General features: G+C 57.3%; 2 protein-coding genes across 3 annotated transcripts; one reads left to right on the forward strand and one right to left on the reverse strand.

The window, feature by feature from the left end:
• The first annotated feature begins 2,429 nt into the window (after positions 1–2,429).
• FTCD (formimidoyltransferase cyclodeaminase) lies at positions 2,430–14,978 on the forward strand. Its single transcript, XM_036352269.1, has 14 exons — positions 2,430–2,550; positions 3,355–3,538; positions 4,656–4,784; positions 5,641–5,729; positions 5,871–6,050; positions 7,142–7,279; positions 7,368–7,499; positions 10,300–10,361; positions 10,740–10,869; positions 10,979–11,140; positions 11,788–11,831; positions 12,014–12,152; positions 13,444–13,539; positions 14,827–14,978. Exons 1-14 carry the CDS (start codon positions 2,497–2,499, stop codon positions 14,911–14,913), a joined length of 1,626 nt encoding a protein of 541 aa, XP_036208162.1. The 5' UTR covers positions 2,430–2,496; the 3' UTR covers positions 14,914–14,978.
• Positions 14,979–17,980: 3,002 nt separating this feature from the next.
• On the reverse strand, positions 17,981–46,661 carry COL6A2 (collagen type VI alpha 2 chain). 2 transcript variants are annotated; one of them, XM_036350265.1, is made up of 28 exons: positions 46,553–46,661; positions 35,866–36,012; positions 35,074–35,672; positions 34,811–34,831; positions 33,984–34,049; positions 33,366–33,419; positions 33,239–33,283; positions 32,888–32,914; positions 32,618–32,644; positions 32,470–32,514; positions 31,816–31,869; positions 31,342–31,404; positions 30,640–30,702; positions 30,345–30,434; positions 29,623–29,685; positions 29,069–29,131; positions 28,790–28,852; positions 28,385–28,447; positions 28,072–28,122; positions 27,707–27,742; positions 27,271–27,333; positions 26,136–26,198; positions 25,932–25,967; positions 25,678–25,723; positions 25,297–25,449; positions 24,675–25,127; positions 24,463–24,501; positions 17,981–19,075 (listed from the first exon to the last, which is right to left on the reverse strand). In XM_036350265.1, the coding sequence occupies exons 2-28, from the start codon at positions 35,978–35,980 to the stop codon at positions 18,477–18,479; spliced, it is 3,060 nt and encodes a 1,019-aa protein (XP_036206158.1). In that variant the 5' UTR covers positions 35,981–36,012; positions 46,553–46,661; the 3' UTR covers positions 17,981–18,476. The 2 variants fall into 2 exon arrangements, with proteins under 2 accessions (XP_036206158.1, XP_036206159.1); XM_036350266.1 differs by lacking the exon at positions 17,981–19,075 and adding an exon at positions 20,329–21,767.
• Positions 46,662–68,972: the final 22,311 nt, after the last annotated feature.

Below are 68,972 nucleotides of genomic sequence, written 5' to 3' on the forward strand. Positions count from 1 at the left end.
GGCAGCAGGCTCTGCTGGGCCCTGTGCAAAATGAAAACGCAGGCCCCTTGTTCAAAAGTTAGGAATTTTGCCCTAGCCGGTGTGGCTCAGTGGATAGAGCATCAGCCTGCAGACTAAAGGGTCCCGGGTTCGATTCTGGTCAAGGGCACGTATCTAGGTTGCAGGCTTGATCCACTGAGCCAAACTGACTTGGGCCCTACTAGATTATTTAATGTCTCAAAACCCAGCGTCACCTCAGGTCCAGTCCCAGCATCTTGTGTTCCAGCCGTGGCCAAGCCCTGGCCCAGCCAGGACTGTCCCCACAGGAAACGTACCACTGCTCCCGCTGGAGCCCTCAGGACCGTCTCCCTGAGGTCTAGAGAGGGTAGGGGACCTCCAGGGCCTGGCGTTGCCTCCTTCCTGGGGTTTGGCTTCAAGTGTCTCCAGTCACTTCTCTGGGGTGGGGACCAGGAGGAAGGTGTAGGGGTTTCTGGGCCACCCCTAGTGTGGGGCAACCTGTCCCTCAGTCCTCACAGCCTGGTGTCTCCTGGACATCCTGGACCTTAGGCCCCGGTGTTGGTCAGTTCAGGCTGCAACAAACACCACAGAACAGGTGGCTTGAACAACAGACATCACTGCTCACAGTCCACAGGTGCCACAGGGCTGGCTGCTCCCAAGCCCTCTGTCCGTGGCATGACACACCGTTGTGACTGGTGTCCTCACATGGCTGCCCCTCTGTGTGTCTGTGTCCTAACCTCCTCCTCTTATGGGGACACCAGTCTTGTTCAATTAGTGACCTCACTTTAACCCAGTTACCTCTGGAAAGATCCCCTCTCTCCCCAAATACAGTCACTTTAGGACTTAGGGCTTCAACGTGTGAATTTGGGGTCACAATCATTCTATCACAGACCCCCATGCTTCCCTCCCAGCTGCTGGACACCAACCTCTGGCTGAGGGACCCTTGCCTCCAGGGGGTCTCTGCTGGTGCACACATGCAGCACTGGGGCCTCTGCCAAAAGAGGTGCTGGCAGGCACTTCTGGGCGCCCCTGGGCTGGAGGCTCTCCCCAGCTGAGGCTTTGCATCAGGGCGGGTTTGGAGAACAGCCCCAGCTGGGCCTGTGGCACCTGCCAGGTGCCGCCAAGGCTGCCACAGCCCCTCTGTGGGCCCTGGAGGTGGTATGGCCGTCACCCACGGTCACCCACATTCGTCCAGGGGAGCCAAGGTTGGAGAGGACCCAGCTGGTCCCCAGCCTCTGAGAGTCTGCCCCAGAGTGGTGGGGCCCCTCTTCTTCCGGGTTCCGGTGAATCGAACAGCTGGGGATCTGAAGATCTGGGCACCTCCTCGCCCTGGCCCCACAGTGACTGCGAGGGGTGAAGTAGCCTCAGACACTGACCACCCTAACAGCTGTGTGGGGTACCTGTGCCTGGGAGAATGACAAAGGGGGTGCCTGTGCGGTGTCCACATGTTGTCAGAGTGGCCACGTGACCGGTGGGCCTTTGCAGAATGAAATGCCCGTCCTGATTAAAGATCATCTAGCCGGGCTGGCGTGGCTCAGTGGTTGAGCATTGACCTATGAACCAGGAGGTCATGGTTCAATTCCCGATCAGGGCACATGCCCAGGCTGTGGGCTTGAATCCCCAGTGTGGGGCATGCAGGAGGCAGCTGATCAATGCTTCTCTCTCATCATTGAAGTTTCTCTCTCTCTCTCCCTCTCCCTTCCTCTCTAAAATCAACAAAAATGTATTAAACAAAGAAGATCATCTAAAACGTCAAGACAGTGTTGACCTGAGACAGTGTTGACTCTAAGTGTAGGGTCTCATGCTGCTGCCTGGGGGCACGTCGCCCCTTTGTGGAGCCCCTGGCCTTGGGGAGCAGTGACCACGGCTGGGGAGAGCCGGGGTCTCACCCGGCCTGCCCGCCCACCGCGGCACCCACACACCGGCACACACTTACTCTCCCCCACTTTCCTGCCTGACGGGGCTGAGCTGACCTCTTCCCAGAGCCGGGCCAGTGCTGAGGCCTCACAGGGCCCTTCTTGGCCCTTGGGTGCCCTGAAGCTTGGTCGTTTACGTGAATGAACGGAGACCCAGAGGGTCACCTGGAGGGTCATGAAGGAGTTCACACGATGGCCACCAAATGGCCACGGGCCCCGATGGGAGCGGAGTCCCAGCTGACCTGAGGGGTCTGGTGAGGACTTCTCCCCACTGAGGGTCCCGGCCACAGGAGCTTCCTTCAGGGGCGCCCACCCTGCCAGAGCGATCCCTCCTCCTCCTCCTCCAACTGGGATCTCAGCCTCACTGGGATCCTGGTTCTGCCCCTCCCCGGACTGCTAGCTCGGTGTTTGTACAGGGACCAGCCTGCCCCGAATCCTCGCCATAGCAGATGGTTAATAAGCAGCCCGGGGGGGGGGGGGGGGGGTAGTATAAAGGCCCTGCCGGGCACTGGAGAGGCCTGTCCGTCCTTCCCTCCTCCTGTCTGTGAGAAGAGCGTCCCGATCGAGGACCAAGGCCCAGACCATGTCTCGCCTGGTGGAATGTGTCCCCAACTTCTCAGAGGGGAACAACCAGGAGGTGAGGTGCCGGGGGGCAGCGCAAGGAGCAAGGGGTCTGCTTGGTGCGGGGTTGGGAGTATCTTCTCTCAAAGGGGACACCTCCTCTCAGCCACAGCGACATGTATGCCCCGTGAGTGTGGGAAACCTAGAAGTGACCGACCTGGGCAGGGGGGTGAGGAAGGGGGTGGTCAGACAGGGGTCCTGACCCAGGTTTGAACAAATCCCTTGGCCTCTTGTGAAAATGGGGCCCCCAATCCCGACCCACAGGCTGTTTGAGGGTCTCTGCCCTGGTTCCGCTGCCTCCCCCTCCCCGCAGCGTATCAGGTGAGCACTGTTGTTATCCTCACATCACCTATGAGGAAACTGAGGCACAGAGAGGGGGGGGCAGGCTGCCGAGGGCCTCAGAGCAGTCTGGGCCCCGAGTCCCTGCTTCTAAGCCACTGGGCATTTCTGTCACCTCAGAAGGTTCTGGGTCTTTCGTGCCCCTCCCCCGCTGCAGCTGCTCCCACTGGAGGCCTCGTGGAGGGGCCGGAACCCTGACCTTCTGTGACCTTGGCCTGTAGGTCACCTCCCTGGAGCCCCAGCAGCTCCTCTGCCCAGGCGCTGCTTCCTGCCTCCGTTTCTCCTGCAGGAGCAATGACTACAGCCAGGCTCCTGCTTGTGGGGAGTTCCCAGATGCTCAGTGCAGCCTGCCGGGTGCACCTTTGGTTGCGGGGGGGGGGGGGGGGTGGTAGTGGGGGACAGGAGAGGTGCAGCCACCTCTGAAGCTCCTGTCCCTCTTCCAAGTGGGGAAACCGAGGTGTGGGCCGGGCTCTCACCCCAGGTGATCGACGCCATCTCCCAAGCTGTGGCGCAGACCCCCGGCTGCGTGCTGCTGGACGTGGACGCCGGCCCCTCCACCAACCGCACCGTCTACACCTTCGTGGGGCGGCCCGAGGATGTGGTGGAGGGGGCCCTCAACGCTGCCCGGGCTGCCTTCCGGCTCATTGACATGAGCAAGCACAAAGGTGAGGGGCTGTTCTCGCCCACAGGGCATGGAATGGGGGACCCCCATGGCCCCCGGGGGTCTGCCGCCCATGGAACCCGCTGTGCCAGGAGGAGGTGCATGGCGACGCCTGTCCACATTTCAGGGTGACCGGCAGTGAGGCCGGAGCATGCTGAGCAGGCCCTGGGGGTGGGGGTGGGGGGCAAGGTGAAGACAGGGCCCTGCTGGAAACTGACCTGTCAACAGCCTACAAAGCCAAACACGTCAGGTGGCAGGCAGGGTCAAAGGTCTCTGGCCACTCACAGCAGGGAGACCAGCCAGGTCCAGAGGCAGGGAATTCACAAGTGATCTCAACTGTTGAGAAATGGGGGCTCATCTCCGATTGAGGAGTTGACTGGGGAAGGGGAGAAGCGCTGGGGAGGGGAGGGGGTTGCCATCTTTGGGGGGCTGCTGGCTGGCAGCAGGACACTCGGCGTGGACCAGGAGGGCCCTCCAGCCTGGCCAGGACTCTCGGAGAGCACAGCTTCGAAGCTCTTCCGTGTTTTCTTTGTGGTTTTTAGGAGAGGGAGGGGTTGACACTGTTCACCTAAAAATAAAAGGGCAAAGTGAGAGGCAACAAGCATTTATTCAAGATCAAAAATAGCTGTTCAGGAAACACTGATTCAGGCAGAAGCCCAAATAGTGTTCGGATGAGGAGACAAAGGCAATGGGCACTGACGAGAAGGGGGCGGGGACAGTTCCATCAATAAAAGGAAGACAGTGCTGTCGTGCAGAGTCTAAAGAATGCCTTTAATTCTCAGTCCTGTAGTCGTAATATCTGCTTTTCTGTTATCTTTGCAAATAGTTCTTTGGGACACAGTGTTGCTTTAGGCCCAGTCCAAAGTTATTCTGCCCTGTGCTAACATTCCAAAGGTTTGAGGAGTAAAGTGTGCAAGTCAGGCCCTCTGAAGTTTTTACACAACACAGATGCCCAGATACTGGGGGCCTGCCTCTCCCAGGGGCCCTGTGGTTGGTGTGAATGGGTCAGTGTGTGGATGGTGGGGCAGATGGGGCCTCAGGGATAGGTTTTGGGGAACCCACGAGCCCTTGTCCTCGCCCACAGCTGGGCCTCCTGGTCCTCGGCCCCCATCTCTCTGCAGGGGAGCACCCTCGGATGGGAGCCCTGGACGTGTGCCCCTTCATCCCGGTGAGGGGCGTTGGCATGGATGAGTGTGTGCTCTGTGCCCAGGCCTTTGGCCAGCGGCTGGCAGAGGAGCTGGGCGTGCCAGGTGAGTGCCCCCCCGCCCCCAGGAGGGGCACCCTGATCTCAGGGGTTTCCTCAGCCAGCCCCTCCTCACTTTCAGTTCCCATCAGCACCCTTCACCAATCTCTGCTCATGACTCCTTAAACATGCAGATTATTAAAAAAACACAAAAACCTGAAAAACTGCCACCAGCAAACTGACATTCCCATTACTTCCATAAGGAGATAAACGCAATGGAAGCCCCAACCCAGGGAGGCCCTGGGCTCTCAGGCCATGAGGCAGCGGGAACCGGCAGCCACTTTACCATGTGATTTAGTGAGACGAGTGGACAGCCCTAAGGGGATCATTTCACTTGGGGGATTGACCACATCAAGAAAATGACCTGGTACAAATGGGGACAAGTTAGAAGCAAAGTGCATGGTGGACAGGACACGTGAGCACGGGGGCACGCATCCCGCCCCATGCAGATGTGGGGAGTAGCACACACGTGTCCCTGTGCATGGGCGGGTGTTGGGAATTTGTGGTGAGTTTCCTTAATTTGTGGTCATGTTTATTGTGCAATGAAAACACATTTTAGGAAGAAATGGGAACATCCTCCCAGTAGCGTGCCCCAGCTCTCCTGGTCGGCCGATGGCTTTTTCAGGGGCATCTGTCCAGGGGGAACAGCGAGGGTGGGGGACTGCCCTGCCCCTGGGTGGGCAGAGGAGTGGAACTGGCCCACACTGAGTTCCATCAGTGACCACCCTGAGTGAGGCGGGAGCTGAAGGAGGCCTGTCCTCCAGGCTGAGGCTGGCGGGAGTGGCTGCCTCGGTTCTCCTCTGGGAATGGGGGGTCTGGACTGCCCGGCTGCCAGGGCCTGACCGACCAGGCTCCCCTTGCAGTGTACCTCTACGGAGAGGCAGCACGGGTGGCCAGTCGCCGGACCCTGCCGGCCATCCGGGCGGGGGAGTACGAGGCCCTGCCTGAGAAGGTGTCGTATTCCCTCGATGGCGGGTGGGTTTGGGGTGAACACCAGGGGTATGTGCCCTTTTCCTTTCCCCATCCTCTTCCCCAACCCCAGCGGGGCACCCCTTCCATGGGGTACAACACCCAAGGGTGAGTCTCCCTACAGCTCAAGCAGGCAGAGTGGGCACCTGACTTTGGCCCCAGCACCTTCATCCCCAGCTGGGGGGCCACCGTCACAGGGGCACGGAAGTTCCTCATCGCTTTCAACATCAACCTGCTCAGCACCAAGGAGCAGGCACATCGCATCGCCCTCAACCTCCGGGAGCAGGGCCGTGGGAAGGACCAGGTGAGAGCAGCTAGGCTCGCCTGCCATCCCCGAGGGCTGGGCGTGTCCCATGGATCACCAGTGGCCCAGGGAGGCTGTGTGGCACTGTGGTGTGGACCTGTACCAGCCCAGCCTCAGTGTCCATGCCATGTGGGAAGAGTTAGGGTGGGAGTCTAGTGTTTGAATTGGGGGAGCACTTGCTTTAAAGGACATTTTCCATGGAAGCAGGCAGGGTGGTACCCTTTGTTAAAATATTGCAGAAAATCTATACTGAAAGGAACACAGCTGCTTCCTGAACCCCAGTTACCTCAGGTACTCTCAGGTTCCCCCAGATACTCCCAGGTATCCCCAGGTACTCTCTGGTGCCCCGACCCACCTGGTCTGCCACAGCAGCTGTCGCCTCGATTGAGCATCACTGCTGTAGAAAGTCCTAGTTGGACACAGGTAGACACAGGAACACCTGGTAAGGGAGGCAGAGGGCACTGCTCTGCCCACCTGTCAGCCCCCCATCTCCAGAGATCCCAGATCCCCAGCCTGCAGATACTGCCATTGTGTAAGTACAACACAAATGTAGGAGAGCCCCAAATCCTCCTTCCTGCTCTGGCTGACGTCAGAGGTCAGAGGTCAGAGGTCAGAGGTCAGAGGTTCCTCTTCAGATGGGTTGAATCACCTCAAGGATGAGGGGCTGAGAGCCGGCCTCTGGGGTGAGGGGTGCAATGGAAGGAAGGGACCAAACACAGGAGTTTGGAGTTGGGTGGGGGTGGCCCTGGGCTGGCCCCCAGGACACAATGTGGATGGAGTGTAGGGCAGGGACTAGTCTGAGCCTGGGGGCCGTGGGGGTGAGCATCTTGGAGCCTGGCCCTATGGGGCCTCAGCTTCCCTGTGACAGGCAGTCCCTTCCTGCTGGCTCTGATGAGAGCGAGGGAGAGGGAGGAGGAGGGCCATGTGCACTCGACCATCTGGGAGCACCACACCTCTGCAGGCCACGGTGGGCCAACGCACCTGCCAGCCTCCTCTCCTGCCTCTTCCCCGGGGATGCCGGGCAAATGGCTCTCACCAGGAACCAGGAGAGCTGGACAGGGCCTGGGCTGGGAAAGGCTTTTCCTTTGCAGCCAGGACGTCTGAAAAAGGTTCAGGGCATTGGCTGGTACCTGGATGAAAAGAACCTGGCTCAGGTGTCCACCAACCTCCTGGACTTTGAGGTCACAGCGCTGCATACGGTCTATGAGGAGACCTGCAGAGAAGCCCAGGTGAGCAGGGTGGCGCTGCCCCGTCCCCACCACTTCCTGGGTGCCCTCAAGCCCCGCCCCGGGGGCTGACGCTGCTGGACCTCTGCAGGAGCTGAGCCTCCCGGTGGTGGGCTCGCAGCTGGTGGGGCTGGTGCCCCTGAAGGCCCTCCTGGACGCCGCTGCCTTCTACTGCGAGAAGGAGAACCTCTTCATTCTGGAGGAGGAGCACCGGATCAGGCTGGTGGGCTGCGCCCCTGAGGGGGGGTGGGGCCAGGCTGATGGGCCCAGTGGGAGCCCTGAGTGAACTCCAGGTTCCTGAGAGCAGGTTTGGGTGCTGCAGGTGCCCACACAAGGGCCTGCAGCCCTGTCCATGGGGCCAGGACTTATTCCCCCTTCTTTGTTTTATTGTCTGTGCTTAGAAGGTGAGATCATACGATTTTCCTTTTGGGGACACTCTTGGGGTTCTCTTTGTGGCCTTAAATGTGTTCCGTCCTGTAAAAATTCTGCCGGGAGGACTGTCCTCTGGCCTCCCTTCCTTCCCTCTGGTGTCTGATCTGGAGCCACCTCCAGCCTCCTCACACTTCCGGATGTGGCAGCGAGTCCCCGGCACCTGGGCCCACAGATTACATGGTTCCTTCCATTGGTTCCTTGTGACACCTTTGCCTTGAGCTCCACCCACTTGGATTCCTTCCGCATTTCTTACATTGAGCAATGGTTGGACTTCTCTGGCAGCGTTTGTTTGGTAGTTGAAGTTATCTCTGAGTATCTGCCAATTCAGCAGGTGTTCCTGGACTTATTTCTGTCCTGCTTTCAGGCTTGTCGGGGTGTGTGGGTGTGGTTCCTTCTGGTTACTGTACATGGAAGTTAGTCTAGTTTTTAGGTGTTCTGGTAGTTACTGTTATAACTTAATATATTTGCCTTTTCTATTGTTTTTTTTTTAATTTTAAAATTACATTCAAATTTTCAAATTTATTGATTTTTATCAGTACATTGACCACTTTTTATGAAAATGAGAACATTAACACACTGTACTTCTTTCTCCCTCTTCTTCATTCTCTATTTCCTGATTTTTTAGAGTTACTGTACTTTTTTTAGGGGGTTCTTTTGGTAGTTAATTTCCCCCTTTTTAAAATTGTGGTAAAATACACAGAACATAACATTTGCCATCATAACCATTTTTAAGTGTATAGTTCAGTGATATTAAATACACTCATGATGCTGTGCAGCCAGTCACCACCCTCCAGGAAAGGTTTTCTGTACCTGCAAACCATGTCATTGGGATTTTGATGATTTTGTCAAATCCGTAGTTGCTCTGGGCAGCATTGCCATCTTAACCCTAAGATGCCTTCCACCCACGACCCTGGGATGTGTTTCCATTGATGCACGTCTTCTTTAAATTCTTTCAGCAGTGTTTTGTAGTTTTCATTGTAGAATCTTTCACCTCCTTGGTTAATTAATCCCTAAGCATTTTACTCTTCCTGATGCCATTTTCAATGAAACTGCTTTGACAATTTCTTTTTCAGATTGCTCATTGTCTGTGTATAGCGATGCAGCTGACTGTGGTGTGTTGACTTTGTATTCAACTACTTTGCTGAATTCATTTGTTAGTTCTAAGTGGCCCAGGTTTTAAGTTTAATAACATACTTAATCTTTCAGCACTTTATCAATTTTAGACACTGTCTGTTGACTGGGTGAAGAAAGACAAGAAAATCAACACACTGTGAGAGCAGTCTTCTCTGCTCCAGATTTAAATGGCCTTGTTGTTATTTTTACGTCAAGTCAAATAGATCACATCCGCCTTCTGTACCCATACCCACACATGTTAAATATGCCAAGTATCCACGGATCACTAACCTTCGTTCTATAAGAAGGTGAGGTCAGTCTGTGCCTCTCCTTTTCTGCCAGCCTCCTTCCTTGTCTGTCGGCTGGTTATGAGCTTCAGAGGCTTGATTTTCTAGTTTATCCCTGGGGATGTCGCCTCTCAGGGGACTGCAGTCTGACCCCCACTCACGAAGGCTCGAGCCCTCCCCCCTCAGGAGGGGTGCAGAGGTGCTCAGATGCCTCCAGGGGGACCAGCCTCAGAGGGAGCGGGCCTTTCTGCTTCACCTTTCCGGTCACTTCTGGCCTCGAATGAGTTCCTTTCCTCCTGCCAGCTTAGCCGGGTGTTTACATTCAGTCGACAAGTTCTGTTCCTCTCTCTGAGGTTGCCTGCGTCAGCAGGGCTTTGCCTCATGTGGATGCTACAAGCAAACTCTCCAGGGGTCTCTCCGCCGGTCCCCGTGTTCTCGGAGACAGCCCGCCACCACCCCGGGCCCTGCTGGCTCGTTCCTCTCAGCAGCGCGTGCCACCTCCTGTTTTTTGTACGAGGATCAGCCACTCCGGCTCAGAAGCAGCCCGGCCGGTGTCGCTGGCATAAGGCACCAGAAAGTGTTTCGAATGTTTATTTGGTGGAAAGAATTCTAATCTTAAATGAGATGGTTCCAAGTTTACTTTGAGTTTAGGCAAACTTCACTTTTCCTCACATCACGTGTCTTGTGTTTCGGCAAATCGGGCAGCTCCGGGGCCTTAAGAAACAGTGAGTGTGACGCCCGAGGAGACAAAACCTTGTCCAGAGAGGCGGTGCGGCTGACCTTCAGCAAGGAGCTCTTGCATGTGGCGGCGTCTGAGGGACACGGGAGGAGGCCCGTGTGGCTCAGAACGAGGCCAGCAGCTGAGGGACCCGATGGGCAGCTCGCCACTCTGGGCCTCCGGGTCTCTGCGGAGTGACACGGGGGGTGGGTGTGTCAGGAAGTGTGTGCAGACGGACGAGGGGCCTGCTCCGGGCTAGGAGTTCTCCCAGGTGGGCCCAGCTTGGACGGGAGCCAGCGGTCAGCAGGGCTCCTAGTGGGCGAGAGCGTGGCTGGCTGCGCCCTCCCACACACAGGCTGGGTCAGGGTGGGCATGCTGCCGTGAGCTGAGGTGGGGCTGACCCTTCGGTGGCCTTCCTTATGCACGGGGGGTGGGCTGAGGTGGCCGTTGGTCACCAGCTGCTTCCTTTCCAGGTGGTGAACAGGCTGGGCCTGGACTCCTTGTCCCCCTTCAATCCTAAGGAGCGGATCATCGAGTGAGCAGCCCCCCAGTCCCTCCAAGTGCCCCCATCCTGCTGGCCCAGCTTCCATCCTTCCAGAGCCTTCTGCTTGATCACTTATTCATCAGCAGATACCAGGGTGCCCGTGCCAGGAGCAGGCTTGGGGCTGCTTGGGGAGTGCAGTGAGGCCCCGACAAGGCTCTGCTCTGTCCTCAGGGGGGCTCCGGGGTGGTCACAGCCCCCCCCCCCCAGGCTGTGGCTGCTCTGCAAGCTGGGGCTGTATCCCCCTTTCTCCTGTTGTGAGGCTGGATGAGGGGGGCGGCTGGAGTCCGGGACCGTGGTCGGAGCCAGACCTTCCCTCCCAGTCTGTAACTATGACCCAGGACCCCATCCCTGTCCCTCTGGGTCCTGCAGATACCTGGTCCCCGACAGCGGGCCCGAGCAGAGCTTGGTGGACAAGTCCCTGCGTGCCTTTGTCCGGGAGGTGGGCGCCCGCTCGGCGACCCCAGGGGGCGGCTCCGTGGCAGCAGCCAGCGCAGCCATGGTGAGCTGGGGCAGGAGCAGGGACTGGGGTGGGGACAGGGGCGGTGGGGGCTGTGGACAAGGACGGGGTGGTGACAGGGGTCCCAGTCCCTCAGCTGGCCCCTCCGCAGGGAGCCTCGCTGGCCTGCATGGCTGGCCTGATGACTTACGGGCGGCGCCAGTTCGAGCACCTGGACGCGACCATGCGGCGCCTGATCCCGCCCTTCCACGCGGCCTCAGCCCGGCTGACAGCGCTGGTGGACGCGGATGCCCAGGCCTTCACCGCCTGCCTGGTGAGTGCCCAGAGGGGCCAGCCCGGGGTCCGTGGAAAGTGGGGATCCGCAGGAGAAAAAGCTGGGTGCCCTTGACTGTGTCCAGAAATCCTGTGGGAAGGCAGGGCCTGGCCACGGCCATGCCCACAGTCGAGGGGTGCACGAACAAGGGGGGCCCCGCCTGTGTAGCCATCAAAGGAGCAAGAGCACATTGTGGGGTGCGACAGACCCAGCGTGACCATCCAAAGCACAGGTGCCTTTGGGGAGGTGGGGACACAGTTCGAAACGTTATGTCTAGATTTTAGGGGTCGTGCTGTTGCCTGTGTCACTTTTGAACAATGACTACGGGCCAGGTGCTATCGGAGGGGTGGGGCGCAGAGACCTAACGGGACCCCTCTAGTGCCTGAGGGCGCTGCCAGCCCTTCCTCTCCAGCCCCTTAGTGCCCGCTGTGGGGTCCCTGAGCCAGGTTGCCTTCCTCTGTGGGGGCCCAACACCATGAACCCCAACGGAAGTACTCTTCCCGAAGTGACGCCCGTGCTGTGTGGAAATGCCGACCCTGATGGTGACATGGGCGCTGCTACGAGGCTGCCCCTGCCCAGCCCAGGCTCCTGAGTGGCCTGGGCATGGCTGCCCCTCACCCGTGCGTTTCTGTGCTTTGTTCTGGCAGGAAGCGATGAAGCTGCCTAGGAGCACCCCTGAGGAGAAGGACAGGTGAGGGCAGGAGACTTGAAAGAGTCTCATTTCCAATTAATCTACCCTCTGAGCATGTGCTGGTGACGAAAGAGTGACTTTCCTGTTGTCTCCACCCTGGTTCTGTCTGCTTGCAGCTGTTGGGGCAGGGACCCGGGTGGGGTTCCTGCATGACCTGGGTTTCGATGATCCCTTGGTTTCAGGCGAGCAGCCGCCCTGCAGAAGGGGCTGAGACAGGCGGTGACAGTACCCCTGGAGCTGGCGGAGACAGTGGCCTCGCTGTGGCCGGCGCTGCGGGAGCTGGCCCTGTGTGTGAACTTGGCCTGCCGGTCGGACCTGCAGGTACGTGGTGGAGCCTGGCCTCCCGCTGTCGAGGTTACAGCCATGCGGAGAGTGGTGGGTCACTGGGCGATCGCAGCCGTTCATGGTGTTTGCTAAACACCATGGCCTGGACGTGAGCACGTCCCAGGTGGTCTTGGCCGGCCTCAGCCAGCAGGGCTGGTGTGTTTGAAGATGGAGAATTCAGGATCTTGTTCAGGGTTGCAGGGCAGATAAGCAGAAACTCAAGTGAGTCTCCAGAGTCCATGCCTGACCCTCCTGATGCCTCCTCCTCCTCCTCCTCTTCTTCCTCCTCTTCCCCTCTCTGGGTCTCTCCCTCTCCCTCCTCCTGGCCTCCTGGCTCTAGAAACACTGAAGACAGCTCACAGGTGTGCACACATCACGAGCTGTGTGTGGAGGGCTTGGGTCTGTGATTTCTGACCCTTGAATTCAGACCCCACAGTTTACTGGGTCTTTATAAGAGAGACACCTGAGCTCAGTGTCTGGGCTTGAGGCTGCCGACTAGGGTCCCCTCCTTCCCTGGGAAGGCGGCCGAGTCTGAGCTGTCAAGAACGGAAGCTGCCTGGACACATGGGCTGTGGTGCCTACCGTTCCCGTGCTCCCGCCGTGCTCCGGCATCTCCTTGTCCAGTGGGACCCGGGAGCATCTAACATGTTGGGACTCATTGTTAAGAGCCCCACCTATACCAGCTCCGTCCAGGCCTGTGCACACGCAGTGTTCGGTGCGCGTGAGGTCAGGGAGAACCGAGGCCTGTGAGGTGGGCCTGGCCTGCTGGGCGCGTTCAAGGTCATCTGAGGGGGACCGTCTGCACACTGGATGGTGTGGGGTCCCGGAGCCCCAGGGAGGACCATGCTCCTACCACGTGACTGGCCACCGTGCTTGCTCCATTCGTGGTCACCTCCACGATGGTGACCCCGGAGAGGATCCGGCCCGCCCTGAGGCTGCTGTGCTAGGAGGCTGGGCTGCGCTCACATGAGCGGGGCCTCCATTTAAGCCCGAAAGTTTAAGCGGAGAGTCAGGCTGTGGTGGTTGCCTCTGTCCCCTGGAAGGACAAGGCCGGAGCCCACTCCCTGCTGTGGGATGAGGGTGGGCCTCTTCAGACGGGCTGCCCAGCTGCCTCTGGGGGACCCTTGGTGATCAGTTTGCCATCATTATTGATGGGGGAGGGGGGCTCAGAGGGGCAGGCACTTGCTGGGATCCCAGATGCTGCTGCCTAACCCAGGCCTTGGGCTCTTGCTGAGGGTGGACAGGGAGAGTCCCGCCATCCCCCAGCCCTGTCCCCGTGACCTTGCAGGTGGCTGCCAAGGCCCTGGAGACGGGAATGTTTGGTGCGTATTTCAACGTGCTCATCAACCTGAAGGACATCAGCGATGACAAGTTCAAGGACCAGGTGAGCAGCAGGCGCTCAGGGAAGTGTGGTCAGCCTCCTGCAGGTGGAGGCCTGGCTGGAGGGCAGCTGTCGTCCTCTCTCGGGTGGCACCTCCCTTTTCATCACCTCGGGAAGGACCTGGGCCAGTCCTGTCAGGGGACCAGAAAGCTGCAGGGATTGGGGCCCCTGTACCCTTGATGGAGCTGTGGCCCAGCCACCCTGAGCCTGCCCACTGTGCCTACCTGCCCGGTGCGGCCACCCAGGGCTGACCACTTTTATCTAGTCCTGGAACATTCTCGTCACTCCAAAAAAACCCCCACATCCTTTAGCACCCCATTCCCCTGCCCTAGCCCCAGCCCCAGCCCCAGTCCCAGCCTCAGTCCCAGTCCCAGCCCCAGCCCCAGCCTCAGTCCCAGCCCCAGCCCCAGCCCCAGTCCCAGCCTCAGTCCCAGCCCCAGCCCCAGCCCCAGTCCCAGCCTCAGTCCCAGTCCCAGCCCCAGCCTCAGTCCCAGCCCCAGCCCCAGCCCCAGCCCCAGCCCCAGCCCCAGCCCCAGCCTCAGTCCCAGCCCCAGCCCCAGCCCCAGCCCCAGCCCCAGCCTCAGTCCCAGCCCCAGCCCCAGCCCCAGCCCCAGCCTCAGTCCCAGCCCCAGCCCCAGCCCCAGCCCCAGCCTCAGCCCCAGCCCCAGCCCCAGCCCCAGCCCCAGCCCCAGCCTCAGCCCCAGCCCCAGCCTCAGTCCCAGCCCCAGCCGCAGCCCCAGCCCCAGCCCCAGCCTCAGTCCCAGCCCCAGCCCCAGCCCCAGCCCCAGCCCCAGCCCCAGTCCCCTGAGCTATGTGATTTCTCTCTGTGATTTTGTGATAATTGTTAAAAAGCGATTTCACAACTGAGAATGGGGGCACTGTGGCCTTTTCAGGAGCCAGGCCCTGTCCCCCTCTGCCTGGTCCAGCCAGGCTGAGGTTGGCCATCCTCAGGGAAGTCACTGTCCACCACAAGGCCATTGAGTTAAAGGACTGACCACGTGAACACTGCCTCTCTGGGCCTTGGGGTCACAGCCCTGCCCTGGGCAGTCATGGCTAAAGTGGGAAGACCAGGAGGGAGGGGGCCCTGGAGCCTTGCTGTCCCCAAATCTCAGGACAGATCCCTCCCATCTCTACTAGGAGTTCTGTGAGGAAGCCCAGAATGGCCCAGACATCTGAGTGGAGAGGCCAGGGAGCTTGGGCCAGAGGTGGCCCAGGGAGGGGGCAGGGAGGGCCTGGGCCAGCAGGGATGGGCTAAGTTGCAAGGTGCTGACCTGGCCCCTTGTCTGTCAGATCCGCCAGCGCATCTCCAGCCTCCTGGAGGAAGCCAAGACTCAGGCCGCACTGGTGCTGGACCGCCTGGAGGAGCGGCAGGAGTGATGGCCGGAGGGGCCCTCACTGGACTCAGCACCCCCAGCGCCCCCGCTCCTTTCCAATAGGGTCCAGCTTGCCTAACAAGACAGGATGGCTTCTGGGACAGTCTTCATGAGGCCCAGAGGGTGGGTAGGGGGGGTGGGGTGGGTGGAGCCTGAGGTTGGCGGTGCCACCCACTGTCACCTGTGGCCTCTAGTAAAGTCACAGCACACCCTTGCCTGTGTAGTGTGTTTGGGGTTTGGGGGAAAGGGCTGAACTGAGTGGGCAGGGGTGGGGACTGGTGACGAGTGAGCTGGGGAGATGGGAGGAAATGGGGAGCACGAGGGACATGCCAGCTCCAGGGGGAGCTGTGACGAGGCCTGAGCCCAGTCACTGGTCACTCAGAGCCCCTGGGGCTTGGTGCAGGGCATTGGCAAAGCGGCCTTGGGATTGTGCCTGGGGCACCGCCCCATGGAGTAGCAGGTTCCCTCCAATCGCATCACTCCTGGTGTGGGGAGTGGCGGGCAGGCACTGCAGGGCGGGGTGGCTGGGTGACACTCAGGGCGGCGAGGGTGAGGAGAAGCAGGTGTCAGAGTTCCTGGGAAGGTGGCCGTGATGTGCCGAGTTTCCTGTGTCCTGGCCACGAGGGGGAGAAGCTTTGGGCCCAGGGTCCCAAGAAGACAAGGTGCCAGGTACTGACTTCTCTCACATGGAGGCTGGGGGGATGCGGCCAGGAGATCGGGGTCCCAGGAGGTCAGCTTCTCCACCCCAAGCCCACGGCCCATCTACATTCTGCTGTGTCCCCTGCAGGGCCTGGGCAGCCAGACCCAGGCAGAGGGGTTGGGGGTGTGTGTAATAGAGACTCCCCTGGGACTAGGGGTAACAAGACAAGACCCAGCCCCACGTAGGGGCCCAGGTCTAGATGTCCCCTGCGCTGAGCTGAAAATGGGGTCAGAGCGAGGGGCCAGGGTCCTGAAGGGGCTCCAGGTGGAGGAGGACAGTTGTGCAGTGGGCACTGTAGCATCGGCCCTGGGGCTGGGGATGCTGGAGAAGATGCCCCTCCAGCAGTGAGCGAGTGAGGGCCAGCTTGCTGCAGGGGGAGGCTGTATTACCCAGTCAAAAACCAGGACATTGTGGCGAGGCCATGGGTGTCCCATGTGTATGAAGTGAAGGCTCCTGTATGAAACCATCATAGAATCCTAACTCAAACATCACACATGGCAGGAGGTGTGTCTGAGGGTCCCTGAGGGGCTAAGGGATGGAGACATGGGGCTCAGAGTGCAGCCCCGAGAAGGGCTTGGTGCCCTGGCCCTCTGGGAGGTTGGGGCTCCCAGGGGAGAAATCAGTGGACACCAGCATGGCCTGCACTCTGTGGGGCTCAGAGCTGGCCGGCAACCTCCAAGGGCCCAGCCACCCACTCATGGGTGTTGTACGTCCCTTCCGAAAGGACAGAGGTTCTTGCCTCCTGAGGGCCAAAGGTTGAATGTGCAGGGGCCAGTGTCAGAAAGAGGACGTCTTTTCCCTACGGTGGGGACCCTGGGCAGGGTCTGGTGGGCAGAACTGCAGACACACGGAGGGAGGTGCCTGTGCCTCCCGCCACCCTTCCGACCCAGAAATGCACAGGCATGAGTGCCACGGGGAGGCTCTGGGTGGCTGCAGGTCTCTCTTTCTTTCGCTGGCCGTTTGTACGGTTCTTTGGTGGGAGGAAAAAAGGGGGCAAAGGAAGAGAAAATGCTTGGTTTAAAGTCCTGCTCCAGCGGCAGGCTGTGTAGGTAGATGATGAGAGAGAGGGAAGTACCGCAAAAGGAACGTCATCCCCACACGGGGACGAGCAAGGTGTCAGCATGTTCTGGGCTGAATTGTGTGCTTCCCCCTGCCCCAGTTCCCATGTTGAATTTCTAGCCCCCAATACCTCAGAATTTGACAATTTTTTGCAAATAGAGTTTTTGCAGATGTAATTAGGTTGAGATGAGGTTGTACTGGAGTGGGATGGGCCCTAACCCAGAATGTCCTTATGAAAAGGGGAATTATGGGCACAGACATGCACGGAGAGAACAGCACGTGAAGCTGGAGTGACACTGAGAAATCCTGGAACTAGCAGGAGCTGGAGGAAGCCTGGAGCAAATTCTTCCCAGAGCCTTCGCTGGGGCCTCCAGGCTGAAACAGTCGGTCTCCGTGGTTTAAGCCACAGCCCGTGGCACTGGGTTAGGGCAGCCCCAGGAAACTGAACGGCAAGAGCAGAGCATCGGCCTGTGGGAGCCAATGGTTTAATAGGGCACTTCCCAAAGGGTGAGGTTAAAAGACCTGGGAGTCGAACAAGAAGTCACCGAGGTTGCCAGGAAAAAAGCTATCTAGCTAGCTAGCTATACACAAAATATCCTCCTGCAAACCAACAGACATTTTAAAGCACCGTGGCCCTGGTTTGAAGAGAGAGGGAGGCTTCACTGACCAAGTAACATTGTTTTCAGCCTAACGCTGGCGAGACAGGTGTGGTTGTGAAAGTGAACGAAGGAAACCTCATTAAAATTGATGTGGGGAAGCCCTGAAGGTGGAGCTCTCTCTGCCATCTGCAGGCTCCAGCAGGAAGAAAGCTACCGTGTACTCCCCAACAAAAAGACCATTCTACTATCCAGGAAAAAGGAAGACTTTCTCCTCGCCCAGCAACAGCCTGACCAATGAGAAGCCACCTGAATGCTCACTCTCCTCCAATGGACTTCCACTCCTAATTGCCCCTCCCAATTCCTCCTTTTTCTCTTTTGTTCTCCAGACTTGCCTATCGGTTTGCCAAAGTTTGCATGTCCTGAACTGCTATTCCCAAATAGACCCACTTTTGCTGGTAAAATGATAATTTTAAGGTTGACAAGACCATCCAGTCTATGCACTTGGGGATGGTGTGGACAGTCAGTGCTGGAGGCAGCACCTGTTCTTATGAGAGGAGGCCAGGCCAGACATCATCTCCATGCACAGAGCAAGTGTGTGTGTGTGGGTGGGAATGGGGTTGGGATGATAAATGCTGGTGGGCATGTGAATGGTCTGAGAGTCCAGTTGGCCTCTGGGGGGTCCCAGTGGGCACAGACACATGGAGGCTGGGGAGTAGGAGGTGGTTCAAAGCCTTTATTGGACTGAGGTGTGTGCATACAGGGACATGGAGGGCCTGCTGTCACAGCTCTGTCTGATGGGGGCATGACCCTAGAGGTGAGGCAGAGACCTGGGAGCTGGGCCAGGGGGGCTGGCAGAGAGCTTTTGGGGGCCCTGGAAGGTGGATGAGAGTCCAGGGATGACGCTGGGCTGAGGGGGAAATGGGCCTGTTGATGAGGGTCTGAAGCACGTCCAGGAAGCCTCTGGGGACCAGGAAGGGTGTGGAGAGTAGGGTGTCACGGGATAGAGAGAAGGGGTGGAGGGCAGCAGGGCTGCAGGACTCTGGGGAGAGCGGGGTGGGGAGGGGAACTCCACTCCTGACTTTATACCCACACTGGAGAGGTCGAGTCGGCAGCGCTCTGCACCTCTCTTGGCGGGATCTGAGTAGCACCACGGACAGGAGGACAGAGCCTGCAGGGCTGGGCGGGGTGCGCGCCAGGGCGGGTGGGGCGCTAGCAGATCCAGCGGATGAACCTGTCGAAGAAGCCGGGCTGGGCCAGGCTGTCATAGTTCTTCTCACGGAAGACGGCAGCCGTGTCGCCCAGGCTGATCTTGGAGAGCACGTCCATGTCCACGTCGTCGCCCACGGCCACCACGGTGGGCACCACGTTCTGCTTGCGCATGGAGTGCACGGCCTCGTCCAGGCTGTCGTTGCCCGTGACGCCGTCCGTGAGGAACACGAAGGACAGCTCGGCGTGGCGGCGCGCCCCGGCCCGCGTGCCGAGCACCACCTGGTTGATGGCGTGCACGATGCCCGAGCTCACGTGCGAGAAGGAGTTGAGGTAGCGCGCGCTCTCCAGCGCCTCGTGGATGACCGTCAGGTTGGAGGTCAGTGGGAAGGCCACCTGCTGCTCGCGAGGGCCCCCGAACTGCAGCATCGCCACGCGTGCGTTGAGTGGGTCGTCGTCCCTGCGTGCCAGGGTCAGCCGCCGGGACACCTCCTCCACGAAGCGCCGGGCCTTGTGGAAGTTCTGCTCACCTAGCCGCTCGGAGCCGTCCAGCAGGAAGACGATGTCCACGGGCCGCTGGGTGCACTGGGCCACGTACAGCTCTGGGGGGGAGACAGGGGTGGTGGGCAGGGGCGACCCAGGCGAGGCCCTCCCTGGACCCGCCCTGGCCAAGCGCCTCGGCGCCACCACCCACCCAGGCTGTATCCCCTCTGGGGTCGAGCCTACTCTGCCACACCCGGCCCCGCCTCCCTTCACGCGCCCGCCCACTGGAGCAACACGGACAGCTGGAGCTTGGGGGTCTGTACCCAAGGTCACCTGTTGTTGGAGCCCCCACACAGCCCCTGGGCGGGGGTGCAGAGCCCCACACTGTCTCCTCAGACCCTCACTATCTTTCTTGGTTGTGTCCCCATGAGGAAATGTCTCAAAACCTGAGGACGGAAAGCCCTTTCCACGTACAAGCACCATCTCTGCCAAGTGCTCCTCCAGGGCCTCTTGGCAGGAGGGTCAGCAAAGCCCCTTCACTGGGCACAAGAACTGGATACCCCAGAAGGGCCTCAGTCCAGGGGGCATGGGGCAGTGGGGGTGGGAGAGAGGGGCAGGAGGCTGTCATCATGTCTGTAATTATGTAAAAAGACCTCATGAAGACCCTGGCCCTGGAGACTCACCTACAGCTGAGTCTCCACACTGAGGGTGTGACCCTCTCAGTCCCACCCGTCCCAGAGCTGCCTGGCGCTGCCCAGGCCATATCTCTCCTGGCCCTCAGAGCATCGGAAAGAGAATGCGCATATGTGACTGGACAAGGCCTTGGTGGGCAGTGGGCACAGGTGTGGCGAGACCCCTACAGTAGCCTAGGTGACTCACTGTTACCTGGGGAGACCCTTGTCCCCTTCTAGGCAGTGAGCAGCCCTGGACATGCCAGACGACACGGGGGCAAGGCTGCAGCCAGGACTGAGGCCAGGCCTCTGGGGGTCACAGGCACCACACACAGCCTGAAACCCACTCCCCACACACGTGGGACCACCTGCCACAGACACGCAGCCCGGCTCCTGCCTCAAGGCCTTACGGGAGACCTCAGCCCCACAGCACGCGTCCTGGACGTGGGCCAGCCAGGACGCTCTCACAGCCCAGGTTTGCCCACCCCTGGGGCTGGCGGCTCAGGCATCCCGTCAGGAAGGAGGTCCTGAGTCAGGAAGGAGGTCCTGACCCACAGCACCAATGCCCGAGGCCTCAGCCCAGGACCTGGCTCTGGAGCGGCCGGCGCCCACCTGCGCAGGCGGGTGACCGCTGGGACCAGCCCCATCCAACAGCAGGTCCCCAGCACTTCACTCAGCCACAGCAAGGCGCTCACGATCTGTGTTTCTCAGCTTTTATAGAATGTTGAGGGTGCGCTCACAGCATCTGGGGACGCCCCCTCCCCGGGGTGTGCCACTGCGAGGTGCAGGCGCCAGCGGACAGGATGCTTTTTTAAGGAGCTTATTAATGACGTAGCTTATGTTGGTGGCAGTACAAACGAATAGCAGCTTTTTCTCTAAACACACCCAGCTCTCTGGGTGCCCTGACTTCAAGTCCTACAAGCAGGCAGATGTGGGGAGCGCTCTGGTTTTCGGGAAGTTTTCCTCAACAAGGGGTGCCTGGACACAGAGGCCGGAAGCTGAACCAGGAGTGTTGGGGTGTTTAGGGGAGCTCTGCTGTTCCCCTTCTTTCCCTCTGCTGACCCCCGACCCACGGCAGGGAGCCTGTGCAGCAGGGAGGTGAGACCCTGCCGCTGGGAACCGGGTGGGGCACAGGCAGGAGCAGTGACAGGGCCCACGGATGAGGGCTTGTCTATTAATCCGGCTTCTGGGGAGCAGGCACACGTGGGCCTGAACATGCTTCGGCAGTCCTTAGAGGGCGCCCCTGACCTCCCCGAGGGCCTGGGCAGGAGGAGGACGAGGAGGTGGTGTCTGTGGTCCTCCCCTAACTGTTGGCCAGCTGCTCTGGGCGGTTTGCCCTAATGGGTGACTCTTATGTCTCCTAAACGTGTGAGACAGCTCAGCTAGATGGGGGAGGGGGGTCGTCAGCTGAATACTCTCCCCCAAAGATGCCTACATCCTAGTCTCGAAGTCTGCGAATGTGACCTTATGTGGCAAAATGGGGCTTTGCAGATGGGCCTAATGTACAGACCTTGAGATGAGAGACTGTCCAGGGGTCTCTGGTTGCCCCTAAATGCCACCTGTGTCCTTTAGGGAGCAGAGGGAGGTTAGGCTACAGAGCGAGGCCATGTGACCATGCAGGCAGCTGGGAGCTGGGAGCTGGGAGCTGGAAGCAGGGAGGACCCTCCCTGGAGCCCCCGGGGGGAGCGAGGCCCTGCCGACACCTTGATTTTGGTGCCAGATTTCCAGCCTGAGAGATTCCTGTTGTCACAGCCCCAGCACGGCGGGCGGCCCGGGCAGCCCGGGGAGCGAATGTGGCCCAGCTCGGCAGCCCCGGCCTCTGGAGCACCGGCAGCCCTGCGGCTTCAGCAGAGCGCTAGCACGGTCTCGGGGTCGCCCACAATGTCCCTGTGCACCAGCTTAAAGGTGTCAATGAACAGCTCCATCCAGTCCTGCCGCTCGCCTCCTGTGGCGAACTTGGCCCGCTCAGCGGTGTAGACCAGCACGGCCACCAGCCTGGAGTAGGCGGCCGGGTCCTGCGTGAGCTCCGTGGCGTTTAGCAACTGTTGGATCTGGGGGATGGTCGTGGGGAAGGAGGCGTCCGGGCCCTCTTCCGTGCGGAGGAAGGTGACCGGGGGCGCATCGCCAGGCCGCGGTCCATCTGCGGGGCATCCAGAGAAGGCTTTAAGGGACTCGGTCAGCGTGAGCAGGCCTCCAGCCGCCCTCCTCAGGCTTCTCTCCTCGGAGATGAGTTGGGATCAAAGCCAGGAATGAGGCTGAGGCTCAGCCGGGGTGGGACCAGGAGACCGGGACGCCGAAGTGCCAGAGCTGAAAGGGCTTTGGGGCCAGCAGCGGGCACATGCAGAGGAGACGGGAGAGAAGGCCTCTGGTCCCCAAGGCCTTAAGAACTACAAGACTCTCGGCCCCACAGCTGCACTGAGACTTGACCAGATGCCAGTATGGCTGCTGACTGTTCAAGGCCATCCCTGGGATGACCCAGCTCCTTAAAACGCTCCACGCTGCCATGAGAACTCAGTCTGTTGCAGCCCGAACCTGGTGACAGGACCCTCTCAGCACAGTACTTTGGAGAGCTTGCAGTTACAAAACCTTCTCTGCCCTTGGGGACATAAAGCTCCCCCGCCCAGAACTGTCCCCTCGAGGACCTGGGAGCAGCAAACCCTCAGGGACGCTCTTGCTCTGTCTCCCACCCCCGGGAGGGCAGGGCCTCACTTCCATGGGCATCTTACTACAATGTGCACCATGGCTGCAGGTCCTACAGGTTTGAGAAGTCCGTTTCTCTCCTGCGTATGTGCCAGTCAGCCCACCCAGGGGGGCCTGGTCACAGGGACCCCCTCCACACCCCCAGGCCTCTGTGCAGTGGCCATTAGCCAGTTCCCTGCCTCTGTTTGGGGTAAGTGGAACTCTTAGCGACCTCAGAATGAGATCTGTCTTTGTTGCCTTTACCCGGAGCCCGGCTTTGCTTCTGAGTCTTGTGGCCCTGACACAATCACATGGCCTCTGGGTGGACGGGGCCGCTTGGCCTGAAGGTCAGGGCCATGCCAGAGGTGGCAGCCTCACCCCAATGCCTGTCTGCAGCCCCCAAATGCCGAGGACAGTGCCCAGCCGGCAGCAGGCACCCCCCGCCCCGCCCCCCGCCTTGTGCCACAGCACATTCTATAGTTATGTCTGCTTTCTTTTCTCTGGTCACAATGTCTATTTTACTTGGAAATTTCTAGTCGCTTTAGAGGAGGGTGAGTTTGAGTTTAGTACTAGGTGAGTAGTTGAAAGAGGGCGGGGAGGGGTCTTCCAGGGGCCCCTTCCTTTTCTCTGTCAGGTCCTCGAGGGGAAGGGAGATCACCATCCTGGGGGCCAGTGTTTAACGCTGACACCAGACAAGGACATCACAAGAAAGGGAACTGCAGCCCAAGATCTCTCATGAGCAGAGATAACAAAAAAAATCCACAAAATAACAGCAAATCGAATCCAACAACATAAAAATCCCGATACCCCGTGACTAAGTGGGGTTTGGCCCTGGTCTGCAGGGCTGGTTCAGCATTTGAAAATCAGTGGCCGCATCTGTCACAGCAACAGGCTGAAGCAGCAGCCCCGATCATACCTATAGACCAGACAAGTCATCTGACAAAGCCATTCATTCCCGGGAGGACTGAGCCGCGCGGAGTGAGGGACCTTCCTCAGAGCGGTCGGGAGCAGCTGTAAAGAGCCTCCGCTGGCATGGAACACAGGTCCAGGCCGGGCGAGGATGCCGGGCCACTGCCTGGCCTGGGCATCGGGGTCTGGGGTCTGGTTTCTAGCCTAGAGGGGTCACATTTACTACGGGACGCACCCCATCAGGGTTTCGGGTGGTTCTGGCCACCACACACAGCCGTTCCCATAGGGCAGTCTCTGGATGACTCCACAGCTGGGTCACACGTGTGACTTCCATGAGCATTTCCTTGAAAGTTCTCTGTCAGAATAAGTGGGAACCCTGGCCCCCAACTCAATATGTTCCTTCCCTCAGGCACCTCAGCACCTTCGAACCTGCCTGGTGGGCCCTGGCTGCCGGGCCAGGAGCCTGCGCACAAGCCCAGTGTACACGCAGATGTGGGTGCCCTCTGCCAACCTGCCACCACGGCCCCGCCCCTCTACGCGGCTCCGCCTTCCAGAGCCAGCTCCAGTCCCACCTCAACGCTCCTGGGAGGGGACAGGCAGGTGCCCATATCCCAGCGGGAGAGGCCAGCAATGGCTCCAAGACCCAGGCCGGCAGGACGCACGGATTGCCAACGGGGGCTCAGCTCCTGCCACCCTGGGGCAGAGGTGGCAGCATGATGCCCAGAGGAGTGACAACGCTGTTTTGAGGGGACCCCTTGGGGACAGCCTCTCTGTGCCTCCAGGGCCAGCCACGCACACAATGCACCAGTTGGGCAGGTCCCCTAAACACAGGCTGGAGTCCTTCCCAGAGGGAAGATGGATGAGCCCTCAGGGGCCTCGAGGTGCCTTCAGCCTCTGTGTTCACCTCCCAGAGGTTTTAAATTAACCATTTTCTTTACTGGATCCAGGGCTTTCACCTTTGGCAGCCGGGGGCATGACCCTGGGGGTCTGTCTCTCCCCTGGGCACCAAGTGCAGGGCCAGGCCCTCAGCACCCCTCCCCACATGTGCCAAGTGGGTGGGACAGCAATGGCACTGGAGACACCAAACCCTGGGCCCCCCAGCCCCTTCTCAGACATGCTGAGGCCCAGGGGGCTGAGAAACCCACAGGCCTCACTAAGGGGGCGGGGCCCACAGTGCATTCCTTGCAAGGTCCTCTGGGCCCCCGTCACTGCTAGTCTGAGGGGTGCTCGGTGGCTCCCCGTGTTACCTGTTTGGCAGGGAAGGTCCGGGCACACGATCTGGGGGTCTAGGAGAGAGGAAAGGAGGCCAGGGGTCCTGGTCAGGCTCCACTGTCCAGGGCGGGCTGGGCTCCCTCGGTGGCCCACAGACACCCAGCCCCTGCCCTCCCAGGGTCCCTTTCCCTCCTGCAGGGACAAGGGCTGGGCAGGCCGGGGAGGCGGGAGGCCCAGCGCCGCTCACCCGGGCACAGGACGTCCTCCATGTCGTCGATGAACTTCTCGGCCACCAGGTCGGAGAACAGCGTCATGTTGCGCACCTGCTGGGGCTTGTCGCACGCAATGGAGTTGAGGTTCTCGCTCTCGTGTTTCTCATGGAACATGTCCCCGATGCCGATGGCCGTCACTGTGACATCGTGGTTGCACAGCGCCCGCAGGTTGAGGTCGTCGTCCCGGGGGTCGTGTCGGCCGTCCGTGATGACCACGGCGAACACGCGGGTCTTCTTGCGCCGGCTTTCCTTGATCAGCTTGTTGTAGGCGAACTTGAGGGCGGAGGGCGTCCAGGTGCCGCCCGCGATCCACTCGAGGTTCTTGACGGCCTCCTTGAAGCTGGACAGCGAGTTGATGCGCTCGTCGTCCAGCTGGATGGCCTCGAAGGTGCCCTCGTGGCTGTACTGCACGACGCCCACTCTGGTCCCTGCGGCGGCCAGGTGCGGGCGTGAGAGGCTGTCTGCGTCACCCCACGTGCTTGCCACCCTCAAGTGGGGGCCGTGGGACCCTTGGCCAAGCTAACATCCCTCCTAAGACTGGATGTCAGGGTGTCCTGCCCAGGGTCTCCTGCCCCCGCCCCTGAGGGTGCAGCTGACCTGTCTCGGACTTGGGGTCCTTGGCGATGGCCCCCAGCCTGTTGACCACGTTGATGACGAAGTTCTTCTCCAGCGTGAAGTTGGTGTAGCCGATGCTCTCAGAGCTGTCGATGACGAACACCACGTCCAGAGCGCCACACCGCTTCTCACAGTCTGTGGGCCGGCAGAGGGGCGATGGCTGCGTGCACCGGCCCCCGCCAGGACACCCCCCCACAGGGCGCACAGCCCGGTGCACTGTGGGAAATGATCACCACCAGGGGGAAGGTGGGACTCTGATGACCCCGACCTCTGGGCGTGACCCCAACCCTTGGATGATGACCCTGACTGCTGGATGAGAGCCGGGCAGCCCAGCAGCACCCCCGTGTGGGGGCTGAGACTCACCACAGCACCCGCACGTCTCCCGCACGTAGGTCATGACGTCGCACTCCTGCAACACAGTGGGTCAGTCCAGCCAGGATGGCAACCCGAGAGGGGCCAGGGGTCTGCAGCCCTGCTCCCCTCGCCTCTGACCTCACCCTGCTGACTTCCTGCTGACCTCCCCGCTGACCACACCCTCTGACCTCGCCCTCTGACACTGTCCTTATTCTTTGGTTTTAGGAGGGAGGACACTGATTCCATCCCCAACTGGTACCTACCGTGAGGCCGGGGTCTCCGGGGGGTCCAGGCTCTCCCTGGAGGAGAAGGACAACAGTGAGAGGTGACCACTGAGTCTGAGCAGGGTCCCTGCACCTGGCCCTGAGCTTCCACCACAGGCAGAGCCCTGTGGTTCAGGGTGTGTGTTGGCCTGACTGGCCCAGAGGCGATGGCCTGAGGGCCCTATGGACGGGGAACTGACCTACCTCGGGTCCTGGGGATCCTCTTGGCCCCCGAGGGCCCGGCTCACCAGGGGGACCAGGATCTGCCTGAGAAGGAAAAAAAGCAGGTCGGCTTAGCAAACACCTATACACCTCTCTTGCTTTTAGGATGAGGAAAGACGAGGAAGGAGGAGGAGAGAGGAGGAAGGCAGGAAGAGAGGAGGAGGAGGAGGGCTGAGAAAGGAGGAGGGAGAAGGAGGGATGAGGAGAGAGAAGGAGGGAGAAGGAGGAGGAGGGATGAGGAGAGAGGAGGTGGAGGGCTGAGAAAGGAGGAGGGAGGAGGAGGAGGGAGAAGGAGGGAGGAGGAGAGAGAAGGAGGGAGGAGGAGGAGGGATGAGGAGAGAGGAGGAGGGAGAAGGAGGAGGGATGAGGAGAGAGGAGGAGGGAGGGGGAGGAGGAGGGATGAGGAGAGAGGAGGAGAGGGCTGAGAAAGGAGGAGGGAGGAGGAGGGATGAGGAGAGAGAAGGAGGAGGGCTGAGAAAGGAGGAGGGAGGAGGAGGATGGAGAAGGAGGGAGGAGGAGAGAGAAGGAGGAGGGCTGAGAAAGGAGGAGGGAGGAGGAGGATGGAGAAGGAGGGAGGAGGAGAGGGAAGGAGGAGGGCTGAGAAAGGAGGAGGGAGGAGGAGGATGTTGAAGGAGGAGGAGGAGGAGAGAGAAGGAGGAGGGCTGAGAAAGGAGGAGGGAGGAGGAGGATGGAGAAGGAGGGAGGAGGAGAGAGAAGGAGGAGGGCTGAGAAAGGAGGAGGGAGGAGGAGGATGGAGAAGGAGGGAGGAGGAGAGAGAAGGAGGAGGGCTGAGAAAGGAGGAGGGAGGAGGAGGATGGAGAAGGAGGGAGGAGGAGAGAGAAGGAGGAGGGCTGAGAAAGGAGGCGGGAGGAGGAGGATGGAGAAGGAGGGAGCAGGAGGGAGGAGGAGGGATGAGGAGAGAGGAGGAGGGAGGGGGAGGAGGAGGGATGAGGAGAGAGGAGGAGGGATGAGGAGAGAGGAGGAGGGAGGGGGAGGAGGAGGGATGAGGAGAGAGGAGGAGGGATGAGGAGAGAGGAGGAGGGAGGGGGAGGAGGAGGGATGAGGAGAGAGGAGGGCTGAGAAAGGAGGAGGGATGAGGGATGAGGAGGACACTTACAGGCTCGCCCTTTTCTCCTTTCCGCCCAGGTGCTCCTTTCACTCCGAAGTCGCCTCTGCCCCCCTGGGACACAGGACACAGGTTAGCCCGGTGGAGGGACATCGTGGGAGAGCTCTGCTTGCCCCCTCCCAGTCTCCCAAGACCTCCAGTGGGTCTTCCGGGGACACAGACGTGTTTTGTCCAGGAAAACTCGGGCCTGGCTCTTGGGGTCAGTGAGGTGGCAGCAGCACAGGGCGTTTCAGGCGAGCACGGGTTTTGGTTTGAGAGAGACTAGTACTCAGCCAGTTGGCGACCACACTCAGCACTCAGCATGGGGCAGCTGCTGGTGCCAAGCCCGGGGTGAGGGCGCGGCGCTCCAGCCACCGGAGCAGGGCACCAACCACCCACCAGAGCAGGGCACCGACCACCCAAGGCAGGTGCAGAGGGGCCTTCGTACCTCGGGGCCAGGTGGGCCTGGCTCGCCTCTTTCTCCCTGGAAGAAAGCACAGGTGGGGGTTACTCAGCACAGACCCCCGAGAGCTGGTGTGCTGACCCCTGGGGCATAGCTGGGGACCTAGAGGTTTTCTGCTGCCTCCTCCCTTCCCTCACGGTGGTCTCAGTTGTCACAATCTGTGGGCGAATGCTGCCTGGGCTGAGTCCCAGATTTCTGGGGACCTGCGTCTGCACTCAACGTGTGACTCCCGAGCCCCTCGCACCCTGTCCCCCGTGGGGAGGCCCTCCAGGGAACTAGAGGGAATCTTCAGGGCCCTCCCGGCAATGGCCACCCCGCCCTGGGGGCTCCAATCCCACACCAGGACTCACAGGTGCTCCTCGGGGTCCTGGGTAGCTGAATCCAGGTCTGCCGGGGTCTCCCTGGAGGAAGGGGGAGGCCGGTCAGGGAAAGTCAGAGGGAAATGTGAATAGTCAGCATGGACTGAGGCCCAGGGTCTGGGTGGCTTGTCTGACCAGATGGGGCCTTGGGGAGGGTGTGCTACCCCCCAGGTGAGGACGGGAGGGCTGCCTGGCCCCCTGCCGTCCTCCCACACCCAGGGCTGGCAGGCACACTCCAGGCTAGAGATGAGAACAGCCTAACCCTCCCCCCACCTCTTCCCCATCCAGGCAGGAGGGGGTGTACCTTTGGGCCAGGCTGTCCGGAGTCTCCGCGGGGACCAGCATCACCGGGGTCTCCCCGAGATCCCTGAGGTCAGAGAGAAAGTGGGGAGTTGGGACAAGCAGACTGACTGTGTCCAGCTCTGACCACTAGGCAACACCGTCCTGCTGCCCTGCTGCCCTCAGGGTCACTGCCTGGTCCCTCCTCTTGCACATGCCCCCTTGGGGCTCCCAGGACCCACCCCTGCCTCTGGCTCACCACCCTGACCTGGTAAAGCTAGACCCCTCAGAGCAGGGCCAGGATGTGAGGGGACAGTGTCCTGCTCAGGACAAGAGGACTGCAGAGCAGGGGAGTGAGATGCTGAGGCTGAAGGACAGACGGGGACCTGAGTCCCAGAACCACAGGCCCCTCCCTGGTTCTGCCACTGACCTGCTTCCCAGGCTCCCCCAGAGCCCCAGGGGGGCCTCTGGGTCCAGGCAGGCCGCGGTCTCCCTGGAAAGAAAGGGCGCCTCAGAGATCCTGTCATCAGCACTGTAGATGGTGAAGGTTGGGGAGGAGGGGCCGCTGCCCCCCAGGAGGTCCTGGGCATGGCCTTGGTCCTCAGCCCTGACCACAGACCTGGCAGGGTCTGCAGGGAGGGAAGGACAGGGGGTCCCAGGCTCATCCCCCTCCAGCCACGGTGCTGGGTGCCGCCTGCCACCCACTTACCTTGGCTCCTTTGCCGCCAACCTCCCCAGCCAGGCCCCGGGGTCCCTCGGGGCCAGGATCCCCCTGTGAGAAGAGAGGCCCAGTTATCTGTGGTGTGTGTGGCAGGAGGTGGAGGAGGGGCCACTGAACGGCCTGGAGAGGACCCCAGGTTGTGGCGGGTGAGGCTGAGATAGCGGCCAGGGCAGGGGGTCCCCATGCGTTCCCAGCAGAGGGGGCCCCTCTTCCGAGCCCTTCTCCATACCTCACGGGAAACTCGGATTTATCACGGCGACAGGACCTCCTGCACCAGCCCCAGGAGCGGGTGTGGCGGGTGCTGACGAGCAGCCTGCAGCCTGCACGGCTGTGCGTGCCCCGGCTTCCCCAGTGGGTAGTGCAGGAGGGGGCGCCCTGGCTGCCGCCTGCTTCCCCAGACCCTGCAGGGGGTGTCCCACCGACAGAGGCCCCGGGTACCTTCTGTTCTCCCTTGTCACCGGGAACCACCAGCACCACCGTGAGAACCCGGTGCAGAGGCAGACGTGGCTACGGCACCCCGTTTCCCCGACACGAACACTCACCTTCTCGCCTTTGGGGCCCTCGCCGCCTGGGCTGCCCTTGGTGCCAGGGTCTCCCCTGCGCCCCTGCAGAGAGTGGGTGTGTGGGTGGGGGCCCTGATGGTGGGGCCACAGGAGGACCCACACTCTACCCATGAGGACTCTGGCTTTGGGGTCTGGAGGCCCCACAAGAGGGCTTCAGCCCAGATCCTCATTCTCTGCCAGGGGGTTGGTCCCAGCCGAGGATTTAGGAAATGAGGGAGGGCTCCCGGTCAGCTGTCTGTCCAGGGTGAGTTCCAGTGGACCGACTGGGACCTGGCTTGGACCGGCTATGGGTGTAGTCACTCAGCCCCTTCCGGCCGGGCCAGGCCAGGCCTCAGGACACATGCCCTGGAGGATCAGCCCTGGGGCTGGGCCCTTCCGCCCAGAGGCAGGACACTCCAGGTTGGCCGGGTGGGGTGAGGATGCTGTAGGGGACCCATGGAGCATGTGCCCGGGTTTATGTTGAGCCCTCAGAGGTGCCCTGCCAGGAGGGCAAGGGGGGGACATTAGCCACCTCATGGGCACTGAGTGTCTGGCAGGGAGGTGGCTGAACCCTTCCTCTGTGGCGATGGGGTCATGGAGGCACTGGGGACCCCTGGGGCTCAGAGGCCCCGAGCAGGGCACAGCCAGGAGGGCTGGGCAGGCGGCTGGAGGAGGCGTGCTCTGGACCCTGGGCTGGAGGGGCCTGAGGGATGTGAACTCACAGCCTCGCCTTTGGGTCCCCGGGGCCCGGGCCCCCCTTTGGCTCCTTTCACGCCGGAACTTCCTGGGGCTCCGTTGTTGCCTTGATAGCCCTGCGGAGAGGTAACAGCTCAGCCAGGCAGGATGGCCTGGGCCACTTCGGCAGGCTCGGCCTCCCTTGGTCTGGCAGAGGGACAGAGAGGCTGGTGGCCTGCTCAGGGCATGGGCTGTCCCGACTGCTTCCCACTTCGGTGGGTCCAGTGGGCACTGCTGGTGTGTGGCGGAGGCAGGACAGCAGGGATCCTCAGGGGCACTTGCCTTGCTTCCCTTGGCCCCGTCCTCTCCTGGGGGCCCTCTGCGTCCTGGGCGGCCAGCGTCCCCCTGGAAGGATTTGGAGAAATCAGCGTCACGTCCTTTGGGTGCTGGCCATGGGGCAGGGCTCTGGAGGCGCTGGGAGCTCGTGCCTCCCCTCCCATGTAGGCGGAGCACACTCTTGGGGGGCAGGGCCCCCATGAAGCTCCAGGTGAATGAATTGGACATGTGCCTTGTCTGTGCATGCTGACTTCTCGGGGGACAGGCTGCCTTCCTGGTCCTCCAGGGTCCTGGGCAACCAGGGGAGTGGATGGAGGCAGCACAGTGGTGCCTCAGGTGGCCTAAGAGGCAGAACCCCACAGGCATCTGAGAGCCTTCCACAGGAGCCCCCTGGAGGCCTGGGAGGAGGGTGGGCTTGCTGCTACGGCCATTCAGGCACCCCGCAGCTGCCTGAGCTGGGACACACGGTCCTGAGGTAGACATGAGCTGGTGAAGCTCCTGAGGGCACCCTACAACCCCCTCAGCATGGGCACCCCACAGCCTCCCAGGCAGAACACGCCTAAGCCTTCTCCCCCTGACTGCCTGGTCTGCGGGGACAGGTCCCCTCCGCTGTGCTCCTCGGCCCAGATGCCTCCCCGAGAGGCGGGGCACCTGGAGGGCAGTGACCCGTTCTGCTCCGGCCGCCACCACCCTGGCGAGGCCGCCTACCTTGGCACCTTGGTCTCCGGGTTCCCCAGGGCTGCCTGCGTCCCCTGGGTAGCCGTCAAGGCCCTGTGAGGGAAGGGGGAGAGAGGCTGTCCTGGGTCTCTTGCTGCGAGCTGCACTTGGGGTTTCCCCGTTAGCACAGGGTCAGCTGACATGGGGGAGGTGACCAGCGTCCCCCGCAATGTCTGAACTGGATGCTCCGCCTGGGTCTCAGTGGCCAGAATCCACCGGGGCTGGGCAGGACGCTTGACAAACCTCAGAGCCGAGCTCGTCAGGACTCTGGGAAGCCCCAGAGGCCATTTCGTCCTGTTGTGGCCCCAGCCCAGGCTGACCCCTGAAGTGGGGTCAGGGACAGGCAGGGCAGGGCTGAAGGAAGAATCCAAACTCAGGGACTCCCAGCTTCCCCACTCCCACCTGGTGCCTGGAGCCTCTACAGGGCACCACCTTAATGTGAGGAGGAGCCAAGGCCATGCTTACCCGACTCCCGGGGTCTCCCTTGCAGCCAGGGGGTCCAATGCGCCCCAGCTTGCCCTGAAAGATGAGAGGGGAGCAGATGTGTCAGGGGCGAGATTCAGGGGACGATGCACCAATGACAGGTGTAAATGGCATGCTGGTCTATACCCACTGGGCACATGCGTGTGACTGTGCCCTTTAATGGCTTGAATGTTACGATGGCATCTCTGTGGAGGAGGGAGAGTCCCTGGCTGCAGCTGTGAGCATGAGTGTCCACAGTGCCCCCTTCATGTGTGTGCATGCCTGTGTGCATGTGAGACGTGTGCATGTGAGACATGTGTGCATGTGTGAGTGCACTTGATGCTTGTGTACATGTGTGTATGTGTGCGAACTACCACTCAGGCCATTCTGAGGTTCTGCAGAGTAGACTTGGAAGTTCCTACAGGGCTCGGCCTTGGTTTTCAGAAGCAAATGCCTATTCATGCTCTTGTGATGCCCTCATTTGTCCTGCATCCCCTGGACAGGTAGAAACTGGGGGTGCTGAAGCCACAAACTGTGGGCAGTGGCCAGTGGGCCAGGTCTAGAGGCCCGGCCCCAGGGAGGGATCTGAGAGACTGAGAAAGTACCGCTGTGCACAACCCTCATGCCTGGCCCAGGACGCAGACCCAGGAGCATTACCTTCTGTCCATCGGTCCCGTTCTTGCCGGCCAAGCCGGGGGCGCCCTGTGGGGAGGAGGAAGAGGGACTCTCGTCAGTCCTGATCATCATCCCCTTGGAGCAGCAGGAAGGGGGGTGCCCTGCTCACCCAGCCCACCACCTGGCTTACCTTCCGCCCATCGGCTCCAAATTCTCCCTGCAGAAGGAAAGTGTGGCCATTAGCTCAGGTCTCCAGCATCACAGACCCGCTGCCTTAGGGACCCAAGTCTGCCCTCGGCAAACATGAGGCCAGAAGGACCCCAGACCAAGGCCACCACCAGCACGAAGCCCATCATGCCCCCAGGAGTCACAGGCAAGCTCCCTGAGGACACCGGGGAGCTGGGGCCGAGGCTCACGCAGAGGCCGTGTGCAGTCTGGCTGCTCCGACTCGAAATCTCACCTTCTCTCCTTTGAAACCAGGAACACCCTGAGGTCGGAAGGAAAGAAAAGCAGCGTTATGGTGGGGCGTGTGCACGGGACCCAGCAGGCCACCACAGCGGGTGGTGGCCGGTGGCCTCAGGCGGGGAGGCCTGACCAGGGCTCAGGCTAGACACTAGGTTTGGGGACAACACTCAGAATGGTGCTTCACTTCCCTGGGTCAGGGGGCGGTGGGGCATGAGGGGGGGTTGGGGGGGAGGGATGGCTGGGCCAGAGACATCTCGATCCTATGGGCTGGCCCCACCTGGAGCCAGGCAGCCCTGGGCTTGTCCCCAAGTCCCCAGCCACTGGGGCGGGGCCAGGGGCAACTTGCCTTGGGTCCTGGGAATCCGATGGGTCCTTCAATGCCTGGATCCCCCTGTGGGAAAAGAACAGAGGGCCGTGGGTGTAACCTCAGCCTGGAGAGCAGGAGCTGCTGCAGCGGGTGGGGGGACACTTACCTGTCGACCCTTCTGTCCAGGCTCTCCAGGCTCCCCCATGTTGCCCTTGGCGCCCTGCAAGCAGACGACACAAAAGGGGTAAACCAAGGCAGGGAGGGGCAGGGTGGGCCACCAGGGACCCTGTCACTGGCTTCTGGGAGGTGGAAGAGTACATCTCAGGGTTAGAGTGACTTGGCTGCTGGTCCCACCCCGGTGACAACGGCAATGCCGCGGGGACGTCGTAGAGTAGGGCCAGCTGCCCCCGAGAACCCTGGCCTCTGTCAGACCAGGGCCCGTTTTGATCCTGTTTCTCTGAGCTCTGACGGACAGCCCCGGGGTGGGGCACCCGCCAGGCCCCTGCAGCGGTGACACCGGCCTAGAAGGCACCCACCCTCGAGGGCACGCTGCTCAAGACACCAACTTGATTACTTTATAAGAGTATTTTAATGGCAAATCTTCACTTAAAAAGTACCCCTACTCTTCTCAAAATGCCATTTAAAAGGAAGTAGATAAAAATGGAATTTTAGTTCCTTCCGGGTCAGAAGTGTTGCGCCCATAGAGGTTTAGTTGGCCCTGAATTCATAGTTCAAGAGGGGGCGGGGCTTCCGGGCAGACCCCAGGGTGGTCTGGGTAGCTTACCTTTTGTCCACGGTAGCCCTTGGGGCCAGGGGGCCCGGGGATCTCCAGACAGCTCACCTTGTAGCACTGAAACAAGAAGGAAGTGAGGCCAGAATGATGGGTCCCAGTTGAGAGGGAGGGAGAGACGGAGGGAGGATACTGCCCAGGTCCCCGGGACTGCTGAGGGTGGGCTGTCCCGAGCATGGGGCTGGATGAAGGACCAGGCTCAGGAGGTGCCCACCAGGGTGGGGCTCTCCATAGGCTCTAGTCGAGTTTTGGAAACTGAGGCTGGGTTGAGCAATGACTGACAGTAGCAAGGACTGAACAGCGGTTGGCTAGGCTAATAGTCCTTGTGCCTGCGTGTTACCCCGCTGTGCTGTGAGCAGCTTTCTAGGGGAGGATGTGCTTGTAGGAGCCGAGCTGAGTGGGAAGCACTCCTTCCTGGGCTGTGAGCTGGGATGCACAGGAGCGGGCCCATGTCAGGGGCCCAGGGCTGCAGATCTGTGCTGGGCACCCAACCGCCACCCATCTTCTCCTGGACTGGCTCAGGTGGACGGAGCCCGGCAGTCTAGAGAGCCACCCTCAAACTCAACGCTCAACTTGGCGTGTGCTAAGTGGGTGACCCTAATGCCGACCTCCTGGGTTTAAACAGCCTGGTTCAGGTCAGAAGCCCTTTGTCCCAAACTCAAGAGTCTCAGGCCCTACGTGGAGCAGAGGGGCCTCTCTCCCTTGCCTCCGGGGAGTGCCAGGGGGCTGGCAAGGCGAGGCGTGTGATCTTTGCTGGGTCAGCGCCTCAGAGGCCCCAGGGCACACCCAGCAGGGCTGGCATGGACAGAAATGCCTCTCACCTCTCCATAGGCCTCATGTTTCTGCAGAAAAGACAGAGAGAAACCCTGGTTAGCCATGAGCTGGTGATCAGGCAGCTCCGCATCCAGCAGAGAACGCGGGACATCGGAGAAGGCAGGGCCCTGACCAGAGCTCACCCCCTTCATTCACCAAGGGGGTCACTGATGCCCAGTGACCAGGTCCCAGGGCTCTGCACCTCACTCCCCACCCCACACCCAGTGGGTGGACCGTGGCCCTGGGAGGAGGGGGCGCTGCAGTCGCTCACCATGACCTTGATGATGCGGTTGATGGTGTCTTGGTCGATCTCGGTGGAGTCGGGCAGCATGGTGGCGTAGTTGCTGCGGTAGAGCTCCTGGGGCGTGCTGGCAATTTCCCGCAGACCCTGCTCGTTCAGGTTCCTGTTGGGGGCCACGGCGAAGAGCCGGATGCCCTCCTCGCGGGCCCGCTCAGCCTGCATCTTGATGCCACCGCACGGGCTGCCAGTGACGTGGCCGTCGGTGATGACCACCGCGAAGTTGACCGCGCCGTTGCTCCTGTGCTGCCGGATCTCCCGCGTCATGTTAGCCAGCGCGCAGTCGGTGAACGTGCCGCGGCGGAAGGAGCGGATGCTCTGCAGGCCCTTGGTGAAGGAGGCCCTGTCGCTGCCCGGCGGGCTGAACACCTCCACCTGGTCGGAGAAGTGCAGGCCGCCATAGCGCCAGCTCAGGGCCACCTGGTCCAGGTACAGCTCGTCCTGCAGTTGGCTGATGAACTGCGGCACGAACTGCTGCATGTGGTAGAGCAGGCTGTCGGTGGGGGACTGCATGGTGACGCTCTCCGAGGTGTCCAGCACAAAGTACACGTTGACCGGGCAGTCGGCTTTCTCTGGGGGACACAGGAGGAGTCAGGGGGCTGCACACGGAGGGCCTGCGGTGAGCCATCCTGGAGCTCTGTGCACACGGGTGGTCCTGGGCTCTGCCCCCCACCAGCCTCACTGGCACGCTGGGCCCCGGCTCCCAACCGGCTGTCCCTGCTGCCCGCTTTGGTCACCCAGGAGCCCCGGCCCCCGCGGCTGTACCTGGACAGTTGCTGCCTCTCTCCGATGTCTCAGGTGCGATGACCTCCTGCTGCTGGGCGTGCAGGGTCCCCAGGAGGCCCCAGAGCAGGAGGATGGAGCGGGAGCCTCGGAGCATCTTGGCAGCACCGGTGGGTGGCCCCTGACGTCCTGCAACAGGGAAGAGCAGCGCTGCAGACAGAGGCCCATGAGGGGTCTTGGAGCCCCTCCTGGTCCCGACGGTGGGGGTGGCACACACCGAGGGTCAGCCAGCACCTGGGCTAAGGGACCCTGGATGGGCCACAAGCATCGAGTGGGCACAGAGACTGCGGGCTTTGGGCTCAGTTCTGGGTGGGATTAGCACGTTCACCGCTGTCCCTGCCCTGGAGCCTCCGTAGTGGAAGACATCCCGATTCTTGGGAACTGAAAGCATTGTGAGGACCCTGGGGAGGGTGCTGGGGGCAGGGCAGAGGGGTCAGCTGGGGGTGACCGGGGAGAAAGGGCAGCGGGGGAGGGGTGAGTGAGGTCCAGGCTGGCGTGGGGACGGGCCTTGGTACTTGATTCCTATTTGTCCAAATGACCCCACACTGACTGGTTAGGGCAGTGATGGCGAACCTATGACACCTATGTCACCTCTGACAGGCGAACTCATTTTTTTGGTTGATTTTTCTTTGTTAAATGGCATTTAAATATATAAAATAAATATCAAAAATATACATCATTGTTTTACTATGGTTGCAAATATCAAAAAATTTCTATCTGTGACACGGCACCAGAGTTAAGTTAGGGTTTTTCCAAATGCTGACACGCCGAGCTCAAAAGGTTCGTCATCACTGGGTTAGGGAGAAAGGCCTGGGGGTGGAATAGAGGGGCCGGCAGGCAGCGGGTGCCCAGGACTGGGGGACCCTCCCAGAGCCAATGGCTGTGCCCCGGCAGGTGTTCACGGGTCTGTTTCCCCGTCACGTGCTGCTCCCTGTGCCCGGGCCCATCCGGCGGCCACACAGGCAGGGAGAGGACCTGGAGGCTGGGCGGGCTGGCTGGGCGTAGGGACCAGATGTGAGAGGAATGAGAACTCTCTGTGGGAAGGTGGGGAAGGGGCTCGGCTCAGATGTTCTGCTGGAGACCCCTGCAACCTCACACCCACCCCCCGCCCCCAAGCTGCCTCTCAAAGCCCCCAGACCACAGGGCAGGCCCAAAGAAGTTGTGGCCTTGCCAGGAACTCGGGGTCCTGCTGGTGGGGGCAGCACTAGCTGGCTGGGCTCTCACAGGACTGGGGGTGTGAGGCGGTGCCTGGAGAGCTTCGGGGGAAACAGGCATCAGGGCACTTTAGCGCAGTTACGGGCATCCCCGCTGCGGGAACCTCTTATGTTTGAGAGGAGGTGGATGGCGGGGGGCGGGGGCAGGTGTTACTACACCGGGGTTTACGGTGAGAGGGGCTGGTCCTGGCATAGTTAGGGGTGAACAGGACATGACCCTGCCTCCCTGACATGGGGACATAGGACAAGAGACCATGATCCTGCAAGTAATGGCTGTGACCCAGTATGTAGGCTTTGACAGTTGCCGAGATCAAAGCAAGCTCAGAGGAAGCACCAGGGAATCCAGGAGGGCTTCCTGCAGGAGGTGACAGATATGCCAGACAGAAAGCCAGCCACAGGAAGGGAGCTCCTGCCCAGGCAGAGGCTGGTTCAAGAGGAGGGTGGAGACAGCACGGTGAGATGGGGCTGAGAAGGTAGTGAGTGGCAGGCCAGGGCCCTGAAGAACCTGGAAGCCACAGGGAGTTGAGCTGGGACAGTCAGAGCCAAGGGGTCCAGAGACATCAACCACTGGTAATGGCCACTGTGGGACCTTAGTCAGGGAGGCCGCTCACAGCTGAACACCGGATGTGGGCCCAGCTCTGTCCTCCAGTACCCTTCACCCTGCAGCCCCCATGGGGGAGAGACCCAGTGGGAGTGCCGTGCGTACCACCCTGATCCGCCTACTACAGGTGGGGGAGGAGAGAACCTAGGGGCCAGAAAGACGGCACCCGGATTGGCCCTGCTCCCCTCACCCCCAACACAACACACACACACACATATACACAACCACATACACATTACACACTTAATAAATTAAAAGAGGCCCACATAATAAAGTGTACTGGTAGAAAATCTTACTCTTTGCTCTAACTCAAAGAAAGAAATTTTCATTACAATAAAATTGTAAGGAAAACTTTCAAAAATATTTACATAGGAAAGAACAGAATAGCAACGACAAAATACAGGAAACACCTAAAGGGAAAAATAATTTTGTCTCTGTGGGAGACAGCTTCCAGGGTGGCCCCCAATTATTCTTGCCTCCTGGTATCCATGTCCTCACGAAGTCCGCCCACACACTGAATCATCGCCGGCCTGTACGACCGACAGAATAACCTGGAAGAGATGGTGTGTGACATCTAAGACTAGGTCATCGAAGATCCTGTGGTTTTGCCCGGTTCTCTTGGATTACCTGCTAAAGGGGGAGCCAGCTGAAGGGGAACCCTCTCAAGCAGCCTTTGCAGAAGCCCCCGAGGGAGGAATGGAGGCTTCCAGCCAACAGCCGGGGAAGGGAGCTGTCTTAGAAGCAGGTCCTTATCCCAGTCAAGACTTGAGATGACCTCATCCCTGGCCAATTGCACCTCATCAGGGCTCCTGAGCTAGACTCACCCGGCCAAGCCACTCCTAAATTCACAAGCTGAATAAATTACAGGATAGTAAATGCGTAGTGTGTTAAATCTCTAAGTTTTGAGGTAACTTATTATGTGGCAATAGAAAGCTAATAGAGGCATCAAACACAAATCGAGAAAAGGAGATGGTGGCAGGGCTGGGACAAGGGCTCACACTGTGAGTAGAAATAAAGGTAATCCTATCTCACACAGGGAACCCAAATAAATCTCTGGAGAAGTAACTGAGTGCAAAACATGGACCAAAAGCCCTTGAAGAAAATAGAAAGGATGAAATGACAATGAAATATCTTCTATGGTTACTCTCTATAGAGTAACCACATCATCTATTTTTTATTAATTTTTGTTAATCCTCACCAGAGGATATTTTTCCATTGATTTTTTTAAAGAGAGAGTAGAAAGGAGGGGAAGAGACAGAGAGAAAGAAACACTGATGTGAGAGAGATTCATTGATTGGTTGCCTCTTGCACGCACCTCGACCAGGACAGGGATAGAACCTGCAACCGAGGTATGTGCCCTTGACCGGGAATCGAACCCGGGACCCTTCATCCACTGAGCCAAACGGCCAGGGCTAGGCTACATCATTTAGCACTTACAACAGTCCTCGACATAGGTACTATTATACCATTTCATAGCCAAGGAAACTGAGAGTAAGTGTACGTAACTTGTCCAAGGTGTTCAGCTAATAGCTGAGGTCCAAATCCACTAGGGACTTCACTATGGGTTCCACAGAAATGGAAAAGGTTGTAAGAGAGTATTATAAGTAACTGTAACCTAGATAAAATGGACAAATTCTGAGAAACACAAAACCTCTGAAGACCAAACCATGAAGAAATAGATATTCTGAACTGATCTATAAGTAGTAAGGATATTGAGTCAGTAATTGAAAATCTCCTGACAAAGAAAAGCCTTGGACATGATGGCTTCACTGGTGAATTCTACCAAACATTTAAAGAAAAACTAACACCAATACTCCTCAAACTTTCCCCTTTCAATTCACCAAACAACAATTGAAGAGGAGGGAATACTCCCTAAGTCATTCCATGAGGCCAACATTATCCTTATACTAAAGCCAGACAAAGACACTACAAGAAAAGAAAACTATAAACCAATATCCCTTGTGAACATTGGTACTAAAATCCTTAACAAAATATTAGCAAACAGAATTCAGCAGATAGTAAAAGTGTTAAAAACCATGACCAAATGGGATTTATTTCTGGAATGCAAGGATGGTTCAACATATAAAAATCTATCAATGCAATACATCACATTAACAGAACAAAGGGAAAAAAATCCTCATAATCATCTCAACTGACACACACACACAAAACTTTTGATAAAATTCAACACCCTATTATGATAAAAACACTCAACAAACTAAAAATAGAAGGAAACTACCTCAGTGTAAGAAAAACCATAAACGGAAATTCCATAACAAACATACTCAATGGTGAGAGGCTGACAGCTTTTCCTCTATGATCAGGAACAAGGCAAAGATGTCCACTTTTGTCACTTCTACTCAACATAGTATTGGAAGTCCTACCCAGAACAGTTAGGCAAGAAAAAGAAATAAAAAGCATTCAAACTGCAAGGATGAGATAAAATAATCTGTTTACAGATGTTATGATCTTATATGTAGAAAACCCTAAAGATCCCATAAAAAGAAACTTGGAATAAATAAATTCAGCAAAGTAGCAGGATACAAAGTCAACACTCAACAATCAGTTGCAGTTTCGTGCACTAACAATAAACAATGCAAAAAGCAAATTAAGAAAACAACTCCATTTACACCAGCATAAAAGGAAAAAACTACTTGGAATTACCTTTACCCAGGAGGTGAGAGACTTAGTCCCTGAAAACTATAAAACGTTCCTGAGAGGCATAGATAAACGGAAAGATGTTCCACATTCATGGATTAGAAGACTTATATTAAGATGTCAATACTACCAAAGTGATTTAAAGATTTAATGCAATCTTTATCAAAACGTCAATGTTGATTCTTTACAGAAATAGAAAAATCCATTCTAAAATACATAAGGAATTTCAAGAGACCTCAAAGAACACAAACAATCCTAAAAGACAAGAACAATGCTGAAGAACTCACACTTTCTGATTTCAAAACTTACTGTAAAGCTATGATAATCAAAATAGTATGGTAATGGCATAAAGATAGATAACAGACCAATGGAACATAATAGGGAGTCCAGAAATGACCCTTGCAAAAATAGTGAAATGATTTTCAGCAAGGGTGTCATGACCATTCAATGGGGAAAAAGACAGTTTTTCAACAAATAGTGCTGGGAAAACTGGATATCCACATGCAAACGAATGAAGGTGGAATCTTACCTGACACCATACATAAAAATGAACTCAAAATGGTCCTGGCCTAATGTAAAATCTAAATCTATAAAAATTTAGAAGAAAACACAGGGCAAAATCTTCACAACATTAGATTTGGTGTTGACTTCGAGGATATGACACAAAGAGCACAAGCAACTAAAAAGATAGACAAATTGGACTTCATAAAAATTAAAAAGAAAATTGTGACTCAAAAAGCAACCTACAGAATAGGAAATAATATTTTCAAATAATTTTTTCTGATAAGGGATTAGTATCCATAATTTAGAGAACTAAAAATCAATGACAAGAAAACCCAAAAAGCATAATTCAAAAATGGGCTAAGGACTTAAAATAGACATTTCTTTAAAGAAGAATTATAAATGGCCCATAAGCACACAAAAAGATGCTCAACATTACTAATTAGGGAAACAAAAATCAAAATTATGAGATACCACATCACACTCATTAGGATGGCTGCTATAAAAAAACAACATCCCAGAAAATAAAAAGTGTTGAGGAGAATTCAGAGACACTGGAATTGTTTGGTGGGAATGTAAAATGGTAGAGCTATTGTAGACAACAGTATGGTGGTTCCTTAAAAAAATAAAAGTGGATTTCCCATATGATCCAGCAATTCCACTTCTGGGTATAATTCCACTCAAAAGAATTCAGAGCAGGGTCTCAAAGAGATATCTGTACACCCATATTCATAGCAGCACTATGCACAATGGGTAAAACATGGAATCAACATGAGTGTCCATTGATGGATGAATGGATAAGTATAATATGGTATATACATACAATGAAATATTATTCAGTCTTAAAAGGGAAGGAAATTCTGACACACGCTACAATATGGATAAACCTTAAGGAAATTATACTAATAAAACAAGCCAGTCACAAAAAGACAAATACTGGTAAGACTCCAATTACATGAGATACTTAGTAGCAGAGAGCCAGGAGGTAGAATGGTGGCTGCCAGGGGCTAGGGGAGAGAATGGGGAGTTACTAGTAAGTGTTTCATGAGGACAGATTTCAGTTTTGTGAAATGAAAAGAATTGTGGAGATCCAGGTGGTGAAGGGCACAACAGTATGAATATACTTCATACCATCTACACTAATAAAAAAGAAACATGCAAATTGGTGTCACTCTGCTACACCCACAAGCCACGCCCACAAGCCAATCAGGAGCAAGTATGCAAATTAACCTAACCAAGATGGCGGCAGCCACAGAGCTGGAGCGAGCAGGAGGCTTGGGTTGGCCCCAGCGATGGAAGAAGCCAAGCTTCCACCTGTCCTGGCCAGCCCTGGCCTCCACTCACGGCTACAAAGTTTCAATTATAGAAGATAAATAAATCCCAGATACCTGCTTTCCTCCGCTCAAGGAGGTGCTGAAAAAAAAAAAGAAAAAAGGAGGGGCTGGGAGCTTGGGTCACCGGGGGCCATGGCCAGCCTGCAAACAGCCATCAGCTCCTCACCCAGGCTGGCCAGGCACCCCAGTAGGGACCCCCTCCCTGAAGGGGGTGTGGCCAGCTTGAAAACAGCCCTCAGCCCCTCACCCAGGCTGGCCACAACCCCCAGCGGGGACCCTCACCCCATGGGGGTGTGGCTGGCCTGCAAACCACCACAGGCCCCTCCCCTAGGCTGCCCCACGCCCCAAGGGAACCCCCACCCTGATCTGGGACACCCTTCAGGGCAAACCAGCTGGCCCCCACCCAGGCACCAGGGCTCTATCCTATTTAATAATAGACAAACATGGTAATTGACCATATCTTCGCTATGTCTCCCATTGGCTAATCAACACGATATGCAAATTAACTGCCAACAAAGATGGTGGCTAATTTGCATACTGCAGGCAGGGTGGGCCAGCGCGAGCCGCCATCCGGGGCCCCCGTGTGCCACCTAAGCCCCGCCCCCAGCCGGGACCCCCGTCTGTGGCCCTGGGCGGGCAGGACCCCTGCCTGTGGCCCTGGGCGGTGGGGCTTGGTGGCGCAATTGGCCTGAGGAAGCCCTAATCTTGCAGGAATCCTCCTGCAATGGGCTTCTAGTCTATATTAACACATTGTATGCGGGAAACGTATTTATACGTTTTACGTTGACTGTAGTAGTAGAGCGTGGGACACGTATTAATACGTTTTTTATAGACTAGTGGTAGAATGCGGGTAACGTATAAATACGTAAACTAAAGTTATCGTAATTTTACTGAACGTTGCCATTTGCGCAAAAAATTAGCAAAAATGGCTCGCGCCACCTGTTAGCGCGTGATAAAAACTACCCGCAAACAATGTGTTAATAAAAGGGCAATATGCTAATTAGACTGGGAGACCTTCCAGGAGACCTTCTGAACGTTCTTCCGGACAAAGCCATGGCGGCGGGGCCGAGATAGAGGCGGTTAGAGGCCAAGAGGGGAGGGCAGTTGTGGGTGATCAGGCTGGTGGGGGGCGGGGCCGTTGGGGGTAAGCAGACCAGCAAGGGGGCCAGTTGGGGGTGAGCAGGCCATCAGTGGGGGTCAGTTGGAGGTGATCAGGACAGTGAGGGGGGGCAGTTTGGCTTGATCAGGCCAGCAGGGGGGCAGTTGGGGGTGAGCAGGCTGGCAGGGGAGGCAGTTGGAGGCGAGCACACTGGCACGGGAGGCAGTTGGGGGTGATCAGGCTGGTGGGGGGCATTTAGGGGCAAGCAGGCCGGTGGCAGGGGGGTGTTGGGGGCGAGTAGGCCAGCAGGCAGAGTGGTTAGGGGCAATCAGGCAGGCAGGTAGGCAGGTGAGCGGTTAGGAGCCAGTAGTCCTGGATTGCAAGAGGGATGTCCGACTGCCAGTTTAGGCCTGATCCCTGTAAACCGGCAGTAGGACATCCTTTGAGGGGTCCCAGATTGGAGAGGGTGCAGGCCAGGTTGAGAAATGCCCCCTCCCCTGTGCACGAATTTCGTGTACTGGGCCACTAGTTGAACTATATATACACTCACAATGGTTAAGATAGTAAATTTTATGTTATGTGTATTTTACTACAATTTTTAAAAATCGGGGGGAGAAAAATTCTTACATATTAGTAAAAATAAGCACCCATGAGACAAATGGGGAAATCATAACCTGGCAAATAACAACACTACAAACAGTCAGTGATCAAAAATGTTGAACCACACAAAAACCAAGAACTCACACAAACCAACAAGATGCCATTCCTCATCCATGAAATTGGCAAATAAGAAAAGAGACAGTCCATTGTCTGTCCCTGATGACGGACACCCGGGGCCTTCTCCACTTCTCTGGTGGGCATCTGACAACCACCTTGAAAGCCTTGACACCTTTCAGAAGTTTTGGCTCAGACCCTGCTCTACTGGGAGTAGAGGCCCCTCACAGCTGGGGTCCCCACCCTCCGCCTGCTCATCACAGTGTCTGCAATACACCACCATGAGGCTGGTGTGGCGTGGGTGCTGACATGCTTTGGGTCCTGGCGGGTCTGTGGAGGAGGTTGCTTTATGATATGGCCTGAACCCAACATGTGCCCCTTGGAGGGGTCACCCACCCCCCTGCCAGGGCCTGTTCACTGAGCTGATGAACCCTGCTTTGTATAAATGTGCAGAAGGAGCCACAAGAGAGACTGACCCATTGAAATGTGGGCTGTGTTTAAAAGGAATCAAACTGTTTAAAACATCCTAAGAGCTAATTTCTCCCCACCAGCATGACAAAGTCTTTTGTGGCTGTAAACTTGACCTACCTACACCCCATGCACCTGGAGACCCCTAGCAGCCCCGCAGGTAAAAGTACTATCAATCCTGACCTCATTACACAGATGAGAAATGGGAGGCTGCAGAGGAGCGTGGGCGCGGCTCCCTCCCCAACAGAGCCCACTGAGCTGGCTGGCTGGCGATGCAGAGTCCCCATTGGGTGTGGGCGTGCACTGCCCAGTGCAGGGGCCTGTGCCCCACCCGACCAGGTGGCCCAGTGGACCACGCCCGACTTTGCCCCTGGACATTGCCTTCCCTGTGGCTTCCCCTGCAGATGAGCCCAACAATTGCCCCGACCAGCTGTGGTCTTCCCCGGCCTCCCAGGTCACTTTCAACAGCACAGCATGGCAGCTTTAAAGAGGCCGGAGTGGCCCCGAGGCCTATGAAACCCACGTCCAGCCAAGGGGACACACCTGGGCCCCGGGTGCCCAGCCCCTCCAGTCTGGCCAGGAGGTTCTGAGTCACGTATGCCCGGGGCCCAGCTCCACTCTCCTTTCTCTGAATGACTGAGGCAGACAACTTCCCTCCTGGAGCCCTACATTCCCGTCCCTGTCCCCGCCTCCTGGCCGTGGATGTTAAGCAGATGTAAGATGGCCTCCTGGTCAGAACGGTATTGAAAGGAAAAAAACGAGGGAAATCTGTGGATCTCAAGCCTCCTTCTCTTTGGCGTCCATCTAAACGTGCAGTTCCCCTCCGCTGGGACAGCGGCTTAGAGCAGGGGTGTGGGCGCGGGAGCCTGCAGTCTCTTCTCTGGGTACAGGGGCCATACTGCGGGTGGGCACTGGGCGGAGAGGTAGGAATACCTGAGCCCCCGCATCCTGCCGTTTTGTGTAGTTACTATGTAACTAGGGTCCGTAGTTTGCCCGACTTTGCCTCCCAGAGGTTGACCCCCGCCTTGCCCTGAGGGTGCTGGGCTCCCGGAGTTCTGCTGGACGGGTGGGGTGAGGAGTGCTGGGTGGGGCAGGGCCCTCCTGCCCCCACGGGAAGCCACCAAAGGTGAGCTCAGCTGGGCTCCCACCTCACTTCCTGCTGTGACCACTCAGCCCCCTGCTTTTCTCCCCAGCAGACTTTGAGGGGGGAGGCAGGGATGTAGAGGGCACCTCCAGCCTCAGAGAATGGGGCGGGGGGGGGGGGGGGAAGGCTGCGTTATTGCTGATACTGAGGGTGGGGGTGTGTGACCTGTCCCCACTCCCCGCCCTGTTTCTACCCTTGGGGTATCTAAGACCCCCCGCCTCCTCCTCTCCATCCCCCTCTCTTCCCTCCCCCCTCCCCCCAGATCATTCTATCCGGGCCATTCTTTCCAGAAGTGCTCTCTCCCTCAGCTCAGGGGAGAGGGGCCAGCACCCCTGGAGACCCTGTGCCCAGTTCCACACAAAGGGGAGGTCTTCCCAGGGGTGGCTGGGGCTGAATCCCTCTGAAGGTGTCCTCCAGGCCACAGATAACCCAGAGGTCCCAGGGCCCCGGGTCTGACTGCAGACGCTGAGCCCCTCCAGCTACTTGGTAACTTGTGGAGGGAGGGGGTGAGGCCCCAGCAGACAGCCCGAACTGCAGCATCTTAGCAGGGGACCAGGAATAGGGAGGAAGCCCCATTCCAACTCTGTCCCAGAAGAGGCCAAAGTGGGGACAGTCCAAACTTGGCACCGCCTGGCCCCACTGCCGAGGCAGCTAAGGCGTGGACGTGAGGAACTGTGACCCAAGATCCAGTGGTTGAAATGGGGCCGCGAAGGGGGGCCATTACCGCGGGGAGAGCTGTCGGGGCGCGGCCCGGGAGAGCCCACCCGGGGCGCCCGCGGACCGGGACCGGGTCCTCCGCGTCCCGCACGGTCCTGTCCCGTCCAGCAGGACTTGCCAACCAGCAGGACGCGGCTCCAGGCGGGCTGCCCGGGCTCCGGGGCCGGACCACAGGTCCCCACTTTGTGGGTCCCGGGGCCAGGGTCAAGGGGCGCTTACCTGACCCCGAGCGCGCGGGGCGCCCTCGCTGTGCACGTCCGAGGATCAGGTCCTGGCCGCGGAGAGCCGCGCCGAGTGGGCAGGAGGGAGGGGACGCGGGAGGGGCCGCCGTCTTTATACCACCCCGCCCCCTCCCAGCCCGCCCCTGGAGCGCGGCCACGGGGAGGCGCTGCGGCCCCGCGGATGGGCTGGTGGGGGGACGGGCGGCCGGGGGACAAAAGGGAGAATCCGGGAGGCCAAAGTCAGTGGGAGCGGGAGAGCCACCCCCACCCCGACGCGGCGAGGGTGGGGCGCTGCCACTTCTCCAGAAACAGTCGTGGGCGCAGTTAGAGGTCCCCCGACCCCAACCCCGCTCCTTCCGCCCTGCTGCCCCCCCCCCCCCCCCCCCCCCCCCCCCCCCGCCCGCTTCCCTGCCTTTCACTGGGGCTTGGGGATTGGGGACCACACCCTGCACCGAGGGCCCAGGCGGGGAGACCAGCACTCCCCCTCGAAGAAGATGCGTCCCCCAGCTCAGTTTCCCGCCCCACCCCCGTCGGTGTCCCCCAGCTCAGTGCCCCCTGCTCAGTGCCCCCTGCTCAGGGCCCCCAGCTCAGTGCCCCCTGCTCAGGGCCCCCAGCTCAGGCCCCCTGCTCAGTGCCCCCTGCTCAGGGCCCCCAGCTCAGTGCCCCATGCTCAGGGCCCCCAGCTCAGGCCCCCTGCTCAGTGCCCCCTGCTCAGTGCCCTCTGCTCAGTGCCCCCAGTTCAGTGCCCCCTGCTCAGGGCCCCCAGCTCAGTGCCCCCTGCTCAGGGCCCCCTGCTCAGGGCCCCCAGCTCAGGCCCCCTGCTCAGTGCCCCCTGCTCAGGGCCCCCAGCTCAGTGCCCCCTGCTCAGTGTCCTCCAGCTCAGTGTCACCTGCTCAGTGCCCCCTGCTTAGGCACAGCGGGGTTCCAGCCTTTCTCCATCTGGGGACAGCTCCCGCAAGGCCACCAGTCAGAACGTGCCCTTGGTGGGCTCAGCCCTGTGCAGAAGGTGACAGAGGTGGGTTAGAGGGCAGGGATGGCTGGGAAAGGCCAGGGCAACCAGGACAGCCAAAGCCTCAGGTGGGCTGGGTGGGGAGTGAGGACCCTCTTCCTTGCAAAACCCCCACAGGTACCCTTGGCGCTGGGCTGTGAGGCCACTGTGATGTCCTACCTGAGAGGAGTCTGGGAGAGGAGTCTGGCAAGGCCTTGGTGGAGCGGGAGGCCCCCAGGACCAGGGCTTCTCTGTGACATGGGATGTTGGCGGGACTGGGGGCTCGGTGCCTGGGCTGTGGGACAGGCCACATCACCGCCATCCTTGGGGGTGGGGGGAGCAGTAACATCACGCAGCTCCAGCCTCAGATGAACAGCCTTGCAAATCTCTGATTGAGTCCTGCCCCCGCAACCCCCGCCAAAAGGAGAGAGACCCCAGAGCTTCCTGGTCACCTGTGTGTGCCCTCGGCTGGGGCGGGGGGGGGGGGGGGGGGGGGGGAGGGGGGGTGTCCCTGCATGCACACCCTCTGATCTTCCTAACACCTTCCATTTGGGCTCTGATTCTCTGCACCCCACTTCCCATCTCCTGGCCAGACAGTAAGGTGCCAAAGGCAGGGGTCTGTGGAGGCAACAGTGTTCTTGGTGAGCCCAGCAGTAGTGACAGTTCAAGCAGAGGGGGAGCGACTTCCTGGGTGGGGAGGGACAGGCCGCCCCTGCAGCCTCAGGACAGGACGCCCTGCTCTGATGTCCAAAGTCCTGCAAGTTTGTCCTGACCCCAGCACACGGCCTCCCACGGGTGTCCAGCTCCCAGTGCCCCTCAGGCTGGACACCCATCAGCACCATTCTGCTTTCCACTGCCTCCCTGGGCACCAGTCACTGCTCTCCTCGGCCACAGCGCCTTTCCTGTGGGCTGTGGGTGCCTGGAGCCAGGGGCCATTGGAGAGGGTGTGTGTGTAGATAAGTGTGTGAATGTATCAGTGTGTGTGTGTGTGTGTGTGTGCACCCGGTAGCGTGTGAGTGCATGTGTGTCTATGTATACGTGTGCATATGCATGAGTGTGGTAGCCTGATGATGACTATTCTGCTGCTGGGGCCCACTGACTGAGGGCCTGTGTGCTGCCCTCTGCATGCACCTGCCCTCTCACAGGGGGCTTCCCACAGGGGCTTTGGGGGTAGGAAGACAGGCCCGCTCCTTCAATTAGAGCAGTGGTTCTCAACCTTCTTAATGCCGTGACCCTTTAATACAGTTCCTCAAGTTGTGGTGACCCCCAACCATAAAATTATTTTCGTTGGTACTTCATAACTGTAATTTTGCTACTGTTATGAATCGTCATGTAAATATCTGATATGCAGGATGTATTTTCATTGTTACAAATTGGACATAATGAAAGCATAGTGATTAATCACAAAACCAATATGTAATTATATATGTGTTTTCTGATGGTCTTAGGCGACCCCTGTGAAAAGGTCGTTCGACCCCCAAAGGCAGTGGTTCTCAATCTCGGCTGCACATTAAAATCCTGATTTCTGCCCAAAGGGGTTGTGACCCACAGGTTGAGAACCGCTGAATTAGAGCTAGATTTGGCTCCAGGTGTTCCCACCAAGCCCTCACCTTCCCTCCCACCATCCTTCACAGGGCTCTCACCTGTGGTCTGTAGGCTCCTTCATCATGCCCTGCTCGGACCCGTCACAGCCTTGCCTCATAGGCCTTTAATCAGATCCCGCCTGCCTCCTTCTGAGAGAAGCCCAGGGGACAGGGAGTGCAGGAGGGGCTTCCTGTAGCTCACCCAGCACTGGCAGGTGAAGGGGACGCCCTCCTCAGTGTGGGCGGTACAGGTAGTTCCTAGCACAAGGTGGAGGCCCAGTTGCTCGATTTCTCAAGGGCGACCTGGGAAACCATCCCCGGGGGAGGGAGCAGCTTGCGGGTGTGAGGACTCAGGTGTGTGAAGCGGGTGGTGGGCTGGCTGCTGAGTGGCACTGACAGCCCTGCAGAGGGAGAAGGGAGGCCAATGCGACTGACCACAGTGAGAGGCTCAGCCTGAGGACCACAGGCCTCTTTGGCCTGAAGGGAAATCCCACGAGGATGTGATGAGAGGACGCCAGCTCCAGGTGTTTGAATGCGCGCCCTCGCTGGTCTGCGAAGGTCAGGACCCCGGCTGGGATAACCTGAGACTCTAAAACAGTGGTTCTCCACCTTGGCTGCACATTAGAATCACCTGGGAATCTTGTTAAAATCCTGATTTCTGGGCCTCATCCTCCGGAAATTCTGTTTCTTTGTTACTAATGATGAGGCCCAGAAATCAGTATTTTAACAAGATTCCCAGATGATTCTAATGTGCAGCCGAGGTGGAGAACCACTGCTCTAAAACATGGACCGGGACATCCGAGGGGAAGCCCTAGGACGAGGGTCTGCAGGCCCCTGACCTCTCAGGGCTTTGTAAGAGCCAGCACTTCCTCTGTGCTGGGAGATGCTGAGTCCCCCGCCCTGCAAGGCACCAGGTGCCCTCATCAGATGCCACCCCACCCTGTTCTCTGGCTGGGAGGCCAGTGACAGCAAGCCAGGCCAGTGTAACCTGGGTGGGGACGTGCTGGGCCTGATCAGGGAGGCAAGGAGCTGCCAGCACACCACTGCAGGAGCCAGGGGAGCCCCTGGGGAAGGCTGTGGGGTCACCGAGTAGAAGATGGGAAGCAAGCATTATTGCCTTGGAGGCATTTCCTCGGAACATGGAACTTAATCGCCTGGCAAGCTCTCAGGCCATGAGCAGACTCAGTTCTGGGGAAGGCAATGGCCCGTGCCGAGCAGCGTGGACATGCACAAGCTGGTCTGGTAGGTGGCCAAGGAGGAATGGAGAGGCAGGGGCTCCGGTAAAAAGGCCCTGTTCTGGGACTAGAGCTAATTTTCCCACTCGGAAGTGTTGACTTCAGGGCACACCTCCACACACATATACTGTGATATACTCCAGTGCTCCCCCCAGAGACCTACAGCATTTACTGAGTGACTGAACATGCGGGAAGGGACTGTCAGGATTTTTTTTTTTTGGTTAGTCCTCACCTGAGGATATTTTTTTTCTACTGATTTTCAGAGTGGAAGGAACTGGGAGAAAGAGAGAAACACCAACGTGAGAGAGACACATTGATTAGTTGCCTCCTGCATGCACCCCAACTGGGGCTGGGGTTGGAGCCTGCAACAGAGGTACATGCCCTTGACCAGAATTGAACATGAGACCCTTCAGTCTAAGGGCTGATGCTCTAGCCATTGAGCAACCAGCCAGGGCTGTCAAGACATTTTAAGGACAACTGGACACAGAACCTGAGTGGACACTGACTCCTGGAGACCCAAAATGTCATCATGGCCTCCTGTTGGAGGAGGGGCCAAGTAGTAAAAGGAATCCTGGCTGATATGCTGGTCACTGTGGGTGCCCTAGTCAACAGACCGCCCAGCGGTCATGTCCCTGGTCTCCAACTGTGTAATGTGCCCGCACACTGGGATCCTGGCCTGTGTGCTCGAAGACATTATAGGAGAGACGCCCAAGGGCAAACCTTGAACACTGTCCCCTCCACGCTTGGAAGGAAAACCACAAACAGCATGGCGTCCCTGGAGCTCGAGGCCCGGAGAAGGCAGGTGTGGTGGGCCATGTCTCTGTGTGGTCAAGAGCTGGCCTGTGCTTTGCAGAGAACATCAGATCCTGGAGAGTGACCCCGAGGCTTCACCAAGTAGCAGCCCAACTGCATCTGCGAGTGCCGGGCACAGTGTCCTGGTCACGGCAGATTAATAAGGTCATTGGTCGGCAACCACATTCTTTTTCATCCCACTTAGAAAAGAGGATTAGGATCTCCATTCACATGGGAGGGACAGTAATACACATTTGCGCTTGGCTTCAGGGCTGTGTTAACTCCCGTTCCGTCCTTATATAGTCCGAGGAGACCTGGACCACCTGGACATCCCATAGGACGCGAGACAGATGGTCACAGTGATGACATCATGCTGACTGAAGAGGACAGGTGAGAGGGGCCTAGGTGCTGGCCGTGAGACACATGTGCCCCCAAGGGTGGGAGATGAGCTCCGTGTAAATCCAGAGAGCTGCACTTCAGGGAAGTTCACAGGGGTCCGGTGGTCAGGGGCATGCTGGGATATCCCCCCAAAGTAAAATTAATTGCTGCATCTTACACGCCCCCAAAGGAGGAAGCACGGGGCCGGAGGCCTTTCTGGGTTCTGAAGGCAGCATAGTCCATTCTGGCCCATATCTCAGGTGACACGGAGGCAGCCAGCTTGGAGGGCCAGGAGCAGGGGTGTCTGTGCAGCTGGCCCAGGCTAGGTGCTTGGACCACATGGTGCAGGAGGTGTCAGTGTGGGAAAACACACCCTGCAGAGCTCAGGGGGAGTCTGGGGTCTGCAGCAAGGCCGGCATCTGCAGAGCATTCACCGTCAGGGAAACGCTTCCTCCTGGGCAGGGCAGCTGCCACTGCCAGCCTCTGCCCTCAGCGACACCAGACTCTGGCTTTGGGTTGGAACCGCCGGGATGTTGGGTACTTGCTTTGCGGCCCTGCTGGGACAGATTTGTTTCCCTTGATGTGCCAAGAGGTGGGCTTGTTCTGATGTTCTGGAATCGCAAGTGGGCTCCGTCCGCTCTGTCCTCATCATGCCCCTCTTGGCATCCCTGTTTGCCTGGCCCACAATCATGCCAGCACCCACACTGTCCCTTGTTCCTACAGGCAGAGGCAGGACTGCTCAGGGATTCTGAGGTGCAGAGGGATGGAGAGGCACCTGGCTAAGTCCTGCCTCCACCAGGTGCCCCGGTCCAGAGGGCCTAGAAGGCTTCACCTGGGCTGCCGCCTGTTTGAAGGGCCCCCAGTTGAAGTAGGTGGCCTGGTGCCCATGCGCCCCATGTGGGCTGTGCTGCCCCCCCCCCCCCCCGTTTCCAGTGAAGAAGTCACATGCCACGGTCACGTGACTGCCTTTTCGCGTTCTCAAACCTGTCCATGGGGAGATGGTGTGCAGATGAGTAACACGGATATGCCTCGGTGCTTCGGAGCTAAGGGATACCTACAGAGACATGTGTGAGCCATTAGCGCAGGAGCATTCTATATTTGGTCTGTCGGAGCCCTGAGTAATGCCATTTCCGTCTGTCTGCCCACATGTTCAGGCTGAGGAGGCAGTAAGTGGTTCCGTGTGGACCGGCCCTCTGTGGCTTTCTCATGCTCAGCACATCTTGTGGGACCGTTCTGGGTGGCGGGCCTTAGAAACATATTTAAGAAGACGTTTCAGGGCATGACTCTGCACTCACATTTTCCTTTGCTCTGGAGAGCAGTTTTCTCCTCCCCCACCTCAACGGTTCTCAGCTTTCTCCTGGGGCAACTCAGAAATTGCAAAACCCGCTATTAATGGGGAATGGGCAGTGTGTCCCCATATGTGTTCCAAATCGGTGGTAGAGCAGCGGGTTTTTGCATTTTAAGTCCAAACTAAATCACCAGTCTCAGCAGTCTTACCTGCCGCCCTTGTGCCTTGGTCTAGTTCATGACAACACTCGCACGTTGTGAGGACTCTGTACCGATAATTGCTCACTTCTTCAGGGGGAGCCGGGGCAGAGGCTGGGCACTGGGGAGGAGCCCTCAGGTGGTGGACGAGGGCACCAGGTGACAGGAAGGTTGAGGGACACTCGCTGGTGGGCAGCAGGTGCCCCTGGATGGAAAGGGGCCGTGAGTGTCTGATGAACTCCGGCGATGCTCTCTCCCGAGGCGTCTTTACTTCTCCTGGTGTCGGCGTTGGGCACAAGGTCATTTCTCAGGAAGCGAAGCCAGCCTGAGGGTAGCAGCACCCCAACGTGGTGTCCACAGAGCTCCCCTCACACACGTGGCCTATCAGATCCTGCACCATGACAGCCTTGCAGGACACAGTGCTCACGGGGGAGGTTAGGGAGAAAATTTCAGGTCTTTGAACTTCTTCCCCCTCCACCACCTCTGAGTACATCTAAACGACATGAAATTAGATTACAAATATTTCAAAATATTTATGTCTCATCATGAAAAGCTCCTCTTAACCAGCTGTGCTGTACTAGACGGAAAGGTCATCAGAAGGTCACGCAACTGATTTCTCTGGTGGCTTAGGAAGACCACGCCGAGGGTGCCCCGGGGGCTGGCTGGCCGGTGGGCGTGAGAACGCCAGGTGACCACCCACAGGACTTCTCACTGGGGGTCCCTGGTGGGGGGGGGGCAGGGACACCAAGCCCCAAAGTCTGAGCAAAACTTTGTGTGCATTTTCCTGGGATGAGAGCCTATAGATCTCACTGGATTCTCAAAGGTACATGTAATTCTAAAAACATTGCATATTTTTAAAGAACCGGGACACAGCAAAATGCACAAGTAGCATACTGAACGGAGATTAATCTTTCTGGGATGACGTAGGAGGTCCAGAGTCACCATCATCATCCCCATGACCACTACCATCACCTCCCCACTGCTATCACCCACCACCGCCATCACCGCCATCTTCATCACCACCGTGACCACTGCCAGCCCCATCACCACTGAATCGGTTATCTGTTTCTCCATAACGAACCATCCCCACACTTAGTGGCTTAAAACGACCACTTGATTTGCTCCCTTTTTGGGGTGGGTTGGCACTGTGGGCTGGGTTCAGCTGGGCAGGCCACCTGATTGCATTCATGTGGTGGCAGCCAGCTGGAGGCTTGGAGGGGGTGGGGTGACCGAGGATGGCATTCCTTATGGGTCTTGTGGGGCCGGGGTCTTGTTTCTCCGCCCTGTTGCTTCTCTGGAAGGACGCCTTAGACTGGAGTGCGTGGTGGCAGCATTGTGACTGAATGAGAGCGGAACTGCAGAGATTCTTGAGGTGCAGGCTCAGAAGCCATGCCACATCACTTCGCCGTATTTTGTTGGTCAAAGCCGGACACAGGCCAGCCGTGACTGGAGGGTTGGAGAACTAGACTCCAGCTCTTGTGGGATGTGACCACAGGTAGTCTGTACCATCTCCCACCGTGGCCTCCAGCACCTTCCTCCAGCCTTGCCAGCCTCTCCCCAAGGCGGGCTCGGACCATGGCAGGGGCTGATCTTACAAAGACACAGCCTCTGCTCTCACAGGTCGCGCTGTGCAGGAGATTCAGACATATTCATGACGGATAAATGGTGGTGGTGTGCTGCTCATACATACTCTCCAGTTGCACTCAGAGTCGCGAGGGAGAGAGAAGGGCAGGGTCCTGGTGTCTAGGGTCCTACTATCTTGGGGCAGGAGGTCGGGCCTCTGTCTGATGCAGAAGAGCAGTGTGCCCACCTACAGGACTGCCCCACACACATTCCCGCTGCCCAATGTGGGGGGAGGGTCAGGAGGCAAAAGGGCTCTTTGGGTGCTGGGAGCAGGCGCGAGGCCAAGTGATGCCTGGAACCCTTGGAGTCACCTGGAGGGACACACATTTCACAGACCCTCACCCCCAGCTCCTGCCAAGACTCAGGGATTGTGTGACACCTTCCACCCTCCAACTGCAACACTCCCTGGCATTCGGAAGGACAGGGCTGTGGCAGAGCGGTTTTGTGTCCTGCTGGGATGCTTACTCAGACCCCTCTCCTGGTGTGCGCCCTCAGGTTGGCCTGCTGCCCCCGTCCCTCCCGTGGGCTGACTCTGGGAGGGAGACTCAGCGCCATCAGCCTCAGAGAGGAATCAGTTCCCTTTGATGGAACCACTTTCTGGCAGGAAGAAATTTTAAATTGTCTGGCAAATCAAGCCCTAAACAGAACCAGCTTGTCTGAGGGTGAACAGCCTTAAGAGCAAATGAGCAGCGCTGACGAATTCCCACAGGCCTGCACTTGGGGTGGGCTGCGCTGTGGGCGAGTTGGAAGTGACTTCAAGGGAGCGCAATCCAGGGCTCTGGGTAATGATGGTGCGGGATGCTCTGAAATGCCACCAGGGCCCCGAGATTTCCCCTCCGGATCAGGGACTCCCAGGGCCCGGAGAGGCTCAGGCTCGGCCATCCTCAAAGCCCAGGGCCTCCCCTTGGCTACCCAGGCTCTCCCTCATCAGGAGCCCAGGGCCACCATGGGCGAGGTGATGTGAGGCCAGCAACATGCCGGCCACCTCCCTCTCTCCCTCAGCCCACTCCCTTATCCACACACCTAACCTGTGGCATGTGTGAACTCAGCGCAGGCAGGCGCAGGAGGGACACTGGTGGCCACTGCTGCCATCTGCAGGGGAGGTGGCGCCGTCCAGGGCCTCATGAGTAAACAACCTCACGAGGGAAGGATGCTGATGCCAAGAGGTCCCTGCCCCTCGGAACATGACCTGTGAAGCAGCCCAGGTCTGCGGTTGGGGGTCTGAAGGGGCTGCCAGGACGAGGGCCCCGCCTGGGTGGCCCTCGAACCCACAATGAGTCTTGGCTGCTCTAGTCCGAGAACAAGGTCCCTGAGCTGGGGGTCAGATGGGGCTTGAGGGGCAGGCAGCTGGTGGTGGCCCTGGAGGGCACAGCGGTGCCTGGAGTGAGTGGGCGAGTGAGTGGGTGAGACCAGAGCATCTGCTAGGTCTGCTGGCCCCACCCCTGAAGGAGGCCTCCTGGGGCCTCGCCTTCAGCATCGGTGTCTGAGCCACGGCTTGTGGACCCAGAAAGCTATTCCTGGAGCAAAGCCACTGAGGGCCCCGTCTGCAGGCCTCCTGCCCGACCCTCTCGGCCCTACCTGGGAGTGGTGTGAACTAATATGGACCCCACAGGCCATGCCTCATGGGAAGACACAAAGGCATGAGCCACACGTTCCCCCTCTACCGTGTCCACAATGAGGGCCTGTTCCTGAGGAGGGGAGCTGCTCCCCGGGGGGTGGGCGCCCGAGCTGCCCATGCTGGCTGGAAGGCATGAGGCTCTGAGCCAGTGGCTGTTGGCCCAGGCAACCTGGGCAGGGGAGCACCGGCGGCCTGTGTGCCAGAGCTAGATGACTGGCCAGCCTGCCAGCCCCACCCACAGCAGAGGCCCTGGGCAGGGCTCCCCTCCCCTCCTCTCCCTGCTCAGGGCCCACCTCTCAGTTCCTAGGGTTGGGGACTGGGGTCTTCTGTGGGGCCTAAGGGAAGTGTCACATGGCTGGGGGCGGGGCGGGGGGTGGGGGGGAGACACAGCCACAGCCCCTCCCCTGGGGCCAGTTGAACAGCCACAGGGATTCCTATAATGACACACTTTCCAGACCTGGATCGTTGAGCCGTATTAGTCACGCCAAGAAAACGTTCCGAAAGTGGTGGGGTCCAGGTGAATGTGTCACGGCTAATTTATCAGGAAGGAATCTGGCTGTTTGTGAGTAACTGTGGAAACAAACACCCATGTTTTCTATAGAACTGGCCCTCATTGTGGACACGGTAAAGGGGAAACGTGTGGCTCATGCCTTTGTGTCTTCCCATGAGGCGTGGCTTGTGAGGTCCATATTAGTTCACACCACTCCCTGCCTCACTGTCCCCTGGAGCCTGCCCTTCCCGGTGCCCGGCTCAGGGTCCAGCTTGTGTCCTGGCGGCCGAGTTCTCAGGTGGCCCCTGGGGCCAGGCCTGTGAGGGTCACATCCCATTTGCAGGTGCTGTTAAGGTGGCTGAGCAGTTGACTGTAGGATGGGAGACCACCTGGGTGGGCCGGGTGTGCAGGAGGGGTGCTCTGTTGCTGAGAGGAAGGAGACACGTAGAAGGAGCCACAAGGGCCCCACGCCAACAGACGCGGTCAGAAGACCTAGTCCTCCAGCTGCAGGAAACGGAATTCGGCCAAGGACCCCAATGAACTTGGAAGAGGGTCCTCAGGGCCCCCGGTCGGACCCCAGCCCGGCTGTCACTGTGATGCTAGTGGTGAGGACCAGCCGAGTCTGGGACTTCTCACCAACAGACTGCGGGCGAAGAGTGGGTGCCGTTTAAGATGCACTTTGTGGTAACTGATATGCCCCAGGGGTGCTCCCCACTCCCCCAGCCCAGTGCTCACCCTGCCGGTGGAGCTGACATCTACTACCTACTGGGCAGCACCCGGGAACCTCACCCGCTCGCGGGCTGCATCCTCCTGACTCTCAGTGAGTGGGCTCCCAACTCCCAGTAAGAAGCTCCCGTTCCAAAGAGGACATGCAGATGGCGAACAGGTACATGACCATATCCCAGGCACTAATCATCAGGGAAGTGCAGATCAAAGCCACAATGAGAGATCACCTCACACCTGTCAGAATGGCCATCGTCAATAACTCAACAAACACAAGTTGGCCAGGATGTGGAGAAAAGGGAGCCCTCGTGCACTGTTGGTGAAAATTCAAATTGCTGCAGCCACAATGGAAAACAGTATGGAGATTCCTCAAAGAATTAAAAATAGAACTGCCATATGACTCAGCAATTCCACTTCTGGGTATTTATCTGAAGAAACCCAAAACACGAATTCAAGAAGACATACGCATCCCTATGTTCATTGCAGCATTATTTAAAATAACCAAAATATGGAAGTAACCTAGGTGTCCATCAGTAGACAATTGGATAAAGAAGATGTGGTACATATATACAATGGATTATTACTCAGTTATAAAAAAGAATGAAATCTTGCCATTTGGGGCAACTTGGATGGACCACTTGAGGGCATATGTTAAGTGAAATAAGTCAGACAGAGAAAGACCAATGCTATATAATTTCACTTACATGTGAAATGTAAAGAAACCAAACCAAAACAACTGAGCTCATAGATACAGAGAACGGAGAGGTGGTTGCCAGAAGCGGGAGTGGAAGGTAGATGAAACGGGTGAAGTGGGTCAAAAGGTACAAACTTCCAGCTATAAAATAAGTCCTGGGATGTAATGTGCAACATAGTGACTGTAGTCAACAATACTAGATTGTATATTTGAAGGTTGCTAAGAGAGTATATCTTAAAAGTTCTCATCATAAGAAAAAAATGTTGTGACTGTGTGTGGTGATGCTAACTAGACTTACTATGGTGATCATTTCACAACATACACTGATATTGAATCATCACATTATCCACCTGAAACTAATAGAATGTTATATTTAGTTATACCTCCATAAAAAAGAACAGTGATAATAAGAGCCCAGCTACTCCCCAGTCACCTGGTAGTGGTTTCTGGAGCTGGGAAGCCAGAGGTCAAGTGGGCGTGGGCAAGGCAGTCCATCTGAACCATCCCCCAGCAGACCAGAGCTGGTAGCACAAGCCTGGGCTACAGGAGACGAAGGTGCTCAGGCAAGTCTGGGACAGGTGGCATGTGTGTTCTATCAGAGGTGCAGCACATGGCACACTCATGGTATGCACACCTCTCATGTGCACACACCTCCCATGGTGCACACACCTCATGGTACACGCACCTCATGGTGCATACACCTCATGGTACACACACTTCATGGTACATACACCTCATGGTACACATACTTCATGGTGCATACACCTCATGGTGCACACTCTTCATGGTGCACATACCTCATAGTGCACACACTTCATGATGTACACACCTCATGGTACACACACTTCATGGTACACACACTTCATGGTGCACACACTTCATAGTACATACACCTCATGGTACACACACTTCATGATGTACACACCTCATGGTACACACACTTCATGGTACACACACTTCATGGTGCACATACCTCATAGTGCACACACTTCATGGCACACACACTTCATGGTACACACACTTCATGGTACATACACCTCATGGTACACACACCTCATGGTACATACACCTCATGGTACACACACTTCATGGTACACACACTTCATGGTGCACATACCTCATAGTGCACACACTTCATGCTACACACACTTCATGGTACACACACTTCATGGTACATACACCTCATGGTACACACACTTCATGGTACATACACCTCATGGTACACACACTTCATGGTACATACACCTCATGGTACACAGACTTCATGGTACATACACCTCATGGTACACACACTTCATGGTGTATACACCTCATGGTACACATACTTCATGGTGCACATACCTCATGGTACACACACTTCATGGTGCATACACCTCATGGTACACACTCTTCATGGTGCACATACCTCATAGTGCACACACTTCATGGTGCACACACCATAGTGCACATACCTCATGGTGCACACACTTCATGGTGCATACATCATAGTGCACATACCTCATGGTGCACACACTTCATGGTGCACACACCTCCCATAGTGCACATACCTCATGGTGCACACACCTCCCATAGTGCACATACCTCATGGTGCACACACTTCCCATAGTGCACATACCTCATGGTGCACACACTTCCCATAGTGTACATACCTCATGGTGCACACACTTCCCATAGTGCATATACCTCATGGTGCACACGCTTCCCATAGTGCACATACCTCATGGTGCACACGCTTCCCATAGTGCACATACCTCATGGTGCACACGCTTCCCATAGTGCACATACCTCATGGTGCACACGCTTCATGGTGCATGCACCTCATGGCACACACACTTCATGGTGCACACACCTCCCATAGTGCACATACCTTATGGTGCACACACCTCCCATGGTGTGTACACTTCATGGTGTACCCGATTCCCTGTGGTATGCTCCCTGCATGGCACACACATTTCCATGGCACACAGCCCATTGTACAAGCACCCACAGTGCACCCCACAGAACTGGGGCTGATTTGCTATGAGCGTGAAGGCTGCTTTTCAATGTAGAATGAGGTACAGTCGTGTGACTGGGAAGAGAGTCTTGGTACTCCTCACATCCCCTTGGCAGACTGTCTCTGTTGCATTTTCCCAAAACTGAGTCCCTGGATAGGGACCCAGGGCAGGGTGTTGGGAGCCCTGAGTGGTCACTTCAGTGTGCTGGGATCCTATGTCCTCACAGGCATGAGGAGCTGGTGGAGAGTGTTGTGTGTATGTATGCATGCATGTTTGTATCGATCGGTATGTATTTATATAGGCACGCACACACAAGCATGTATATTTGCATACACATGTGCACATGCATGTACAAACACATGTGTATGTTCTAACATACATGTATTTCACAGACATGTATGCATTTGTATGAACGTCTGGGCATGTAAGTGCATGCATTCATGTATATATGTGCATGCATTTGTGCATATGCATGTGCATATGCCTGTGTGTGTGTGTGTGTGTGTGTGTGTGTGTGTGTGTGTGTGTTTGTATGTAGCCAGATACTCTTGGAAGGAGTGAGGAACTGTGGTGACCACTCTCCTGTGTCCTGCATGGGAGCAGCGCCTTCTAGAATGCTCCAGCTGGATGAGATCAGCTGTGTGACCTACACATGCCATCCAGACGCAGCCAGGGGCTCACAGGAAGCGAAGACCCTGGTTAAAAAGCCTGTGCGAGCGGTGGGGGAGGGAGGCACCAGCTTCCTCTGAGTCACACATGGGGTCTGTTTCCAATTATGCGTCCTGCTGGCAGAGACCGGCATGTGGGGAGCTTGGTGTTTGAGAGAAACCCTACGCAGCCTGGTGAACCCCTCAGACCCCCTCAGCTCTGTGGTTAGTCAGTCCCACGCCCCTGGGACCGCGGCTGTTTAGTCTCCAGCATCGGGAATTTTCTCACCATTCTCCATAGAATCCCGGAGGCCCCAGTGGGTTGGGGCATGGGTGTGGGCAGTGGGGACCCTGCCCAGGCCAGAGTCAGGAGTGACCCATGCCCAGCTGGGTCCTTGGTGCTTTAGCCCCAGAATGAAGGTTTGAGGCCCCCCCCCACCCCCACTGGAAAGTCATGGGACTCTGCTTGGGTGATGACTTCCCAGCATGAGGAGGATGCAGAGTGGATGGTGGAGGAGGGACAGGATGAGTGCCACAGTCCTGAGACCTACTGCTGTGGTTCACCCCACCGACCGCCCTCCTCTAAGGGTCCTCCTGAGAGAGAGGCCTGTGGGGCTGCTCTGGGCCTGAGCAGAGAAGTGGGTCCTTGCAGTGCAAAGCGGAGTGTCCATGCCGTGTGCGCCAGGAGAGCCAAACTGTGATTGACAACCCCAAGGTGACCTTCCTGGACCTCCCACACCCTGGCCACACCTCACGGGGATGATCTGCCTAGGGACTCAGTTTGTGGAGATACTAATGCAGGTCATTCCCGTCACAGGACCCCGTGAAAGGGAAACTAGGTTCCAGAGCCCTCCACCGCCTGCCTGAGCCTTCCCAGCCAACGTGCAGACCCAGACTTCCTGCCGCCCCCACCCTCCCCCGCTCCTCTCGCTTTATCTCTCACAGATGTTTCCCCAAGACATCTGCACAAATCCCCTCTTGGCATCTGCCTCTTGACGGACATAAGCTAGTACTTCTTGTCTCTTTTTGTTCGAATGCTAGCATTTTGTATTAAGCCCAGGGATTAGTCAATGTTTTTGAGGCACGTCTCTGCCTAAATGGTTCACTGCATACAGTCGTTTTAGAGCTGAAATGGACCCTGTCTGAGATTGATGTGTGCTACCGTCAAGATTCCTTCCGAGCTTGACGAAGGGAGAAAGAGTTACCCTGGGTTGACATGTGTACTTTCAGGTCCAGCTGCCAGTGAGGGAGGCCGTGGCAGCAGGCACTCGGAGGTGCTGGAAGGGAGCAGAAGCTGTGCCAGGAGGCTGCTAGTCCAGGAACAGTCCTGGGTCTCCCAGCTGATGATGTGACCCACAGGCCGCCACCTCACAGCAGACAAGACCATCTGGGCATCCATGTTCCCTGACTCCCCCAGGTCTGTCTGCTCGCTGAGCCCACGTCCTGGGCCGTGGTGACTTGCAGCGGCAGGAGAGGCGCAGATGGCCTCAGTCGGTCCTGACGGGCTTATCACGTTCCCCAAGGCTTTGAGGCTGCTGGGCTGCAGCCCAGCCTCACCCTTGGCTTCTAGTCTGAACACATTTTTAAGGGGTGGGTGGGGAATTTCTAGCCTAGATATTTTCAGAGGGCTCTTGGTTGGGAGAGCTACACATTGCTTTTCAAAGGACTATTTTTTGCTGGAAATTCTCTCCCCAAACTATACCGTGAAATCACCTTGGACTGATCTTTGTATATATCCTCATTGACGGTAAGGGAGTTTAGCGAGCAATGATGAGATAATCTGAGAGTCTTCTGCTCTTATTCAATGTAACCGGGGCCTAGAGTGGCTGAAAGGTGCCAAAGGTGACCCAGTGAAAGGGGGGCTGGGAGAAACGATTGCACGAAGGATATGAGGACACTTGCAGTTTTGGCTCATGGTGAATTGACGAGTAAAACTGGCCATTTGAATGATACGCTAGTGTGTGTTAGAAAAATTTCCGTATTATCGGAGTACTGATTTGAGATTCAAAACTGGGCGGAAATGTGAAATTCCTTATTTAGGACCACAGTGGACCAAGCCAGCAAACATGAATTGGGGAAGCAGTTGGAGCCCCGGGCTTTGCAGCCTGCCTCCTCTCCATGGGACCATCGCGTGGATGAGGGTGGACAGGTGCACAGGAGTGAGGCTTCCCCTTACCGGCTTTGCCACTAATTTGCTGTGTGGCCTCTTTGCTCCTCAGCTGCTTCCCTTTGCAATGAAACAATTGGGATAAAGGAAAAGATTTTCCTAGCAGCCAAATTCCGTGATTTCTAGAGACAAGGATTCCTCAGCTGCGGGGTAGGTGCAGCCTGTTTCATCATCAGCAGCTCTGGTGGTGAGAAGGAGAGGAGGCAAGAGCTATGAGCGATTTTGTTCTTCTGTTTAAATCGAGAGCAGGGGTGGAAGATGCAGGAGCAGAGACTTCCCCTGCATGGGCCCGGGAGAAACCATCCCAGGGTGAGAAAAGATCACCAGGGCCCTTTGTCCTTGGTGCCCTGGGGAAGCGGGCGTGTGCCCAGCCCGCTCTGGCGGGGCGAGGCACAGAGCGAAACGGGAGAGAAAGAGTCAGTGAGAGTTGGTTGGGTTTCTGGAGTCTGCATCCTGCTGAGTTTCCAGCGCTAGGTGTCTGCTGGAAAAATGGAGTGGGAGCCGGTGACACAGCTGTGTGTGTTTGTTTTTGATGTTACCAGAGAAACAAGAGGGAGAAATAAAAAATGAAGTTTCCACACAAATCCAAACTGACTCCCAAAACGTCTGTGTGCATGGAGAAAGCAGGAACGCTCGGCCCACGTGCCAATAACGCTGCTCTCTGTCCTGCGTGGCCCACACCCACATGCACACATGCTCACTCACACACAGAGCGGAAAGGCAAGTTGGTTTTTCCATGCGGGAACGGGCTGCCCCTCAGACTCAGTGCCAGGAGCGGTGCCACCACATCAAGTAGCTCTTAGCCAGGGTCGGGAGAAACACACTGCGCTGACTGTTACATTAGATTACTCAGTGGATTAAATAAAACCACCCAACCTCAGAGCGCCACACTGGTCTGCATTATTAAGTGGTTATAAATAGGCGGGGAGGGATCGCTATTAGCACATTAAATGTCAGAACGCAGGGGACCGGAAAGGAGGAGCCTTGATCTCTTCTGACTTAAAGAAAAAGCAGAGAGCCAAATTCCACAGGCCAGAGGGGCTGTAATTTCTCCCCCGGGACCCGACACGGGCCCTTTACAACTTCAGGTCTTTGCAGAGCAGATGAGGTGCGAGGCCTTGCCAATGCCCTCTCCACAGCAGGGAATGGAGTTGGACCAGTCTTCTTCTAACCAGGACCCAGAAAAAAGGGCACTGCGTGTGCAGGGTGCCAGGCAAGCGTGCCAATGGGTGGGTCATCTGGGCAGTCACTGGGCTCCTGTGTATCTGGGAAGTGACTCATGGCCCCCTCTGGGCCTCAGCATGTACATTTCCATCGCTCCTGCATGGCTATAGGACCATCACTGTGCCTCCTGAGGGAGGGCTCCTCAGAAAGACTAAGACATGGAGCCTGGTCTCAGGCACCCACCATAGAGACAGCCTGCTTAGGCCTCTTCCTTTCTTTTTCTTTCTTTCACTGAGATGAAATTCAGCATTTTAACCATTTAAAAGTGTATACTTCATTGGCATGTAGTACAGTCACAATGTTGTGCAACCCTCATCTCATCACCCCAAGAGGAAACTTTATCCCCCATCAGGCAACAGTTCCCTTCCCCCTCCTCCCTCCCCTAGCCTCTGGCAATCCCCAGTCTGCTTTCTGTCTCCGTGAACGTGCCTATGCTGGACACTTCATACAAATGAAACGACACGATATGTGACGTCTCGCATCTGGATCCTTTCACCACGCAGAATGTTTTTAAGGGTCCGTGGCTGTAGCACGGTCAGTCCATCTTTCCTTTTTGTGATTGGGTTATACCCCAATGGCTGGATGGATACACCATAATTCAGCTATCCACGCAACTGTCTTTTGGGGAGCTGTGTGAAATTAGCTTCACTCCCTCCCTTTACTGTGTGAGGGGAGCAGGGATGGGGAGGTGGGGCCATTTCATTCTGGACAAGCTCTCAGGCAGAACCAGAAGACCCTCAGAACCCACTGGAGTTTCCATCATCAGTGCCTGCATCTAAGGCTCCAGATCTACAGGGCTTCCTAAGCTTCCAGTCTGGTCCATGTGACTACAGATGGGTGACCCAGGATTCTGTAGTCCCCAGGGCGGTAGAGCCAAAGCCCAGGGGGCCTCTGATCCCAAACACACCCATGATGGGCCTGGCAAGAAGGAAGCATGGAAGTCACCCAGTCCCAGCAGGAGGAAGTCCCGCCCCTGGACGTCACGAGGGGGCGGGTGGAGCCTCTGTTTGGGAGGCTCCTTCTGGGTAATGAAGGCTCACACTGGAGGAGAAGCGGGGAAGACTTTAGAGCTGCAGCAAGGAGGGAACTGAAAGGCAGCTTCGGTCCAGGGCTTGCTGTGCGGAATCAGCCAGAGAGCAGCCCGCACAGGGTCGCCGCGGACTTCTTCTAGGCCTGAGGGTTTAGCCATGAAGGCTTGGACCCTTTGTCCAGCGATTCAGGACTGTTCCTCGCGCTCTTCTCACAACGCAGCCAGTGATGCCAACGAGGGGCTCACATCCCTGAAGTACTGACTGCACTCTGCTCACTTTCCTCCAACTGTGCTTTTTTTCTCTTTTGAAGACAGTGCCTGAAGAGGAGGGGCTGAGGAAGGCACAGAGGGAGCATCACCTGAGCTCTCTTCATTAGAACCCGCCAATTTGACTCCTTAAACATTTCGGGGGGCAGTCCTGTCTAGAGGACCATGCCTGCTGACACCTGTGTTTCTCAGTTGCCTGTAGAACCAAGTTGTCTGATTTCATCCCTATTGCCCACACTGAAACCCAATGCTCAGATAGGCACTTCTTTCTGGAAAGCCAGAACCAGAGCCCATGCTGCCTACAAGGAGGTGATCACTGCAGCTAGGAATTAGGGAAATGTCTGCTTGGTTTGGAAAAAATGTAAGAATGTCTTACAACAGCCCAAATGGGGGTCATGTAGAGGGCGTAAGTGGTATGGGAAAGGGAAAGGGGGTGGAGACGGGAGGTCCCCTCTGAGGCAGGATCTACATTGACAGCTGGTTGATGGTTTAAGGGAGAGGAAGAGGCAAGCAGAGCTTGAGATTGAGCCTGGGGACTCTGGGATTATGGGGGAACCAGGATAGCCCTAAGAAAGTCAGGATGGAGGGAAAGCATTATCATAAAGGGTAGACTGTGAGGGGATGCTCTCCACCCAACAGCAGCCTGAAGCTGAGAGTTGGCAATGTGGCCGGTCCTGGCAGTTTTCCTGTCAAAGTTGTGCTCTCCATTCTCCAGGGGCTGTGCATGGGGCCCCACCCCTCCCCTACCCTGACTTTCCCACCAGCTTCATCTATGTGAATGTCAACTACGTTTCAAGACCTATATATCACTCCTGCATGGAAACTTCCTGATACCATCCAAATGTATGTTGCCTCTGCCCCGCTTTGTGGTAACACACAGGGCTTGGCAAACGTAGATTCGGACAAGCTCGATAAGCATTGAAGTTGAATTGAGTGGCATTGATTTCCCTCAGCGTTCCCAGTGGGACAGGCCATCCCAGCCTCTTGGTCAGAAGTGGAGACTTTCCACTGGAAATTCCCAGAGGACCCAGTAGCCGGGGCGGGGGTGTGTGCTGTACCCCGTCCAGAGTGACTCACTGTGGTCACCCTGTGACCCATTTTCCACTGTAAGCGTTGGCTGAGTGCATTCTCATAATACTTCTTGTTCATTCCGTCAACCTCCCCACTGAAAAAGCAAGGCTAGAGGAAGCCAGTCAGAACTGGAAACACAGCCTCACAATGACACTTTTGAGGGTGAAAAAAGTGAAAGGTAGGCCCTGCAACACTGTGGTATTACCTGGATTGCTCTTCTCCTTCAAAATAAAATAGTTTCCTCCATTTCTTCATAGGACCGCTAGTCCTGTGACAAATGGAAGAGGAGTCTGGGTGGGTGAGGGGGACAACCTGCTTAAGGATATGAATACAGTGAGTCCACATGGCTGTGCGTCAAGGAAAGTTGGGTGTTTCCTCCCCCACAGAATCATCTAAAAATGATTTCTTAAATGTGACTAACATTTCAGCAAATGCTTCTACTCTGCAACCTCTTTAACCTTCAGAGAGTCCTAGGATGAGGTGCTTCAGCTTTCCTGGTGCCTATTTGTGCCCTGGTGTATTTCATGGTGCACTTGGGCTTAACGGGGTGTTGAAGAACTTGATTTTCAATTGTGCTCCATTAAGGACTCCCTTTTGAAATAGAAAACATCCTGTCAATTTCTCAAAATTTAGAGTGTGGTACATACACTCTGTCAAGCTAATCTATAAGTATAAAAGCCTAATATGAGAAGTGTCCCTTGGGCGTTAGACTGATCAGGAGTTCAATTGCTCGCTATGACGTGCGCTGACCACCAGGGGGTGGCGCGGAACGAAGGAAGGCCCCAGCCGGCAGCCAGCAGCTGCCAGGGACCCTATCTGTGCATTGATTTTGTGCACTGGGCCTCTACTACCACAATAGCAAGTATTCTGACTCTGAGATGGCCACCTGTGAGAAAAATAATATGAGAGGTAATGAACACACAAACCTGCCCACAGACACACTGAAGCATGCAGGGAGCTCAGGAAGCGTTGGTATTCTAGCATCCTTGATTGTAGCCTTTGAGTATTTAAAATTGGGAAATAAGGCAACGAGGTGAGTGATGGGTTCTTTCAATGTCGTACTGGGGCATTGCTCAACCAGCGCACCCAAGGACTCTTTAAGACTGTGTCCTGTGTGTGTGTCACCATTCACTAAGGGTGCAGGCTCTGGGCACTTTCATGTTGGCGTGCAGCTCTGTCCAGGACAGATGCAGTAGCCCCTGTTTGGTGGGAAGGATAACCCTCAACTGCTCTGTAGGGCATAGCACCTTGGTCTCTAACTTGCACACTCATCTCAGAAAGTCTATCCTGTTGGATGGACTATCCCTGCTCTTCTAAGGCCCATCTGAACTGGCCCCAGCACCTGCCCGGTTCCTCCCTGAAGAGACTTTGCCATGTCCTCATCCCTTATTTGTGTCAGAGCCATGTTTTTACATTTTTTGAAATTGTACTTTGACAGTGAAGGTGTGCCATCCATGTGGGGTCTTTGCAGCTAAAGTGGCAAGACCACGTCATGTGACCCACGAGTCATCGGAACTCAGACCCGGTCTGGAGTCGGCCATTATGCTTTCATTTGGGCGTCTTCTAGGCACACAGACACCACGCAAGCTGTAATGACAAGTCAAACCTCCCACCTGGGCGAGAGAGGGAAGCCCAGCCCCAAGAGGGAAAGCTTTGTTCTTTCTAGGAAGAAATATTGGTTCTAGGTACATAAGTAAGGCTCTTGTGGAACAAAGCTAGAGAGCATGCGATAAATGCAGTCATCCCTTTTTCCTTCTCTCCATCCTTCCCTCCCTCCATCCCTCCATCCCCTGAGCATCCGGCATGGTGAAGAAGACAGTCTCAGCCTTCATGGGGCTTGTAGTGAAGGTGACAGAACTAAGAGAGAAAAACAGTACTTTGTTCTTTAACCAATCCATAGGGTAACTTAAAGGAAGAGACTGTAATTTTGAAAACTGGATGCACTCGAGCTGATAGATTGAAAAGTCCTGTTGGGGAGACACCCTCTTTGGCTTTGGTTTGTGGAAGGGAGCTCCTGCCCCATTTGTCCCTCTCACTGGGCTGCATGAAAGAGGACCGTGAGGAAGAGGACTGAGTGGGAGAGGACTACATGGAAGAGGAGGGGGTTGCATGGAGGGTTAATCCACAGGAGTGCTGAGCAGTCCCTGAGGGGCTGGCATCCTCAGAGAAAAGAGAAGGGAGCAAGATTTCTGGGCACGAAGAAGGCGCATGGCTCAGGGACCAGGGGCTTGGGTGCTGGGGCTTGATGTACATATAGCCCACTGCCCTCCAGAAGTCTGGAATGATCATGGTCAACCCAGCCCCAGTCAAGTTGTGCTCTTGGGCTGGGTTTGAATGTGGGCTGAGGCAGTGACCAGTCTGAAGGGCTCCCCACCCTTCACCATCTGCCCCTCCTCAAAGTGGGCAGGG

This window comes from Myotis myotis, unplaced genomic scaffold (assembly GCF_014108235.1).
Source record: "Myotis myotis isolate mMyoMyo1 unplaced genomic scaffold, mMyoMyo1.p scaffold_m19_p_2, whole genome shotgun sequence".
Lineage (NCBI taxonomy): Eukaryota > Metazoa > Chordata > Mammalia > Chiroptera > Vespertilionidae > Myotis > Myotis myotis.

Excerpts from the sequence above, each read along its gene's own strand:
- COL6A2 (XM_036350265.1), bottom strand. The coding sequence starts at position 35,980 with ATGCTCCGAGGCTCCCGCTCCATCCTCCTGCTCTGGGGCCTCCTGGGG. Across the intron at positions 34,832-35,073 it reads ACCGCATCATCAAGGTCATG|AAACATGAGGCCTATGGAGA; the intron begins GTGAGCGACTGC and ends TCTTTTCTGCAG. Across the intron at positions 19,076-24,462 it reads GGACCTTCCCTGCCAAACAG|AGCTGTACGTGGCCCAGTGC; the intron begins GTAACACGGGGA and ends TCTCCCCCCCAG.
- FTCD (XM_036352269.1), top strand. The coding sequence starts at position 2,497 with ATGTCTCGCCTGGTGGAATGTGTCCCCAACTTCTCAGAGGGGAACAAC. Across the intron at positions 5,730-5,870 it reads ACGAGGCCCTGCCTGAGAAG|CTCAAGCAGGCAGAGTGGGC; the intron begins GTGTCGTATTCC and ends GTCTCCCTACAG. Across the intron at positions 7,500-10,299 it reads AGGAGCACCGGATCAGGCTG|GTGGTGAACAGGCTGGGCCT; the intron begins GTGGGCTGCGCC and ends CTTCCTTTCCAG.